We start from the raw sequence: 72,089 nt of genomic DNA, 5'->3' as shown, positions 1-72,089 counted from the left end.
ACTTATTGTCTCAAAGAATCAGCTCTTAGTTTCATTGAACGTTTCTATTCCTTTTCTAGCCTCTCTTTCATCTATTTCTGCTCTGATTTTTATTTCTGTCCTTTTACTGTCTTTAGGCTTTGTTTATTCTTCTTTTTCTAGTTCTTTTAGATACTGTGTTAGATTGTTTATTTGGACTTTTTCTCATTCCTTGAGGTAGGCTTGTATTGCTGTAAATTTCACTCTTAGTACTATGTTTGCTGCATCCCATAAGTTTTCATGTATTGTTTTTCATTTTCATTTGTCTCTAGGTATATTTTGATTTCTCCTTTGACTTATTCATTGATCCAATAGTTGTCCAGTAGCATATTGTTTACTGTCCAAATATTTGTGAATTTTCCAATTTTTTCTTGTAGTTGATTTCTAGTTTGATACATTTGTGGTCAGAAAAATGCGTGATATGATTTCAATCTTCTTAGAATTATTGAGGCTTGCTTTGTTTCCCAACGGATGTCTATCTTTGAGAATGTTCCATGTGAACTTGAGAAGAATGTGTATTCTGCTGTTTTAGGATGAAATGTTCTATATATATCTATTAAGACCATCTGGTCTGATGTTTCATATAAGGCCACTGTTTCCTTGTTGACTTTCTGTGTGGATGATCAATCCATTGATGTGGGTGGGGTGTTGAAGTCCCCTACAATTATTGTGTTGCTGTCAATTTCTCCCTTTAAATCTGATAATAGTTGCTTTATATAGTTTGTTGCTCCTGTGTTAGGTGCATGTATATTAATGTATTATGTCTTCTTGGCAGAATGTCCCTTTTATCCTTATATAATGTCTGTCTTTGTCTCTTGTCAGGCAAGGGAAACAAAAGAAAAAATAAGGAAGTGGGACTACATCAGACTAAAAAGTTTCTGCACAGCAAAGGAAAGTGTCAACTAAATGAAAAGACAACCTACCAACTGGGAGAAAATATTTGCAAATCATATATCTGACAAGCGGTTAATTTCCAAAATATATAAAGAACACATACAACTCCACAACAAAAAAATGAACGACCTGATCAAAACATGAGCAGAGGATATGAAAAGACATTTTTCCAAAGAAGTTATACAGATGGCCAACAGGCACATGAAAGATGTTCAACATCACTAATTATTAGGGCAATGCAAATCAAAACTACAATGAGATATCACCTCACACCCATCAGAATGGCTATTATTAAAAAGGCAAAAAATAATAAGTGTTGAAAAGGATGTGGAGAAAAGGGAACCCTCATACATTGCTGGTGGGAATGCAAACTGCTGCAGCCACAATGGAAAAAAGGATGGAGATTACTCAAAAAATTAAAAATAAAAATACCATAAGATCCAGCTATTATACCTCTGGATATTTATCCGAAGAATATGAAGTCAGTAATTCAAAAAAATGTATGCGCCCCTATGTTCTTCACAGCATTATTCACAATAGCCAACACTGGGAAGCAACTCAAGGACTTATCAATGGATGAATGAATAAAGATGTGATATATATACATATATACCATGAAATACTACTCAGCCATAAAGAAGACAACATCATGCCATTTGTGACAGTATGGATGGACATTGACGGTATTATACTAAGTGAAACAAGTCAGCTAGAGAAAGAAAAATACTGATCGATTTCACTCATATTTGGAAAATAAACAAACACATAGATAAGGAGTACAGGTTGTAGTTACCAGAGGGAAAGAGGGAAAGGTGTAAAGGGGCACATATGTATGGTGACAGATGAAAACAAGACTATTGGCTGTGAACATGATCCAGTCTATACAGAACTGAAATATAGTAATGTACACCTGAAATTTACACATTTATAAGCCACATGACCTCAATAAAATTAAAAAGAAATTTATTTTTAAATGTAGCAAGACCCACTTTACACCTGGGCTGCAGGCAGCCCACGCACTCACTGAATTACACAGAAGGGCAGTTTCCCAGGTGAGTCCTGTCTGTTTTGCCACCGTCGGAACCTCCTGATGAAGAACACAGGCCCTAGGATGCTGAAGCAGGTGGGACCCCTGGGGCAGGGAATGTTCTGAGAGTGTGTGACACAAAGTATCTGTGCAGTGCATACTGGGTAGTGAGTTTGTGCTTCTCTTCAAGGTATGCCTTTGGTCATAATCTGCCAATAACTCAAGGAAAATCACTCTTAGGCTTGTTAAATGGAAAATTCTCGTGTCCCAACTTCAAAGTTGCTGAGTTAGAATTCCGGGGAAGGGGACACTGGACTTGTCCAGTTATTATGGTGTAGACTGAAGTCTGAGAAGCACTGCTGCTGGCGTCCAGCTGTAGCCACTGCCCGAGGTCAAAGCTCCACATCTTGTGAGGCCTGAGACGGCTCCCAGGGGAGATTTCTGTCTGTTGTCTGCAGAGGGGCGGCCACCTCACCTCTTCCCTCTGACTTGCTTCCCCAACTGGCTTCCTTGTGCCTTTCTTAGTCCTTTTCTTTACCTTCAGAGATAACTGGGAGAGGCAAGATAGAGATACAAATTTTACTAAATCTAACATTTAAGTAATATTTTAAAAAACTCTACAGCGTTCAGATGTAATATTTATTTTTCTGTTGGGTTGTTTTTTGTCTTTCTCCCTTTTGTTGTCTTAAAGTATTTTGTGTTATTGGCTGGGAAGATAGCGTGATATTAACATCAGCTTTATATTGAGCCCCAAACCAGGAAAGCACTTTATATTTGTCATATGGAATTAAGAATCACATTTGTGTAATGATGTTTAAAGGAATTTCGTTGTTTTATTCCTTATTTCTTCTTCTTTTTGGCATAATAAAGTCCCAGTTTCTTCTTGTTGGACTGATCAGGAATATTGATGTCTGATCTATAAGTGAAGAGTAAATAGAAGGGCATTGTTACTATTCATGAATCTCTTCCTCACTAACTTTTCCTAAAGGATAGCATGGGTGTTAGAGTTAAGAATTTTGATGTTTCCCCCATTGGATTATAGAGAGAAAGATAGTCGTTAGAGACTTCACTTGGAGTTGTAGTCCAAGAGCATCACAGAAGAGCACTGAGCTTGGTCTCGGCCATGTATCCGCTTTGTAACCTGGCTGAGTTTTCTAGCCGCTGTACCCAGTCTCTTCATCTATGAAATGATGAGAAGCACAACATCTACTACGTCGGGATATTTTGAGGGTTATGGGAGTTAATGTATGTTCAAGCACAGAATTAACATTCAGATTGCAGTGCCTGGTTCAGTAGAAGTGTTTGCTGCTGTTATTATAATTATCATTATTTCATCTCCTTATCTTCCTCATGAGTTCCCTGTAAAACCAACAATGATCCACAGTGTAAACAGTTTTATTCCAGGTCCCTGCTTCAAGGCCTTCAGAGGGAGCCTCGTGCTCATAACCTCCTGTTTTTATCCCAGTCTCTGGAGGGATGCATTTACCTCTTCCTTCTTTGCACTAAGGCACTGAATGGGGGCCCACACCCAACCCTGCATGTCCTCCTTTTAGTATCCGATGCTTTTCAGACACTGCTTAGTGTTCACTTGGTGGACTATACTCCCTGACATGAACAACTCATGGGAGATAAGACGTAGGAAACATTGTTTCATGTAGGTCTCTGAGTTTATCATAACTCTGAGTACAGTTGATCAAGGGCCAAGGTAGAGTTCCATAATGCAAAGATATTCAGAGATGAGGGTGTTCTAATGTGACACCACCTGAAAATAAAGCAAGCACATAAAAGCATATGAATTTTTAAAAGGAAAAGCACACAACTAAAAGAATTGATCCCATTAAATACACTATTCTATTTGTTTATGCATCAAATGACTGATAGGAAATAACCAGGTGTAGAGATAGTAGAATTGATCAATTTCATAGAGAATTCTTTTTAACAGTTGTTCATATCTTGTGTTTTACATCATTGATTGGGGTAATATTTTCATCATTTCCTTTCCTAGTGTCTTTATCTTTCTCAACTTTTGCAAGAGATATATTTATATTATCCTCTAAAATTTTAGGGCAATTTAAAAAAAGTTATCAAACATTTTAAGTTACTGATTTAGTATACTGGAGGAGCTCTAGATTGAAAGTTAATTAGTGATAATTAGAGTTTTAGTTTGGTAAAAGATGGTAGTTGTAATTGATAACAGGATGTTTGTAACCTAGTTTTTTCTTCATTATATGATGTAGTTTTCAAAATGAGAGAGCCAGTAATTTTTATGTAATATATTGTCTCATTTTAAAATATGTGTTCTTGGAGAGGGTGATGGAGGTAAGTAGAAAATAATTTAATGTAGTGACTTGTTTTTCTCAACTTGATCTGTTATAAACCCAACAGCTATATAGAGTCATTTTTTCCAAATGACCTGATGGCACTTTCTTGACTTTTCTTGCTGTGACTCTAGCAATCTGAGGTCACATCATCTTTTCCCTCCTAGTCATGTTTTCATTTGTAAGAGTGACACTATCAATAATATAGTGACAACTTTGCACACAGTCTACTATTTACTAAAATATATATATCAATTGCAAACTTTGATAACATAATTATTAAGTAATGAACTATTTGCAGTGCACTTAACAACTGATTGCTGCACGTTATTGTGTAGTGACATCATGGTTAAAACCAGTATTTGCAACATGTGACCCCTTTCAATTTTATTTTAGAAGAAAGGGTTCAATGACTTTTTTCTTTTTGAAGAAGAAAGACTTGCATTTCCATCTTAGAAAATTGAGAACTTGCTTTTTGCCTTTTTTTTGTCTTCAGCTCTTCTTCCTACTGCTTACTAATTCACATGTCCAGTTTCTTCAGATTCATGGTGCTACCTCTTCTGTCTTTTTCATGGTTCTCACTTTAATTTTTCTATAATCCCGTCTGAGAAAGATGTTTATCTCCACCTTCATATATCGAGGAAGGAACGGACCCTCCTTTATGTGAACTTGGAGACAGAGGCCAAGGTGAAGCCTTGGTGCCCCTTCCCACCAGTGAGCTGTAGAAGGCCTGCAGAGTCCTGTGAATCTTTTGCTCCCCTCCTGACTCCCTACGTAGTTGGCATTGACTCCACGGAGAAGCCCAGTTTGGTACAATCGAATTTTTGAAGTCTATAGAAGCCTGCTGAAGGATAAGATTGGCTAGAAAGGACATCAGCAAGTAGTGTGCTCCAAAAGTTGGTGGCAGAAACATTAATAAGAAGAAAATCTTTCCGTTTATCTTGTTTTCTTTTTATGTTCTCTAACTTCATTTTCCTTTGCTTAGATGGTACAAACCCTGTCCACCCCCCATGGTGGTTCTTTTCCTGGAGTCCCACGGCAGTTTATTCATATCTCTTTCATTCAAATTATTTCTGTAGTGTAATTTATCTGTTCATATATATCTGTTCTCCTTGCAGACTGCCAACATTTCAAGACCTTTGGGCACATAGTGTATACTTAAGTATTTGAGTGAATAAATGAAGCTCTTTTGTGGAATAAGATCTAAATAAATAAAATACCTACTAAGCACATGAATGCAAGCATTTGAGAGAGAGTTTTGTGTCTCCTCAAGTAGTCTGTGGACCAGTTTAGGGGCTCAGTGCCAAGGTTACTTAATAGATATAGACAAAGTGAAAGAGAAAATTAACTTTAGTTTTAAAATTCTTGGAGAACAGGAACAGCATATCTAGGTGTGGATCAGGACTTGATCATTCTTGTTGCATCTTTGGAAAATCCAGTCCTTTATCTTTCTATGGAAATGTGACTGGCCAAGAGAATGAACAGAGGACTGGCTTTTAGAAAGGCAATTTTGTCACAGGAAATTCTGGAGGAAAAAATATAGAAGGAGAGCTGGTAGAAACATGGCAGAAACTTTTTGTGTAGAAACCCTAAAAATTGGGTTTACATGCTGTCTGAAAGAACTGTAACCCAACTTTTCTCCAATATAGATTTGAGCAGCTTTTAAATATCTAGGTATACAAAAGGATTACAAAGGAAAATAGATCAAACTGAAAGGAATTTAGGATGGAACAATGAAATGAAGCTGAAGTAAGCCAGTGCACTGAAATGTGTTTCAGAAGGACCTGCAGTTTTTAAAGGTAGTTGGAAATGTATCCCTCAGGTTTAAAGTAGAAAGGGAAATGGGAACAATTCTCTATCATCTCTTGTCCATGAGATTAAAAGCAACAGTCTCTCAGAGAAGCAAAACTTTTCTGGCCTCTAATGTCCCAAAAAGTGTTTTGAATGGTGCCTAATGAAAGAGATTCTGTGTGATGTAATACAAATACAGTATCATGAACTCATTTCAGAGTTTAGTTCAAACACTTTAGGACACGTTCAATTGAGGTAATGCAGAATTCTATGAAGGGCCAAGGAAGAGGCCGACAGCATTCTCTCTCAGCTTCTCACTTGACCAAGGGAGAAAATGTTCTTGAACAGATTGACCACATCTCCTAAAGACAATGCTCCATTTTCAATTTTTCTTTTTGTAAACTCAGTCTGCATTTCCCATTACATATGCAAGTAAAGCCTGTGTGTAGACATCCTTCGTTGGCAATGAGGAGCAGATCCATACTATTAAGTAATCAAATAAGCAGAACATCCGGTTGGCCCCTTTTAGGAAAATTATAGGTTTAAGCCCACATTCATTGGTGGAAGGACATGGTATACCTGAATTAAAATATCTACCACTTATTATGCAGCTAATCATAAGTCATGCTATTTAAATGAAACTTAATGAATTCTTCTTCTATTAAGTGGACTAGATTTTAGACACACTGATGTATAATTTCGAATAGGTGGATTTTTACTTAAAATGTAAAACTCTTTAGAGACCGTTTCATTCAGTTTTAGAGGCATATTTTGTATATTTTGATGATTTTATTTATTTTCCTTCATAGTAGAAGGGCACATCCTACTCTTTTTCTTGCTGCCTTCTCTCTACAAGATAAAACTCATCCAAGTTTATTTTGTTTTATAAGGCATAGGCTTACGTTGTCATGATAAAGAGATCATTTCTGAAACATGTTTGGAACTGTAGGGAGCCCAGAAATTTAGATTATGCTCAGAATTTTGTGAGGTAACTTCAAAGAGATGGAACATTTAAAATTTTGCCAGAAAAGTTTTCTCCTCCTTTTCTTCACTAATTAAAAAAAAAAAAAAAAGTTTAGTTTCTTAATTCTTCAGATGACTGAGTGAAGGAGTTGGCAGGATTAAATGTACCCTTGAGAGAGCTCTTTCTGGGTTACTCTTTCAAAACAATAGTCGTGGGCCAACCCCGTGGCTTAACAGTTAGGTGCACGCACTCCGCTATTGGTGGCCCTGGTTCGGATCCCAGGCGTGAACCGATGCCCCGCTTCTCCGGCCATGCTGAGGCCGTGTCCCACATACAGCAACTAGAAGTATGTGCAGCTATGACATACAACTATCTACTGGGGCTTTGAGGGAAAAAATAAATAAATAAAATTTTTAAAAAAAGTAATTCAAAAAAAACCCACCCTCCTAGTTGATGAGTATTTAATGGGGACTCTGTCAGTCCCAGAGCTGCTGACAGAGGCAGTTCCCAAAGCTCCAGCAGGTCCCGGGAGAGGAGAGCGCTGGTAATCAGTGTCATCAGAGTTTGCATGAGGCGTGATCATTCTCTGGATGTTAGAACTGAGTGGAGTTCTCAAATGAAGCCCAGTGACTCTAGACCTGAGCCCTGATCAGAAGCCAGTTGACTTGTCATTCTCTCTGAACATGGTGTCTTCCCTCTGCTAGTGCCCCTTTTTGCCATTTCTCATGCTTCTCCTGACTCTTTCTCTTTCCTACACCTTCTTTCTTCTTTTTTCTCTCTTTCTTACTTTTACTCTCTATTATATTCCTTCTCCTTATCAATTTTTTCTTCCTTCTCTTATTGTTCTCATTCATTTTCTTTTTATTTTGTAGTACAGTTACTCTGTACATCACATTCATCTTAAAATCTTGACCCTCTACCACTCTTATACTTCAGCTAGCTATTTTGAAGAAAGTGTTTTGATAAATTTCTCTTAGATGTTATAACATGCTGATTCAAGGAGATAAAAACTATCACAAAAGGGATGGGGATGGAGAATGAATTCAGTTCAGGCAGCCATGGAATTAGACAGAGGGAAACTGAGAGCTTAGGTGTGGGTGTTCAAAATATTTCCTGATACATCTTTGTAGTTCATTGTTGTGGTAAACTGCACATGGTCTTATTTACTGTTGGAGCCCAGAAGTTTTCTCCTCTGGGCAGGTCAGCAGGTCTCAGTCTAGAGAAAAGAAGCTAGGAAACACTGCCTGGGTTTCTAATGTAAAGAACTGTTCGTGTTCCACCAGGAGATCTTTTGGGCTCTTCCCTGCACTATCTGAATAGAAAAAGAGGAAGAGAAGCTTTTCTCCATCTTCACAAAGCCGGGACCTTATCTTGAGTTTGAGAGGATTTGCATGTGACTGAAAACAAAAGTGTTCCCAAGTTTGGATTTGCTTTAACAAGATCTATTGGCTGGCTTTGATGTTAAAGGTCTTTATTCAAAATTGGCTACCTCTAGTATTAAGTTCAGAGTTGAGATTTGTGAGTATAAGAAAGAAGAATCTCTTTTTGATTAACTCAGTGAAATACAATATTTGGGAAAATGGTTATATTTGAAGGCTACTTGTTAATATTCTGTTGCCACAGTGACATCTGTTGGTAAGTGACTACTTCATGCTATTCTCCATGATTTGTTTGAAAGACACGCCCTGAGCTTGATAAATAAGTGGCAAGCAATAAGATATATTGGAGCATATGAGGAAGCCATTTGGGGTAAATCTAATTCGGCCTGAGTTTGTTTTTTCAAAAGGTCTTGTCGCCTGCATTGTGTATCTGCTTTTCCATGTCTCAAAGAGAAGAGTATATGCCCTTAAGATAAGAATGCAGCTTCCCCCTCATTGGCATTGCCTTAAGGATAAGCATTTCTCCCTAGGCTGGGATTTTACTGCTGCAGTCATCCTGTGACCCCCCAGCTCCAGACAACAGACCTGACACCAGCCACACCCATGGAGACAGCAGACCTGCTCCCTGCTGTGTCCATCAATAGCTATCTTGGCATGGCAACCTGGCAGGGTGATCTTGTGGCTATTGTAAAAGGGACATTACAATCCTATGTGATACATGCTCTTTGATGGTATATAACCACTCTGTACATCCCACTTCTTCAGTGCCCTTCCTTCCTTATGGAAGGAAGGCCCAGGGCCATGGTCCTCAAAAGTTGGCTCATAATAAATTCACCCCAAGTTTGATTTATACATTGGTTACGGATTATTTACGTAGACATTTGTTGGTGTAGTCATGGCAGGATTTTAGAGAAACCCACCAGAGACCACCTGGAATCTACACTGAACTGGCATTGGGTACCAAGAGGGGCCCATTGTGCCCCCCAGATCACTGCATTCTTCAGGTGATACCAGTGAGTTCTCCTGAAACCTAGACCTCTTTATTTTAAGAATAATTTATTTGAGCTGTTTTCAAGGCTTAAGGCTAGGTGTCTTAAGGGGGTACTGGTACATTCCCTAGGTCAGAGGAACCTAAAGAGGAATTCCTAGGAAAGAGAAATGTAAAGGGAATTTCATAGGCCTGGGGAGACTAGGGGGCAATTTTGGAGTGAATGGGGCAGGGTGACTTATTAATATGGCTTAAAATTGGGAAGAATTATGTTTATAAAGTATGAACAAAACTGCTTGATAGAGAAATGAGAGACTGAATCTGTTCAGCTCCGTAGAAAAGGGACATTGCTCCTCCCGGCCTTTCGGGCATTCTCAGGCAACTGAGAATCTCATCAGGGGTGTCAGAGGGGAACCCCATGACGTGTAACGGTCCTTCCTATAGGGAGCTCCACTACCATTCATGTTAATTAATCACAGGTTCGTCCGGGGACCCGCACAGGAGGGTTGGTCACCCGAGCTCCAAACCTCCACGGCAGTACCTAGACTGCAGGCGGGAGAAACAGAGGCACGTAAGAGAGTGATTACGACCTTTCTTTAGCGAGTAACACTCACAAGCAGTACACTCCTGACCCGCTACACAGTCCCTAGAAATGGTTCAGACTTTGTAGCAAAATAAAAGAAAAGAGAAGTGGGAAATTGAGTTTGCTGGACCATTCCCGGCTGGGCCGCCTGGCCTCTAAACCCAGGAGACTTTCGCAAGTGCTAAGACAGCAGGGGGCCTAAGACTGAAAGAAAAAAAATGGTTAAGAAGATTTCTGCAGATAGAAACTGCTAAATTTTCTAAAACAGCGGCTATAAAATCTTTTTTGCATCTGTCTGTTCTTTATGTGTGTGTCTTTTCATGTATGTTATATGTGCGTGATATTTTAGCTCCGGAGGGTTTGGTCAAAATCAAGAGGTCTATTCAATTAACTTGAAGTAAGCACTTACAAAAGTTGTTTCTAAATCCAAATGTTTTTCCAGTTAACGTGATATGAAATAATCTTTGGTAAATAAAAGCTTATTTAAGCTTGTTAGTTTTCAGCATTGGATATAATGCAGATATGCAGCCTTTATTCGTCAGATAAACTGATGTTATTTCTATTACAAAACTGGTCTCAAAAATAGTAAATGATGCCTAATATTATCTAATGTCTCATAAAGTCTTGTAGGCAATCTAAATAATTATTGAGGGGCGGGCCGCGTGGCTTGGTGGTTAAGTGCGCATGCTCCGCTGCTGGTGACTCGGGTTCGGATCCTGGGTGCACAGCAATGCACCACTTGTCAGGCCATGCTGTGGCGGTGTCCCATATAAAGTGGAGGAAGATGGGCACAAATGTTAGCCCAGGGCCAATCTTCCTCAGCAAAAAGAGGAGGATTAGCGTGGATGTTAGCTCAGGGCTGATCTTCCTCAGGAAAAAAAAAATATTCATTGAGTATCTAGATCATTTCCAAATAAAATAAAATATTAGACATTGATTGCTAAATATAGGTTTATCTATGTTTGGCTTATTACAGAAAAACTAAAAAGTGTTTTGAGTGTATTGGTAAACATGACTTGTGTTTTATTTAAAAGATTGTACTATAAAGTAACGTTTCCCAAAATTATAAAAAGTGTCCATATAAATTTGTCAAGACATGAAATGTTATGGTAAAAGAAATTTTATAATTGCTTACTTAGTTTTTACTTAAAAATTAAGGTTTCTAAGGGTTAAAAATTTCTAAGATGTGATTAAGCTACTAAAAAATTAAGAAAAATATGTTTGTATTCAAGGAGAGTAAGAAGTGTGTTTTCATTAAGAAGATATGAAAAATGGAAATATTTTTGTTTGGTTACGAAAGATAAATTTGCCCTGAAAAGTACTAGAAGGAAAAAAAGGAGCGCATGGCACAAATTCTGAATGTAAACAAAAAGTTATAGAAGGTTTGTTGAAGAGAAACCCTGAGGAGTTTTATATATGGTCAAGTTGGCTAAGATTAAACTAAATCCAATTAAGTAAATGATTTTTAATATCAAAAGTAAGCTGGTACAAATTCAAATTTGGTCTTCTTCCTTTTAAAAGGATAATTTTATTCTACTCTTTTTTTTCTTCCCCCAAAGCCCCAGTAGATACTTGTACATCATAGTTGCACATCCTTCTAGTTGCTGTATGTGGGACGTGGCCTCAGCATGGCTGGAGAAGTGGTGCGTTGATGCACGCCTGGGATCCGAACCAGGGCCACCAGCAGTGGAGCGTGCTCACTCAACCGGTAAACCACGAGGCTGGCCCTATTCTACTCTTAATCTACTCTTGATAGAAGTTATTACATAAAAAGATTTTTCTTCACCTTTGAGTTAAGTTTATCTAAATAACAGAGATCTCTTTTGTTAAGGTAATTTCCTAAGTTCAAAAGACTGAGGTCTCTCTATTAAGGTCTTTTTGACTGTTTAACTGCTGTTTGTTAACTAAGCATGGTTTCACTGCGAGAAGAGCAGCAACTCCTTGATCTTGTCGGACCAAGTGTTTGAAACCCTTCTATATTTTTGACAATCTCCCCAAAACTCATATCCTAAATAAAGTCTGTCTAATAACCTTTTTCTTTGCGAATTTTCAAAGGGCCCTGGCAATTCTCAAGAAAATTTTATCTCTTCCTATAAAGAGGGAGATACTAAACTAACTAGCCTTGTTAAGTATGCTAAATTGCACGGGCAGCATTGTCAAGTAAATGAGAAAACTTCTTAGGTTATACTGCGTAGGTAAATATTACTCACTATTTTAACCCTGTTATCTTGCTTCCAACATTACAAGAGGAAGGGCCACGACTGCATTCTATTTAATTTGGTTTACAGATGGGTCTTACTTAAGTGATAAACAAGATATTACCAAGCTGGATATGCTGTCCAGCCTCGAGAATGCCTATGTGGGGGAAGAGGGAGAATCACCCTCTGCCCTTTCCCTTAAGGTTCTTATGGCTGGCCAAATAAATAACAAGAGAGGTTAGCAGGAGAAAATAATACCAACTATAATAACATGTATACATGGGAGAAACCAGGGACACTGTGTTTCTCAACACAACAGCAGAAATTCTCATCTTAAATACCGTCTTTATGTAAAGACAGAGGAGGATGTTGGGGGTGGGGGATGTCAGTTACAGGAGATGGCCACTAAAGCTCTGTAAACAAGAGGTTATTATGCAGATTTAAGGCCTCACCTTCCACATTGATAAGTTTCTAGAAATGATGACATCCCCCCCCTTCCCAATACAGAGAGAGAGAGAGCTTTACAAATGGAGATTTCCCTTATAAATGTAAATGTTTGTCTGGCAACTCCTCACAGGGCCATCCAGATAATGTGGCCAGAGAGAGACAGAACTTCTGATAAGATGGGCTTGTTGGTGTCTTTCCTATTGTAACATCTATTTTACATTATATTACAACCATCAGATAGAAGATCTGTTACGGGAAAGAGTTACTATGTCAAATTCTTTAGGCAGTTAGTGGGGGAGGTCAAATGTCCGTCAGAGAAAACAATCGAGGTAAAGAGATACATTTCAGGGTGGCCAAATCTTGACCTCCCACACCTGCTTATTCCTATTAACTCTGCTAACCCAATAAAAGACTTCTTTCCACAGGCTTGAAAGAAATCACCACCGAAGAAGAGAAACACATATAGGAGTCAAAAGGGGGAGTTTTTGACACCCCCTCACAGATGTGGTTTGCATCCAGTAAAAAACCCATAGTACCTATTGGAGCACAATTGCCACTGCTCCAGCATATACACCAATTAACCCATTGGGCACCTGAAAAGATAATTTTGTGGGAAGAGCAATGCTTTTAAAAACCTTCTCCCACAGCGGCTCATAAAGCTATACTGATTGTGTTATATGCCCAAAATATCATCTAGGGAAACTACTACATGAATCACAAGGCCACTTTGCCTTTACTAAGAGACCCTTTGAGGTATAGCAATCGGACTGTGTCCAAATGCCACCATCTCAAGGATAAATATATCTTGTAATGACTGCGTGTTCTCACATTGGGTTGAGGCCTTTCCTTGCAGAAGAGCAATGGCTCTAATAGTAGGTAAATTACTATTAGAATAATTCCTGTTTGGGGAATTCCTGCTGAGTTACATAGTGACCAGGGAACTCATTTCACTGGACAAATAATTAGTCTATTTTAATATTGGGCCAATGATACAGCATTTCCACTGCGCTTAACATTCCCAATCCTCACGATTGGTGGAAAGAACTAACGGCACAATCAAAACTCAATTGGCAAAGTTTTCAGGAACATTTCATCTCATGGCTGAAAGCTCTTCCACTACTGCTCCTCAATCTTACATCTACGCCCTTTACTAAACACTGGCTGTCTCCTTTTGAGATAATAACTGGACAGCCTATGCAATTAGATAAAGAAATGTATGAATCAACTTCACGTAAAGAAAATATCTTAATTACTGCCAAGGTCTCCTTGAGACACTTAAAAAATATATATATATATATATACACATAACATATATATGAGAAGTCGGTAGCCGATTCTTTTTACAGAGCCCTCCCAGACCTTAAGGATGATAACCTAGAAAATTTATTTATCAGAAGAGTCATCAAATAAAAGACTCTACAGCCCCATTGGAAAGGAGCATACCAGGTACTTTTAACCAGTTCGTGAGCTGCAGAATCAAAAGACATAGACTCATGGATTCACATTTCTTGTTTTAAAAAGAGGCTTTTGTATCTGAGTGCGTTATAGTTCCTATTTCTGAAAGCTGACTTCAACTGGCCAATACGAATATCTCCAAACCAGGATGAGAAGAAGACAACATCACTTGTAGACAGCTGTCCCAAGACTCCGGACCAGGCCTGTATTCCCAACCTTAAATCCACTCATTTAAACCTTTGTTATGCTTAAACTGTATACTTATTTTATAATTGTTACAGTTAAGATTTTCAGAATACTATCATACTTAAGGAAGGTGCTTGATTTTCAACAGACTGGTCTTAATGTCCAGGCATTTATCGGGTGGCTCCTAATATAACTTAATGGTTGTATAGAACAAATCTCTGGCCTTGACTACTGGCCTGATGGCTAAAACACTGCACCCGATCTTCCCTTAAATGCAGGGAAGGATTCACAGTGACAACTGCTGCCAACCTTTCTCTGCTTAAGGCCAGACGGGCTCATTCAGTGTTCTCCTGGTATGACCACCGAGCAGCTAGCTATATTTGTTCCTTTTTTAGGACTAAAGGATGTCACATCACATACAGAAGCCCTTAGTGACAGTCAAGCAGGAATTGCCTTATTAAATACTAAAATGTCTTTAATAAAAAGACTGTCTTTCAAAATAGAATGGCCTTAGATATTTTAACTACATCCCAAGGTGGTACATGTACAATCATTCAAACTGAATGCTGTGTTTTCATACCTGACGAGTCTTCCAATGTGTCATCTCTGCTAAAGCACATGAAAAAGCAGGTGAATGCCTTAAGCGATCCTGCGCTCAGTCTTGAGTTGTTTGGTTGTCTCCCTTCTGGTATTGGTTCCCTTTTTTGATCTGGATTGCAATTCCTATTTCTATTACTTCTTGAAATTCTTGTACTAGCCATAACATTTAAACTAATTGCTGTTTTCTTTACTCAGTGCTGTAAGAATGTCATGTAAGCTGGAGTAATGAAAGCTGAGGTGGTCGATTGATCTTATAACCTAGGACAAACTTCCCTTTTTGATAAGGACTATGCCTAAGAACTCATTTTAAAATAATCTTTTCAAAGATGTTAAATTATTATCATTGTTATTGTACTTGTTTTATAATTGTGCGTAGCGTAAATACAAGGAGTGATAAAAAGCACATACACAATGTTTGTGCAACAACCTAAAATAAATCCAAAACCCATGAAATGCTTCCTCTATTAATATATGTATACCTTTTGCTTGTCCACTGTATTCAATTAAATCCCCCCAACGGGGACAAGTGGGCAAATAAATGAGATAAAATCCTGGCACCGAGGGACGTGATGGACCCAGGGCAGGCGGCAACCACCCTGGGGCTGACGGACAATATTTTGATCATCAATGCTTTCTATCAAAATATTATAGATCAAAAAGGGGAAAATGATAAATAAATGGCAAGCAATGGGATATATTGGGGCATATGAGGAAGCCGTTTGGGGTAAAACTAATTCAGCCTGGGTTTGTTTTTCCAGAAGGGCCTGTCGCCTGCATTGTGTATCTGCTTTGCCATGTCCCAAAGAGAAGAGTAAATGGCCTTAAGATAAGGATGCAATTTCCCCCTCCTTGGCATTTCCTTAAGGATAAGCATTTCTCCCTAGGCTGGGATTTGACTGCTGCAGTCATCCTGTGACCGCCCAGCTCTAGACAACAGACCTGACACCAGCCATGCCCATCGAGACAGTGGACCTGCTCCTCACTGTGTCCATCAATAGCTATTCTGGCAGGGCAACCTGGCAGGGCGATCTTGTGGTTATTGTAAAAGGGACATTGCAATCTCAGGTGATACATACTCTTTCACAGTATATAACCACTCTGTACACACCACTTCTTCGGTGCCCCTCCTTCCTTAGGGAAGGAAGGCCCAGGGCCATGGTCCTCAAAAGTTAGTTCATAATAAACTCGCCCCAATTTTGATTTATAGATTGATTATGGATTATTTACATCGACATGTTTTACAAGTAATAAAATATCTTGAAAGGAAACAATAAAGCAGCAGCCCTGCATTACACATGAAAGTTGTGCTCCCCCTGGAGGGAAAATGAGGATACGACATTGGTCGAGTACTTGATTTTATAATCCACTGGTGCCTTTCAAAAATATAGCTATTATTGTAAGAGTAAAGATATCCTTAAGAATATTGCCACAAAACAGGTTTTCCCAGCTTCTTTTGTCAGAGCTGAAACCAACATCAGACTGGGGCACTTGAAGAGGCATGGTGGACTAAGCTGAGGGTTACTTAATTACCTTGAGATGATTAGCCAATAACGAATAGGATGCAGAATGATTAAAAACAAGTAAATGGACATAAAGTTGGAAATAATTAAGAAAAATAATGCCTTCAAAATATTCTCTCATTATTTTTATATTTTTTTTTTTGAGGCATGACTAGGATAGTATGTTAGATTTTTCTAAATCCTTATCTCCAGGGCATATGTTACTGAGATCTTCATTATATATGATAATGCCAAAGAAAACCTGGACAAAAATATTCTGTACTATCAACAAGGACAAAACATGCACAACATTGCTCTATACATTAAGATTCCAGCTGTAATAGTCAAGATATATATTCATGTGTGCAAAATTATAATGATTTTCTATTTTTCTCGGGCTGTGAACCATGGTAAAATATATAATAATAAGCAGAAAACCTGATGAACTAGGTGATTTAAAACACCTGATGTTACAGCTTGGCCATTCAAGGGTGAAATACATCAATTTAAATTTCTCACCTTCTTTCCTTCTAGCCAGTGAAGTGTCTGGAAGACATAAAATTAATTGAGAGTTAACAGTATTTGGAAGCACTTGAGGTTAAGCCCTCAACAATGGTGGCCCTTACTTCTGGAGCCATTGACTCTTTGTCATATATTTATTGTATAGACGAGTTCTCTTCTTAGATGATTTGTGCATGTTTCATAGAAGAGAGACAGAGCAGGAGAATTAACTATCACTCTACACCGGTTCCTTTACTGTATTACCTCATGCAATTCTTACAGTAATCCTTTAAAGTAACTATTATAATTCATATTTAACTGATAAAGAAAACCATGTTTAGGGGCCTGCTCGGTGGCGCAAGCGGTTAAGTGTGCGCGGTCCGCTGCGCCGGCCAGAGGTTCACTGGTTCGGATCCTGGGCGCGTGCCGATGCACTGCTTGGCAAGGCATGCTGTGGTGGCATCCCGTATAAAGTAGAGGAAGATGGGCATGGATGTTACCCCAGGGCCAGTCTTCCTCAGCAAAAAAAGATGAGGATTGGCAGATGTTAGCACCGGGCTGATCTTCCTCACAAACAAAATAAGACCATGTTTACAAAATTGATCAAGGGTAAGAGGGAAGATCTGAACATCAGTCTCTTGGATTTATGCCTCTATTCTCTCCACGGTGATAAAAATGGTGCTTCAACATTGGTATTCACCATCTGGCTATTTAATACCAGTTCCTGCCAGCATCATTGAATGAGATGAGATGAGAAGTTTATTTCCAAAGTTATTCTATTATATTTAAACTATTTATGAGTCAGATGTCAAGACATGTTTTAGAGGCAGAGAGAACAACTGATTACTTCACCTACACATTTTTCAGTTTTACTATAACTTTCATGTGTCACATTGTGTCAACTTTACCAACTTTAGTGCTGCACTGTTCTTTTTTAAAAAACTTACAATTTCATTTTCCATGTAAAGCACCTTGCTGTTTTCTTCTTAGTCACTAGATGGCAGTTCTGTATCTCTGTAAATTACCACTGCAGCAGGAAACGAGAGGTCTTAAGCCAGTTTGCTCTGTACAAATGATGGACAAAGGAGGATTTCTGGTCCATCAAGGCTGCCTGTGTTATTCTGTGGCCGTAACGGCGATGTCCAGGATTACTTAGTCAAAGGCACGAAGCAGAGTCAGAAAGCATCCTCTAAGTTCTTTTTCAGATGTGAGTTCAGGCACCTATCCTCTCACCTGAGCACACTGGAGTTTATTGAATGTGTTCTGACTCTTACTTTCTCCCTGTAGTTAATAAGTCTGGGAGCTCCATACCCCTAGAAAAAAACACACGACTCATAAAGCCTTTTCTCAACTAAACGGAGTTGAGGGCTATGGTGTTGCCTGAGAGTCTGATGCTTAAAGCAAACGCAGCTGGTGCTCATGTGGAGGGAAAGAGCGTCAGCCACCCCTGGAGGGCTTTTATTGATGCTCCTATGGAATGAGCAAGTTTAAAATAAAACCGCATTGCTTAAACATCACTAATTGATTATTTTATTTTCAAGTAATATGCTGTGAAAATCTGCTATGTCTAAAAAACTATTTTACAAAACTGAATCAATTCTGTTTTTTATTCTCTGGTATTTGAAATACTATTAAAACTGTAAATCCTTTAACATTCTACAATATACAAATAGGCAAATTTCAATTATATTCTCTAAAAATGTTTGCTCCCATGTTAAAGGTTAATATATTGTAGCAAAACTGGTTACCACCCAGTTTTTAACTCATTTTTTGCTTTTGAAATTACATACAAAATTTGTGTTTTGAAGTATTTTCCTAAAACTCAGCATCTTTCTGATAAATGGACTAGTTGACAGGTAACTAGAATGAAATTTGATCTTTAAAACTCTAGCTTTGTGTAAGAATTGATAATATCAGGCAGTTGAAAGTTGGGTCTCTCCACATTATGATATTTATTAATTGTGAATAGCCACATCTGTTACAAAGTGCTGAATAATAACAAGAAATTAAACAATATCAGCACTCTCTTACCCCACATGTACAGTTTATATGCAAATAAACTCTCAAAGGTCAGAAAAATGTTTATGATTTCAGATAACTGGTAAAATATTATCTCATTCCAGTTTTAACCTCATTTGAAATTGACTTAAAACTCTTCTCTTAGGATCACTGCTCTTATCAGTGCCCCCTTGTCCCCTCAATGCCTCATTTGGTTGCAAACCTATCTGAGGAATTGAATATTCTTTTCCATTTGTTCTCTTGAAGGTATCTGTGGTAGTGCTTTTTATACAATGACCACTTGGTACAATTTTTTATTAGTTTCAGAAACACCTTGGGCTGGCCTCGTGGCTTAGCGGTTAAGTGCACGCACTCCGCTACTGGTAGCCTAGGTTTGGATCCCGGGTGCGCACTGAGACACCGCTTCTCTGGCCATTCTGAGGCCGTGTCCCACATACAGCACCTAGAAGGATGTGCAACTATGACATACAACTATCTAATGGTGCTTTGGGGGTAAAAAAATGGAGGTGAATTGGCAATAGATGTTAGCTCAGAGCCGGTCTTCCTCAGCAAAAAGAGGAGGATTAGCATAGATGTTAGCTCAGGGCTGATCTTCCTCACAAAACAAAACAAAAAAAGTAACATCTTTATTTAGGAACAAATCAAGGAAACATGTCAGGAATGTGCGGTCGCCTAGCTGATGGTGCTTGAGGGATTCCTCAGGTGAATCTTGGCATAGAAAAGTTTAAAGTGTAAAGCAGCATCGGTCAGATCACAAGTGTGGGGTGAACATAATTCTGAAGGAATAATGATGGAGACGTAAAAGCAAGAAGCCACCTGAATTGCATTGGAAGGTATTAGACACATCAAAGGGCTGGGAAAAAAACCTTGTTTAATGTAAGTTCTTTCTAAACTCTAAGGCAAAAAGTAATATGGATTTACATGGTAATTATAAACCACAAAACAAAAATTCACAAGACAAGTAAACAACTAAAGTAGAAACCAGAGTAAAAAAAATTAGAGGTTAAAGGAGAGATGGAGAGAGATGGTTGGGGTCAGAAACCATGGCTTAGTCATCCTTGAAGTCTCCCTCAGACTCTGCTCATTCTTAGTGCTCAGTAAACACTTTGAGCCCATGAGCCTGGGGAGGGGCAAAGTGAGAGGTGGTTGGGAGGGGAGACAATGCGAAGATACCCTTGTGGAGGCACTGACATTGAAAATCAGTGACATTCTGCCAAGGTGTTTACCATAATATATTAAGGATTATCCTGGAAAGATAAGGATTTTTCTGGAATGTGCGTTTTCATTTTGTGGAAACTCCAACTAGCCCAGAGAACAATTTAAACATTTCAGCTTTAGAAATAAAGAGAGAGGCCAGCCCTGTGGCACAGCAGTTAAATGCACATGCCCCGCTGCAGCGGCCCCGGGTTCACAGGTTCGGATCCTGGCGCGCACCGATGCACCGCTTGTCAAACCATGCTGTGGTAGCATCCCATACAAAGTAGGGGAAGATAGGCGCAGATGTTAATCCAGGGCCAATCTTCCTCAGCAAAAAGAGGAAGATTGACATCGGAAGTTAGCTCAGGGCTGATCTTCCTCACAAAAAAAGAAAGAAAAGGAAATAATGAGAAACTTTTCTGTCAGTGTTAAGAATGAAAACCAGTTAGCATCTGGAAAACAGTTGCAATTTAGGATGAGAATGTGGAGAAAGAATTAGATGTCACACGTTGTTTTTGCTTTTCTGTACGGCAGTAAGGCTTGCAGGGGGAATGAAGTTCCATCTTTGCTCTATTGAGTTTGAGAAGGTGTAAAATTCATTTGTTCTGGGCAACACTGTTGACCTGTGGAGAAACACAAATGGTTCAAGCAGCTGATCTAAAGGAATAACTGAGCTCATAAAAGTTCTTAGCTAATAAAAGGTGCTTCTTCTTTATTGAACTTTACTGGACATCCGTTGACCTATATGTGCAAGGTATTTGTGGTAGTTATTGAAGGAAATACAAAGAATTATAAGGTTCCAAGCTTGTCCACATACATGAAATGGTTTGCAAGATGTATTTAGATTCTGCCAAGGTATTTAGTGTATGTTGTATTATAGAAATTAAAAAAATGATAATGTTATTGAGAAATTGTAATTAAGGACGGCCTCTTAGGAGAGGTGGACTAGATCAAGCCCTCAAAGGGACCACTTTTGGGCAGGTAGAGGGAAGAAAGAGTGAGGATTTCAGATGGGGGAAGAGGGGAAAGGTACAGACGTAGAAAGGAACATGGCATTTGGGCATGGAGGTGGGGAGGCCATGACAGGCACAGTCTTCCCCTGACTGAGAGGCAGCTCAGTTTCCTCCTCCAGGAGCCCAGCACTGCTTCCCACCTCCTGGCCTCCTCCACCTGCAGACCCCCCGCCTGAGCCAAGGCCTATCTTATCTGGATCGCTGCCCAGTCTCCCAACAGGTCCCTTTACTTCCAGTCTTAATTTTTTCTAATCTTTCCTCCACAATGCCTCCAGAGTTACCTTCTAGAATCCAAATTTGCTTAAATCTGACATCTGCTTAGACTCTTTCAATGACTGCTCAGAGCATCCGTGAGATCATTCAGACTCCTGAGCTGGACACGCAGGCTTTGCCTTGCTGTCCTCATCTTTAGCCTCATCACCCACTGTGTCTTACATGTTCGCTTTGTTCCAGCCTTAAAAATACCCCCATTTTCTGAAAGCTTTAGCATCCTTTATATCTGTCTTTTTACATGTGTTTCTTCTGTCCTCCTACTCCCTTTTTTGATCAACTTAATTCCTATTTCTTAATCTAAACTCATGTCAAATGTTCCTTCCTCTTGGACACTTTTCCTGAGAGGTCTCCATCTAGAGACCCCTTTTGATGTACCCACTCTGGGACCCTGTACTTATCTACTTTTCCATAACTGTAGTTTTATTCATGTCTCATAGACAGTGAGCTCCTTAAAGCTGAGACTATCCTTCTTCTTGATGAATAAATGGCAAGCAATAGGATATATTGGGGCACATGAGGAAGCTATTTGGTGTAAAACTAATTGGGCCTGAACCTTTTTTTTTTTTTTCCTAAAAGGGGCCTGTAGCCTCTGTTCATCCTTTGTATATCCGCTTTAAGCAATTAACATGTCCCAAAGACAAAAGCAATGTCCTTAAGTTGTAAATGCAACTTCCCCCACATTGGCATTTCCTTAAGGATAAGCATTTCTCCCTAGGCTAGGATTTGATTGCTGTGCTCATCCTGTGACCACCCAACTCGAGACAACAGCCCCGCCCATGGAGACAGCAGACCTGATGCCCACTGTGTCCATCAATCGACGTGCTGACAGGTCAACATCATGACTACTGTAAAAGGGACATTGCAATCACATGTGATACATGGTCTTTGATGGTATATAACCACTCTGTACACCTCACTTCTTTGGGCCTCCATTTCTTTGTGAAAGGACTCTCCTGGGCTTTATGACCCTCAAAGTTTGGCTCATCATAAACTCAACCCAATTTTGATTTATATATTGGTTGGATTATTTGCGTCGACATTCTATTAGTCCTTCCAGTATCTAAACACAGTACCTGACACTTTTGGGGCACTCAGAAAATGTTTGATGAGTGAATAAGTATGTGGGAGACCACACTGACTGGAGCAGAAGGGGCTTTTCAGGGAGTGGTAGAAAATCCACTCACATTCCTACCATAGTGGTTGAGGCTGTGGGCTTTGGACCAGTTTGTCTGGGCACAAATCCCAGTTATTCCACTTTTAACTGGGGAACAGGTGCAAAGTATTTACTCTCTGAGCCTTAGTTTCCTCATCTATAAAATGCGGCTACTGATAACTCTTGTCTCATAGGGTTTTAGTGAGATTTAAATGCATTAACTTATGTAAAGTACTTAGAAGAGCTCCTGGGACATAGTAGGCACTAAAATGTTAGCTACCTTAAGTTATCATTATTGCTCTTATATCTGACCAATACTCTGGTTTTGAAAAGATGTTTTCATAATATAGGTGATCCTCATTATTTGTGGATTCCGTATTGCACACTTGCCCACTAGCTAAAATGTACTGGCAGCCTCCTAATAAACAAGCACAGGGCTTTCATGTCCATTTGCAGATATGCACAAAGTGGGGAAACATTTGATTCACTGGACGTGCACATTCCCAGCTGAGGGGGAACCAGGTGACGCTCTGCCCTCGTTTCATCCCACACTGTAAACAAGTGTCCCTCTTGCAATCTATTTAGTGCCTCATTTCTTATCTTTTTGTGCCTTGTGTTGATGATTTTGCTGTTTAATATGTCCCCCATGTGTAGTGCTGCAATATTGCCTGGTGTTCCTCAGGGCAGGAGGCTGTGACGTACCTTTACAGAGAAAGTATGTGTGTTGGACAATCTTCTTTCAGACGAGTTACAGTGCTGTTGGTGTGAGTTCAAAGTTAATATATCAACAATATATATTAAATAAGGTGACTTTAAAGAGAAACACACAGAGAACAAGGTTATGTATTGATCAGTTGAATAAATTGTGACTAAGGCTTGCAGCAACCTAACCCTGCATTTCCCATAGGAGCAGTGGGTCATATTCACCGATTCAGTGCTCACAGCGACTTTATAGAATGTCACACTGTGCATAACGAGAACTGACTGTATCTTATGTAATCCTCACGTACTTCTTTATAGTAGGTAGTGTAGGGAACAGGGTGTCCACATTCTACAGGCTATTACAAACCGTATGAGCCAAGTAGAGAATTTAAAATGTCTTGTGCTCAGAATAAGAGCCATGAGATTTTCAGCAAGGAAGATCTATGATGAACTGACGTTTAAGGAACAATTACCTGACAAGAGATTGTAGTATTGAGAGGAAAAAGGAGAACTGAGCTGGAAAGGAGGACCAGCTGTTAAATTCTCCAAGTATTCCCATTGATAGGTGAGGAGATTCGGAGCTAAGGTGCTGATGTGATAAAGGAAAAGTAGCAGCCAAAGGATGAAATAATGGATTTGGTAACCATATATAGGGTGTAAGTTAGGCTGTGGTTCTCAAAGTGGGGTCCCTGGACCTGCAGCATCAGCATCACCTGGGAACTGGGTAGAAATGCAAATTCTCAGGTGCTGGTGCAGACCTGCTGAACTGGAAACTCTGCGGTGGGGCCCGACAATCTGGGTTTCAACACGGCCTCCAGGTGCTTCTAGTGCCCATCAAGTTTAAGAACCAATGAATTAGAAAAATGATTCCAACACGTCACCATGCCCAGGTAAGCTCCCTGGCAGCGTGGTGGTATTTGTTTAGAGGATAAGATGCATTTTAAATTTTAGGAAAAAGTAGTTCAGCGTCTGTTTCATCATAAGGATTCCAGAGATGCCATTTTAGCTCTCTGCGTTTAGGCTCTTTTTTCCACAATATGTTCTCTTTTAGAGACCCTTTGGTAACTTAGTTACCACTTACCACATGTTCTGAGAGTCCCTTCTTTCTTGAAATCCCCTTTCAGACGTGAAAATATACTTTATTTTTTGTTCACAATCTCTTTTATTTAAAATCTGGATTTCTCTTCCTATAGGATCATGTATGGCACATGCAGCCTTACTGTAAATGTGGAATGCCATTGGTTTGTTCCAAAACCTTAGAATGTTTTAGAATTTAGAACATGATGAAGAGAGAATTTATATGCTTCTGTGTAGGACTCATATTTTTCAGATGTCTAGAGGTATCCCAACTTGCCAGTAATGTGGCCTTAGATTTAGCAGAACTTCAAAATCTGAATATAGTAGAAAATGAATATTAACATATTAACATATTAACATTTACAAAATAAATGATCACAATGTTAACTTACCAATAAGCACTTTCTATATTCTCGGCTCTGAAAGTATCTTGCTTACACAATAAACATGACAAAGTTTCAAAGATGAGCCAATTAACTTTTCAGCAAAAGCTTGACTTGAGTGTATCTTGGCTTCCTTTTTGACAGTTTTAGCCTTAATGTTACAGTATTGTTTTCTTTTTCTAGGAATCAGATAATCTTGTATTTGGTGAACATTTTAATTTTTAATGGCCACTTGTATTTTGTGATATGCATGTGTTCAAACAATCTATAAGAACCAACCAATACCACCCACATATATGATTATACAGGAATGGAAGAGTTTTGGCTGACTTATTGTATATAATTGTTCAGCCAAAGCAGATGGCAGACTCTACCACTTACAATGATTTAGAGGTTTGAAACCGTATTTTTAAATACAAATAATCTCAAAATTGGTAATATATAAAATATAATACTTTGTTAACTAACCAAAAGAGTTAAATTTGTTATCTTTCCTCCATTTATAAGGATACACCCATTATATAGATTCTGTACAAAATTGCAGAGATCACTTTTTTCCTTTTCAAAGTTTATTTTAATTTTTAAAGTGAGAACCTTAGTGTTGGGTAAACTGCTGCACAATTACTGGAAATGCTGAAAGTCTTTTTGAAAAGCGTAGAAGTCTAAAGACAATGAAAAGTACATTTCTCCAATGTCAAGTCCTTTGAGCCTCTGTCTAGTTGTACACTGAAGAGATGCAAGATTAAGTACCAGCACAGGACACAAGGGAACAGGCTGCCAACTTGAGGCCTTCCCACTGACCACAGTGTGCCTGGCAGATGCTTGGAGATTAAATCTGGGCTTTGTCCATGGGTGGGCCCTGAGAGGAGGATTTTGCTTAAATGACCAGAGAATAGACAACATTTTTTCTTGATAATAAGTAATACCATATAAATTTCTTTATAAATTTATGAATAAAATTTAAAAAATATAACCCGTACAGATTCAACTCTTACTGACAAGCCCCGCAGCCTTCTCTAGAAAGCTCAACAGAAAATGTCTCAGCTGACTGTGAATTGGTCTTCTCTGAAAGCCAGCCAGCCCTTCACAGATAGCCTTGGATGAGGAAGGCCAGATACAATTCTTTGAAGATGTTTAGCTGAATTCAGAACCAAAAATCCTACCTCCAGTTGGCTCCTCTGTGAGAATGGATGGCCAGCCTTATTTCACAGGCAGGGCAGATGAGGTTTCAGATGAGCGTAAATGCTCTGTTCCCCAGTGATGGAAAAGCTGGATTGTGACTTTGATTCAGAGCTGAGATTTTACAGATAAAGATAGGGTCATAGAGGGAAACAAAGATTTCAGCAAATTGGTTTTTTGTTCTCTACAGTGGGAGTAATTTAACAAGCAGATAGTCTCTCACTCCAACCTCTCTTCCCTGTTCTCTATTTGTAATATCGCTGTAAAAATTCTCTCTATAAAAATTTCGATCTTTTTTCTTTGCAGTCTGTTTATTATCATCTTTACGAATTCTTTGACTTCACCACCTTCTTGGCACCACAACGCTATCCATTGAGATATTATTATAGATTCAGTTTTGCAATTTCATCCTCTTATCTCTATTTCCTCTGCCATTTCTTAGTTTTAGTTCTTATTGTATCTTATGCTTGAAAACATTTGAAGCTTACAAAGTATATCAGTTCCTTATTTTCTCAACTTTTTATTATCTAAGTGCCCTCAACTATCACTTTTTTAAAAAAAGAATTGAAATACATAAGAGAAAAATACACTGTAATAAATTGACCACTTATAAAATTAAGTTCAACCTGAAATCCTTCCCCACTTAACGGAGACGATCTTTTATAATTCACCATGCTTTAGTTTGGGCAGGGTCAGTTTATCAATGATTTTTGGATGTTTTAAAACACATGAGAGAAATACAGTGTAAGGTAAAATTCTTAATCTTGAGAAGTTGTAGAATTTCCTGATAGTTAGGGAAATTAATAGTGGAGAACCTGAATCATATGAAAAGTAGTTGATTAATTAGCACCTGACAGAGTTTGTTAATTTGGTAAGGATGATGATAAGACATATATGTTGAAAAGATAACTTTGCATATCAGAGGCCACTGGGAAAATTCATAATGTTCTCAAATACTACAAAAAATGACCATTTTTTCATAAAAGATGTCATACATGATGGCACCATATACTTCTCTCAGAAAATTTGCAATGAAGAAAATGAACACTTGAGTCATTTTAATTCTAACAATTTGTTCATGCCTATTATTAGGTTAAAAATTTTAAGAAATAAAGTGGTAAGTGATTTACTTGCTTAATTTTTAACTTATTTTAGGAAAACAACTTTTTCACATTTTTAAAAAATATTTATTTGTATTTATTTTATGCTGAATTTATTCCTGGGCACAAAGCATTTTTTTAAATTAAATAACACCAATTCTTTTAAAACTCTTTCAAAAAGTTGAAGAGGAGAGACTACTTCTAAAGTCATCCTGTGGGGTTAGCATTATCCTGATAGCAGAGCCAAAGATGCTAAGAGAAAATAAAATGACAGGTCTTTGAAACTACAGAAATGGAAAACTACAATAGAATACAATAGAAGAGAAAAGTACAATTTCTATTGTAGAAAACTACAATATCTTTGATGAATATTGATACAAAAATCCTCAATAAAATAGTAACAAATCAAATTCAGCAGCATATTAAAAGGATTATACATCATTTTTAGGTGAGATTTATTCGTAGAATGCAAGGATGTTTCAATATATGAAAATGAATCAATGTAGTAAACCACATTAACAAAATGAAGGAAAAAATAAAAAGATCATCTCGATGGGTGCAGAAAAAGCGTTTGACAAAACTAAACATGCTTTCATGTTAAAACACTAAAAATCCTTCAGGGTTAAAGGAAGCTACTTCAACATAATAAAAGCCATATATAGAAATTCACACAGAACATCATATTCAAGGGTGAAAGACTGAAAGCTTTTCCTCTAAGATCAGGAACATGGCAAGAAAGCCCACATTCACCACTTCTATTCAACATGGTATTAGAAGTTCCAGACAAAGCAATTAGGCAAGAAAAAGAAAGAAATAGCATCCAAATTGGAAAGCAAGAATTAATATTATATTTGTTTACAAATATTATCTTATATGTTGAAACCCCTAAAAATTCCACAAAAAAATTGTTAGAACTAATAAATTCTGCAGAGTACTGGGATACAAAATCAACATGCAAAAATTAGTTGTCCGTCTATACATTAATAATAAGCAATCTGAAAAAGAAATCTACAAACTTTACATTTTTATTTACAATATCATCAAAAAGAGTAGAATACTTAAGAATCAACTTATTCAAAAAGATAAAAGTTTCAATGATGATTTTGCAAAAATAGAAAAATCTGTCCTAAGATGTCTATGGACTCTCAAGGCACTCTGAATAGCCAAAACAATCTAGAAAAAGAAGAAGAAAGTTAGAGAACTCATACTTCCTGATTTCAAAACTTACTACAAAGTAATCAAAACAGTGGGGTACTGGCATAAATACACACAATATACTAATGAAATAGTATAGAGAGCCCAGAAATAAACCTTTGCATATACGGTCAAATGATTTTTGAAAAGGATGCAAAGACCATTCATTGGAGAAAGGATAAGTTTTTCAACAAATGGTGCTGGGAAAACTGGATACCCACATGCAAAAGAATGAGGTTGGATGATTACCTTACACCATATACAAAAATTAAGTCAAAATAGATCAAAGATTTGAATGTTAGAGTTGAAGCTATAAAATCCTTAGAAGAAAACACAGGGTAAAATCTTTGTGTCATTGTATCCAAATGCCATTGCCAACAGTGATTTCTCTAATATGACACCAAAGACATAAGCAACAAAAAAAATAACAAATTGGACTTCATCAAAATGCAAAAGTTTTCTGTATCATAAGATACTATCAACAGAGTAAAAGGCCACCCACAGAATGGTTGAGAATATTTGCAAATCACATATCTGATAAGGGATTAATATCTAGAATATATAAAGAACTCCCACAACTCAACAATAAAAAAACAACCCAATTTAAAAATGCACAAAGGACTTGAATAAACATTCCTCCAAAGAAGAAAAAAAAATGGCCAGTACACACATGAAAAGATGCTTAACGTCACCAAGTATCAGGAAAATGCAAAATAAAACCACAATGAGATACATCTTCACACCCATTAGGATAGTTACTATCAGAAAATAACATGTTGGCAAGAATGTTGAGAAATTGGAAGCCTTGTGCTCTGATGGTGAGAATATAAAACTGTGGAAAACAGTATGGTAGTTCCTTCAAAAATTAAAAATAGAATTACCATATGATCTAGCAATTCCACTTATGGGTTCTGAAATAATAGAAAATATATTTATTGGTCTCTTCCTCCAGTTCCTGGCACAGAACTCCTAAAACCCTTGTAATTTCCTATATGAAAAGAACACTAGTAGCATCTCTTGTTCTAATGTTTGTCTTTGACTCCATCCCTGACACAGATCTCCTAAAACCCTTGTAATTTCCTAAGTGATAACAACACTAGGAGAATCTTTTGTTCTATTGAGGCAACTCTGGGTGGGCTCCTGGATGGCTCCTGGATGGGGGCTGGTCACCAGACAGACCAAGCCCTGATTAGAAGCTTGGAATATTTAGCCCTACTCCTTATCCTCCAGAGAGGGGAGAGGGGCTGGACACTGAGTTAATAATTGATCATGCCTACATGTGGGATCCTCCATAAGAATCCCAATAGAAGGAGGTTCACAGAGCTTCCAGGTTGCCAATGACAAGGAGTGCCTGGAGAGTGGTGCACCTGGAGATGGCATAAAAGCTCTGTGCCCTTTCTCACATACCTTTCCCTATGAGCCACTTCCATCAGGCTGTTCTTGAATTATATCCTTTTATAATAAACTAGTGATCTAGTAAATGTTTCTCTGAGTATTGTGAGCCACTCTAGAAAATTAATTAAACCCAAGGAGGAGGTTGTGGGAACCTCTGGTTTATAGCCAGTCAGTCAGAAGTACAGGTAACAGCCTGGGCTTCTAACTGGCATCTGAAGTTGAGGTGAGGTAGGGTGGGTGTGCAGTCCTATAGGATTGAGCCCTCAACCTGTGGAATCTGATGTATCTCTGGGTTGACAGAATCAAATTGAGTTGAATTATCTGACGACCAGCTGACATCCTAAGAATTGCTTGTTGGAGGTCTGGGGAACCCTCCCACATGGGAGGAAATGAATCTCAGAACACTATTTATAGGTATACACTCAAAAGAACTCAATGCAGAGGTATAAACACATATAGGTACACCCGTGTTGTTAACAGTGTTATTCAAAATAGCCAGAAGCTGGAAGCAAGCCAGGTGTCCATCAACGCATGAATTGACAAAAAAAATGTGGTGGATACACACAGTGGAATACCATTCACCCTTAAAAAGGAAGGAATTCTGACACATGCTATGACATGGATGAACCTTAAGGACTTTATGCTAAGTGAAATAAAGCCAGCCACAAAAGGAAAAATACTGTATGATTCCACTCATATAAGGTACTTAAAGTAGTCAAATTCATAGGAATAGAAAGGAGAATGGTGGTTCCCAGGGGCAAGAGGGAGAGACAACAGAGAGTTGTTGCTTAATGGGCACAAAGTTTCAGTGCAAGGTGAAAGTAGGTCTGTGGATGGTTGGAGGTTATAAGTACACAATAATGTGAATGTACTGAGTGTCACTGAGCTGTACACTTAAAAATGGTTAAAATGGTGGATTTTATGTTATGCATATTTTATGACCATTTAAAAAAATTAATTATTTTTAACAAATAAACAAACACTAGCTACATGCAATAGCATGGATAAATATCAAAACCATAATGTGGCATAAAAGAAATTATATTCAAAAGGCTATATATTTCATAATTCCATTTATATAAAATCCAAAAAAGAAACAAAACCGAGGTCTGGCTTCCAGTAATGGTGGAGTAGCATGTTGAACTAACACTCTCACAGATAACAATGATAAAATCTGCATAAATTATTATATATATTTATAGAGAATCATGTATCTATATGTAATACACATATAATAAATGTGTATATGTGTGTATGTATAAATCTCTTCCAAAAGCAAGCAGAACTGAGAGGGAGTCTTCCCTTAAATGATGGGAATTGCACCAGGAGATATTTGCAAGCTTGAGTCTTTTGCCTCAAAGCATTCCAAAATCTGTACATGGTCCAGACAGGGGAAAAACTACAGTTTTACTTGTAATGTTACAGGATGTATTTTGTGGCTGTCAGAGTAGCTGGAAAGTTAGGGGAGAAATTCTGGAAGAGAGGGACCCACAAAGAGGAAAATCTCAAAATATATATGAATGTCTCACCCCCACACACACCAAATTGGCAGATCTTTGAACAACACACATGCAGGGTAGGCTCCAGAGGGCCTAGAGTAAAAACAACAGTTGGAAGATGAAAGAACTGAACGAGGATTTCAGCTATGCTCACTGTAAAGGAGATAGGATTGGAGTTTCAGTCCAGCCAAGTTAACTCTCTGCTAGAAAAACAACAACACTCTTCAAAGGAATACAATAGAATCCAGAGGCTCTTTAACTATCATTCATGGTTTCCAGTACACAATTTTGAAAAATCATGAGACTTGAAGAAATAGGAAAATGTAATCCATATATGAGCAAAAACAGGCAGTAGAAGCTATCCCCCAGTTGTTGCAATTAGCAAACAAGGATAAGAAAATAGCTATTATAAAGATGATCAAGGTGGTAAAGGAAAATATTCTCATAATGAATGAACAGATGTTGAAACTCAGCAGAGAAATGGAAATTACAAAAAAGAACCAAATCAGAAGATGAAATAAAAAAATACTTTCGAGTTTACCGGTAGATGAGAAACAGTAGAAGAAACATGAAGATAGAGCAATAGAAATTATCTAGCCTGAAGAAAAGAATGTAAAAATTTTGAAGAAAAATGAAGAGAGCCTTACAACTTGTGAGATGATTGAGTCCCCAGCAGAGAGGGGAAGGACAGAAAAATTAAATGAGGCAGAAAGGCAAATCAACCAGTAACAACATAACTTTCAAAATTTGGTGGAAAATCTAAAATTTTAGATCCAAGAGGGTCAGGAAACCTAAAAAATAAAATACAAATTACAAACATACCTAGGCATGTGATAGTCAAGCTGCTAAAATCCAAAGATAAAAGGAAAATCTTGAAAGCAGTCAAGGAAATACATATATACATGGGAAGACGTTACATACAGGGAGAAATAATGTGAATGATGGATGATACATTATCAAAAACAAAAGAGACAAATCAATAACAAAATGACATCTTTCAAGTGCAGAATGAAAACCCAAAAGTCAACACAGGATTCTATATTTAGCAGAGCTCACTTTCATAAAGGAAGCAGAAGTCACAATAAGAGACCGCACACCTATTAGATGGCCAAAATAAAAAATAAAATTGCAAATACCAAGTGCTGGTGAGGACTAGGAGCAACTAGAACTGGGAATGCAACATGATAGTTGCATTCGGAAAACAGTTTAGCAGGTTCTTATAAAGTTAAACATACATTTATTACATGACTCAGATATCCCCCTCCTAGAGATTTACTGAAGCAAATTGAAAACTAATATGTAAACAAAAACCTTTGTGTGAATCTTTATAGCCATTTTATTCATAATTGCCAAAAGTTGGAAATAAACTAAATGTCTTTCATCAGGTGAGTGGAGAAAGAAGCTGTGGTGCATCGGGACATTAGAATAGTACTTGGCAATAAAAAGGATAAACTCTTGATTCGCACAACAACATGGATGAATCTTGGAGGCATTTCTCTAAGTGAAGGAAGCCAGATTCAAAAGGCTATCTGGTATATGATTTCATTTATATGACTCTCTAGAAAAGGCAGAATTACAAGGATGGAAAGTGATCAGTGGTTGCCAAGGGATGGAGTGAGGGAAGCAGTTGACTACAAAGAGACAGTATGAGAGAATTTTGGGAGTGAATAAAACAGCTCTGTATGGTACTGTGGAGATGGATACACGACCATAAAGTTGTCAAAACCCATAGAACTGTACACCGCAAAGAGTGAATTTTACTCTGCAAATTTTAAAAATCAATCAGGATGCTGGGGAACTCAGATGGAATGCAGTGACAAATGAATCTCACTGTATTACAAGCACGTGACATAATCACACAGAAGGGGTGGAGATGAAAGGTCCTGACCTAAGTAACTTTGGAAGACAGTGTTTTGATGGGATACTGTAAAACTAAAGTACTGGACACAAACACTGTACACTAGATGATAAATGTGTTTTTCATAAGGGTATGGATTAACAATTCTGAAAGTAGTTGACACATTTGTAAATATATTGTAGATAACTGGAGTTAAGTTTCTCACTGTTGGTAAAAGAAGTTACATATAAACAAAAGGAGAATGCTAGAATAAAATCTGTGGTGCTGGATTGGAGTCGGAAGTATCAGTATGAATCCATGTCTCTTTTAATATATCTATCCAGATAGATAGTTAGATTGATAGATAGATTGATAGATCAATAGATAGATGTGTATACCTGAGTTTATATTCATATATGCATTTCCAAGCTCTGCTGAGTGGGTCTAGAAGCAGTTACACTCTAGTATCAATGAGCACACCTAGCTCCCAGATCTGCGTTTATATCATTCTCCAATAAAAATAACCAGGTTTTCTTGGAGAAGTGGCTAATTCTAGGGCTGGAGATGGAAAATACAAGATGAACCTGGAACATCTTGTAGTGCCAGAATGTAGGAAAGTGCTTTAAAAAAAACACAGAAAATGATGAGATGTGTCAAAAGGAATCAATCTGAAAGACTTCCCAATGGCTCAAGCTGGAAAATTGTGAGCAACAAAATAAATAATGGTAGCATTGGATTACTACCCAGAGAACAAAATAAATATGCATGAGTCTATACTGATATAAAATAGATTAAATAAGAAAGGAAGAAAGAAAGAGAAAAAAAAAAAAGAATGAGAGAAGGAGAGAAAGAAGGAAGGGAGAGGGAGGGGGGGAAATCTTCCTCACAGAATTCCAAATAATAAACGTGGCTGGATAGCATGAAATAGAAAATTGCCACTAGAACACCACAGTAATAATTACTGTGGGCAAGACTGACTGATGAATGCAAAAACTGTGGGTGAACCTTAAAGAAGAGACAGTACATTTGCAGAGCCTCAAAGGATCTCCCTCCAAATACTTAACTTTTTTCTCTTAATTTCTTTAAAAGACCTATGACTATTTAAAGCAAAAATCATAACACTGTATTGTGGGATTTATAACATGGGTAGATGTAAAATTTATGACAACAATAACATAATGGACAGACATAGGTAAATGGAACTGTTCTGTAGCAAGGCTTCTATATTTTACATTGATTAAACTGGTGCACTATTAAGTCTAGGTAGGCTGTGATATGTTAAAGATGCATATTGTAATCTGGACCAACCACTAAAAAGGCAAAGGTGTGTCACTTAAATGCTAATAAAGGAATTAAGCAGCAAAAAAAAAGGGTTTGTACAAGAATGTTCACAGGAGATGACCTGCAAGACGAGCGCACTGCGGGGCAACAACAGAGCGGAATGCCCTCAGCCATGCCAAGGAGCAAATGCTGACACACACATGCTGGGTGAGTCTCATCAACCTCGTGCTGAGGGAGGCAAGTTGGACAGAAAACAAAACACTTGGGATGATTTCAGCCAAGATGAACCTATGATGAAAAAACCAGAACATTGGTTGCCTCGGGGGAAAGATAAAATTGCCTGGGAAGGAACAGGAAGGCGTTTTCTGGGGGTGATGGAACTATTTTATTCTTAAAGGGGTGAAGGTTATATGGACATGTTTATTTGCCAAAACTGTACAGTTGAGAGTTGTGCCTTTCAGTGTGCGTACATCTTACCCCCCACACACACACACAAAGGACTAAAAGAATAATAAAGTGAGGTGGGACTGGGATGGAATGTGGATGAAACAAAATTGGCAGACAATTAGTAGTTGTTGAAGCTGGGTGAGGGGCCTACTATGCTATTTTGTTTATTTTGTATATTGTTTAAATTGTTCTGTAATAAAACACTTATATAAGAAGACAAACTCGATATACAGTGTTTGCTGGTAAGATATCAGTTACCTTTTGGGAGGAAGGAGGGAGAAACGGATTGTTGGCGCCTGAGTGAAGCTGGTGCTAGTTCTTGGTCACACAAGTGTGTTCACTTTGTAATAATTCTTTGAGGTTTACATGGATGACTTCTGCATATATTTCTGTACTCATGTTATACATCAATAAACATTTTAAATCCTGCATATTTGCGCAAAGATCCTAACTCAATATCTCAGAACAACAGCAGTGTTTTGTTTTAAAGTGGAACACGTTCACTCATGACATCATCAGATGGATTTTAATACTTTCAAGTATCTATTAATGCCCTCATCCTTGCGTGTCCCCCTGGGTCTTTCCATTTTTGCCTCAATTTGGCAAGTGTCATGGCTTTGAGTTTTTATGATGGGTATGGGCCCTTAGGGTGTGCGAGGTCAAAGGGAAGGATCTCTGCAGCGACCTTGACCACGGGAACCAGAGGGAGGACCATGGCAACCTGGAGGGATGGAGGGGATGGTAGGACAGGTGGCCTTAAAAAGGCAAATTCCAGAATCCCAGGCACTCAGTATTTCCATTTTAGATATAGAATTTACGCTTCAAATACTGGCCAGGAAATTTCCACGAGGGCTGCAAGCATCTTCAGCAATAGCCAGGCTGGTGAGCCCCACCCCTACCTGAGTGCCGGCCTCAAGGGATGCAGCCCAACCACACTGCGCATACTCTGGGGGGTGGGCAGGGCATGGAGAGTGGTCATGGTATAGAGAAGAGGAGGGGTAGAGAGTGGGGTGGAGAAGCAGAGGGATGGAGACCAGGGGCGAGGGGACAAGGTGGGAGTTGGGGCCCCTAGCTGTGTATGCTGGGAGCTTTTGTCTCTTAACCGCTACCGGCTGGGAGCTTGCAGGACGGCCAGACTACAAATCCCAGAAGGCTGTGGGCATGGGGCGGTGCCTAACCCTGGGGGGAGGAGCAGGGTGGTGTGCGCTTGGCCGAGGGCCAAACTGCCCTTGACTCAGGACTCTGGTCCTGCACCCGCTGCATGTGGACTGAATCCCGGAGGGATGCCACGGGATGAGCGGGACCAGGGAGTTAGGAGGATGTGGCGGCTGCATGGGCAGCCGAGGTTCTGCAGCGTGCAACTGGTTTTGTCCAAAATAGAAGTTGGACTCGTGCCTCTTCCACACCGCCTCCCTCCGTTGCTTGATTCCTCCTCCCACCTGCATGTCTGTGGGTCTTTCCACAGCCTCCTACCAAGTCCAGGGCCAGGTGCTTCTCTAAAATGCTTATGGGAACTGGTTTGACATCCCAGAAACTTTCCACTTTGCCTGCTGCCCTCTGCCTTCTCTAGCCAAAGTGCCATCCTTTCATCAGCTTTTGAGAGAGATTCCCCCTTGTGGCCCCTCTTGCAAGTACAACTTAAGAGCTTGGCTGGGTGGTAACATTGGCTGTTGCTTGTCTTTTTCGCAGGTGTGGAAGTTAAGGTATCTGTGAGGTTAATCACTGGTTTCCCCAGGATCCGCTAAGAGCAGAGGAGAACAACCCAATTCCCAGGTAAGTATCTATTAGGCTATTTTCACCAACACATTCCAGTGCAGTGGCCTCCAAAACAGCAACCTTAAGATGAGAAAAGCTTAAGCATTTTGCCCTTTAGATTGATCACCTAATCTCAGCTCAGGCCTGAGTGGCCAGTCTCTCAGGGACAGGGGTGGTGACTCTGATCCCTCAGGAAGAGACCGGTGGTCCAGCTTTGGGAGAGGGATGTTCATGGTAGACAGCACCTGGGCAGCATTTGAAACCCGTCAGCTTTAACATCTCTGCTTTGGATTCAGGCAAGGTTCCCAGATAAACACGCCTAGGGATAGTCAGATGTACCGTATTCTTTAAAAATTGATTACAGCAGTGAAAGGAACAGAGCATAAAATATCCTGCTTATTTGCAAAAGATAAAATGCAAGCAAGACCTGCCTGTTAATTTTTTTCTGCTCATTCTCTTGCCTGTACTGTACGTTTGAATGCAGAAAAATAACCTTGAATTGCCAAATTCTCTTTTCCTGAGATTGGTAAATTAACTTAAAAGTCTTATTGAAACCTGTGGAGGAATGGTTAGCAGCTTTCATGATTTATGTCGTCCCTAAAAATCTGGGCGTTGATCTACACGAAAAAAAGTCCCAGTTATATTACACATCCCAATAGGTTACATTTCCGATGCCTGAATGTGGGATATTATCAAAACAACTGAAAAACCTGGTCATGGAAACTGGACCCTGTCACTTTGTCAAGAATTTGCCTCTGTATGAATTAATGACACATGAATTCTTTAACATTTTTGTAAAGAAAGAATGAGAAAGTGTGTAGTGTCTCTGAATGTGGCAAGATAGAGAAGTCTCGTTAGACCACATCCTCGGGTGCTTCTCTCGTGTTCAATAGGCCCAGGTGATAGTCCGTGTAGTCAGGTGCAGTGCCGCTCCCCCAGGCCCCAGTGTTCCATCCTACTCTGGCCTGTGCCCTCTTCAGGGGGTTCTGATGACACTGGTCCACAAGTGTTGGAAGGAGACATTGTAACATGAGGATATTCATCATCTTAAAACAAAGATTAATGGAGAGGAAAGTCTCAGGGTGTGTGTGCTCTGATGCACTGCTGTTGGGGTGTGGCCGCAGTGACAACTGTGCTCCCAGCAGTCCCCACAATGGCTGTCTCAGACGTTTGATCTCCTGGCACAACCACAGCAGCTGTTGACAGAGCTGGGCTTTCGTCGTGGTTCAATGTCTTCCATCAGATTTTGTCACTCTGACCCTCCTCTGCTTGCCCCATTCCCACTCTTATCTGCTGCATTGATTGCTTTGTAGTTGTTCCCTAGGAGCCACTGTGTGTAACTCTGTTTCACAGTGTCTTTAGGGATCCACCCTCACTACACGAGTCACTGTACAACAGCCCCTTATCCTGGTGTAGCCCGTGTTCATCGTCTCCAGTGGAGCTGTGAAGAGCCCTGCTTAGTCGGAGCTCCTCTCATTCTCATGCTGCTGGGGCTGCTTACGAAGCTGGGCATCTCGTCTTTGGTCATTAACATTATTCTTTTCATCGATTTTCTGAAGTCGGAGATGACTTTGTTAATAATGTGACACTGACTGTCACAGACACTTTTATGTATCTTCCCCAACAGCTCTGTGAAGTAGGCTTGTGATCCCCATTTTACAGGGGGGGACACTGAGGCTCAGAGAGGTTGAGTAGCTTCCTTCACTTCACACAATTTCTTGGTACATTTTGAGTCTCCACCTGGAACTCGGCCTCTCAGGTGTGTGCACTTAGCTGGTGTTCCACTTTGCGCCTCTCTGCCAGCCTCTCCAAAGGCACACGCCCCATCCTGAGTCCATTGTCTGCTTGATGGCAGTCACCCTGCACAAATCGGCCCCATGCGGGGAGTGGACTAGTCGGGCATGGTCCTCCAGCTTACCCTGGGCAGGTTCTAGGTTTATTGCGAGAGCTGGAGCAGTGGAAGATACTGACCATCACTCACCTGAAAGGTTTGTTATGGAGAAATACTCCACTGACTTTTTGCAGGTGTCATGTCTTCTTTGTCTTCATTGCTCCTCTGGGCTTTCTCCTACAGTCCGTGCTGTGCAGTAACATACAGTACAGAGACTGGTGAACATAATAGTATTGCCCTGCACCAAACGGTCACATTACTCATTTTTCTAATTATGAAAGAAATACATACTGTAAAAAAAAGTCAAATTACCCAGATGTATGTAGAGTAAAGTGAAACCTACCCCATCCATCCCTTTCCCTGCTAACTCACTCCCCTACTCAGAAGGAACTATTGTTAAGAGGTTGCAGCTTATTCTTCTGGACATTTCCTATGAATTTATAAATACACATAAAGTTTTTTTTTAACATAAATGACATAACTACATCATTTTGCAATTTGCTGTTTCCCAAATCGTATATCATAGACGTCTCTCCTTATCAGTGCTTGCCACTCTAACTTAGCGTTTTAGAAGTTTTAGAGGTACTCCAAAGAACAGGAATACCATGATCTGTTTATTTCTTCTTTGATAGAGATGGGATTTACGTCCAGTTTCACTAATGAAATGATGCAGTAAGATCCTTGTATGGAGTTTATTACACTGCTATTCAACTTCTCAATTTGCCTTGTTTCCACTTGGTCAGAGACTATGATATATTTTTAACAATTTTATGGGAATTATTATTGTTATTATTATTATTTTTGTGTGTGTGTGAGGAAGATCAGCCCTGAGGTAACATCCATGCCAATCCTCCTCTTTTTGCCTAGGCAGACAGGCTCTGAGTTAACATCTGTTGCCAATCCTGCTCCTTTTTTTCCCCCAAGCCCCAGTAAATAGTTGTACGTCATAATTGCACATCCTTCTAGTTGCTGTATGTGGGATGTGGCCTCACCATGGCCGGAGAAGCGGGGTGTTAGTGCCAGATATGAACCCGGGCCACCAGTAGTGGAGCACTTAACCACTAAGCCACGGAGAATTATTTTATAGGGAATTTAATTTTATCACTGAATATAGACATTTATGGGGAAACTGGACTTTAAGGACATCCATCTCAGTATTCTGGAGAAAAATCATGAAACTTCGAAGGTATGAGGCTTGCTCCATCACAATCTAACAAGTCATGTTAACAATTTAAAGTTGAATGTTTGAATAGCCTCTACTCTCTTTGTTCAGAAGAAGAATGACTTTTGCTTGTCTAGAAAACTTCTTACTCCAGGGGCTCTCAGTTGTGCTTCAGAGAGGGTAAGATTTTGGTGTTGTATCTGTTTCTCTTCAGCTGTAGGCTGCATCTTCTAAAGATCATAGACTTGAACATGGTCCAATAAATGTATATGATTTGGGTCAAAAATTCAAAGTAATGAACCCAAGATAGGAATCCATAACTTTGGTTCTTAATAAAGAATTTCCTTTGATATTCTCAAGTCTCTGTGATTACTAGTAAAAACTCACCTATGGGTGAAGAGATGTGGTTCTCCTGGCAATGTCTGGCTTGAACATCCATAGTTAAGGCTGCCACATCCGTAGATAGATTAGTCTTGACCTCTTGACGACCTCTTCCCTTGGTCTTTGACCTTGGAAAAATAAGAATTTAAAAAAGCTGCTGTGGGCCGGCCCTGTGGCCTAGCGATTAAGTGCGCGCGCTCCGCTGCTGGCGGCCCGGGTTCGCATCCCGGGCGCGCACCGACGCACCGCTTCTCCGGCCATGCTGAGGCTGCGTGCCACATACAGCAACTGGAAGGATGTGCAGCTATGACATACAACTACCTACTGGGGCTTTAAGGAGAAAAAAATAAATAAATAAAATCTAAAAAAAAAATAAAATAAAATAAAAAAGCTGCTGTTATTAACACTCAATGCTAGAAATGCCCATTAAAGAGTGAGTTTGATTTGGTAAACCAAAGGGAGTATAAGCAGAACAAAGTCTGTAATATCTGTAAAATTTCAAAAGATTCTAATTTTTTTAAATATAACTCTATTTTTGCCACAGTGCAAACTGTGTATATATGAATGAAATATCCCTCTGTCCATTTCTTAAGTTGTTCCATTGACTTGATGGATTTATCCTCTAATCCGGATTCTAAGTGTGAAAGAACATCTTGGTCCTTCAAAGAAAAGAAGCCATTGAAATTTCATTTTCTTTTAGCTCGCCATCCTACAGGTTTGAGGAATAAATTATCATTTAATGGTACAATGATTCCGAAATCTAATTGTTAATTAGAGGGGTGTAAGGGATGATTGAATGGTGGTTCATCCCCATGGTCAAGGGTATTGTACACGTGGACGTGTAAACACGATTCAGGAAGCTGCTTCAGCCCTGTGACATCCCTGAGAACCACAGTGCTGGAGGATCTAGGCACACAGCCATCTGCCTCGATCTCCTGGGTTACATGTAGATCCAGGGGTCTTGAGAGTGGTGTCAGAGCAGCTAGCTTTTATCTATTTCTCCCTTTCCTTCTCTCCAGCTTATCTCAAACAGTCCTATCATATTTTAAAGGCCAATTGTAGTTATTTACATGAGCTGCTTGTTCATTATTGCAGAGTAATAATCAGGCATACCATTAAATATCATTTAATCTACCTAATTAAATTTGTTGTACCTTTTGATTGATTAGAACACTAAAGTTAGTTCAGAGTTTGATATTCACCAAATGTGTTAATCTTCTTACAACTTCCATGTGCCCCAGTCCTCTGAGAAGTGTATCTTTGGCCCATCACAAGATTTTAATGATTCAAATCATCATAAATTAAGATAATGTATTGTCTTTTGGATGATCGGGAGGCATATGGGTCCATTTTGGAAATATGCCCATCTGTCTTTGCTCCCCATGGGAAGTTTCTGGTCACTAGGTCTCCAGGTGGCTTGCACAAGCCCTAGGTCTATAAAGCTTGGTGCCTCTCCTTCTAATTGAGGTAGAAATAAAAGAGGTCAGAGACACTTATTAAAGTTTTGGTTGCATGAAGTCTTCTATGAGGACCATCCATGCATATTGTTCTGGATAGCTCTCTGTTCCTAAGACTACTAGTTACTTTAAGGGCTTGTCAGGAACTGTGAATGGTCTGATATTTTACCTTACCTGCAAACGAATAAGTTAGCTACCATGGTCTTACAGATGCTGGCAAAAGACACGAGACCCATGGGTCAGAGACACAAGACTTAATGACACAGCAATGGCAGTGGCCAGAGTATCAACATTTGCACTGGTTCACTAAATCCCACTTCCTACAGGATGATACACAGTGGGCCAGGAAACATGCAGAGGGTTGCAAGAACTCAGAGCTTAAGGAACTCAAATCTTCAATAACAGGCAGGAAGTCTGCTGACCTTTGGCCTGGGGAGGGGTGTTATTTTTATTATACTGGGGAGTAAGCAAGCCTGCCCTTTGCTCCAGAGGAGGCCACTATTTCTATCTTCCAAGGTTGTCAGCTCTACACACATTCTTGAAAAGATAACCTGGTTTTACTGGCTTTCAAAGATAAGCTTGAATGAGACTTCATCATCATTCTGTTCTTCTGTTACCTTTATTGAGATTGTGCAAATATGCTCTTTTCTCTGTAAAGTTCACTAACTTTATTCATACATAAGGGATGCTTTTGGTTTTATTTATTAAGTTAAAATTTTCTTATTAGAGCAAATGAGGAAACTATTATGGGTTGGATCTGAAGGTATGCTTTTCCAGGAAAAATGTGAAAGATCGGTTCTCACAGAACTTTGCCACAAGGAGTTGATATCAACTTAAATGATTTTAATTTGAATACTGTTTTGTACAACTTTCTTCCATCTTACTTCATCCTCTCTGCTTCCTGTAACTCCCCTATGGGAATGGGGCAGTTTCAGGGATTCACTGAACTCATTTACAATATTAAAATGGTTTTTTCTGTTGTGTGTGTGTGTTTTTTTTTTTATTGAGGTAAAGTTAACATACAACATTAAATTAGTTTCAGCGGTATAACATAATGATTCAATGTTTGTATAAATGTTGAAATGATCACCACAATAAGTCCAGTTAACATCTATCCCCATACATAGTTACAAATTTTTTTCTCTTGTGATGAGGACACGGCCTATTTCAAGGTGCAGAAGAATCAACGATGGTGTCATACTTTTCCATATACAGCTTGATGAATTTGGACATAAGTATACACCCTTGAGACTGTCACCATCATCAAGGTCACAAACATATCCATCACCTCCCAAAGTTTTCTCTCACCTCCTTTATTACTATTATTGTGTGGTAAGAACTCTTAATATCTACACTATTAGCAAATGTGATGTATGCAACACAGTCTTGTTAGCTGTAAGCACTATGCCATATCCTAGATCTCCAGAACTTATTTATCTTGATTACTGAAACTCTGTATCCTTTGACCATCAGCTCCCCATTTCTCCATCCCCTCAACCCCTGGCAACCACCATTCTAACCTCTGCTTGTATGAGTGTGACTATTTAAGATTCCACATATAAGTGAGTATTTGCCTTTCTCTGTCTGCCTTATTTCGCTTAGCATAATGTCTTCTAGGTCCATCAATGTTGTCAAAAGTGGTAGGATCTCCTTCTTTTTTCAAGGTTGACTAATATTCCATTTCTTTATCCATTCATCCATCAGTGACACTTAGATTACTTCCATATCTTAGCTATTGTGAATTAGCTACAATGAACATTAGAGTGCAGGTATTTCTTTGAGACCTTGAGTTCAATCCTGTGGGCATATACCAGAAGTGGGATTGCTGGATCATATGTTAGTTTTCATTTTTGGAGGAACCTCCATACTGTTTTCCATAATGGCTGTACTGGTTTACATTCCCACAAGGGTTCCTTTTCTCCACATCCTCACCAACATTTGCCATCTTTAGTTTTTTTGATAGTGGCCATCTTAACAGGTGTGAAGTGATAGCTCATTGTGGTTTTGATTTGCATTCCCTGATAATTAGTGATGCTGAACACCTTTTCATACACCTGTTGGCCACTTGTATGTCTTCATTAGAAAAAGTCTACTCGGGTCCCTTGCCCGTTTTTTAAATTGATTTGTCTTCTTGTTATTGAGCCAACACAAAAAAAGAGAACAAAATTTCCAGGCATTATGGATGTTTCCCAGTTGATGCAGATGGTTTTATATTTACAGTGGTACCAAAAGATCATGTTTCATGCTTTTTATTCAGCTTGTTATAACACCAGCAGTAGCTGCGGCATGGCAGATAATTGGGATCTTCTGGGTTTGGAGGTTTACAACATAAATGAGTGGTAATGAATTTTTTATTATTCCAAGGAAATTATTGAGATCATAGTCCATGGAATCCAAGATTGATAGGTGTAGGAGGAAATTAAGGTGAGGATCGGTGATCTAGCATTACTTCTGATCATGAGGCACAGGTATCTACTGTATGAGTGTTTGAATAAAAATATTAGAGATCAGGAATTTGTGGTGGGTGAATATGTTTTCTGAATTATTTACTTTTGAACGTAACCATTTGGATTATGTGAACATCTGGGATATGGGAGTAAGTCGCTAACAGGGGGTGGTTGATAATGTCACTATTGATTTAACTTCTATGAACACCAAGTGGTCAATGGATTAAGCAAATGAGTAGTCAGAAAACACAGAAATGGTAGGATTTGGGAACTAGTAAAGGACTGGGGACCGATTGTCCTGAGAGGGAGTGCCAGGACTTATGAGGTTGAGAGTGACAAGGACAAGAAGAGAATAGAAACACACTCAAACAAGGAGGGGGTTTTAACAGGATGGAGGGGGAGAAATGATCTGGAGTAGCCTTGAGTTTTGACCTTGAGCTTTCTGTTCTTGATGCAAATCTGCCTGATGACATCCCAGGACACAGGTCAGATCTATCCCCAGGGGATCGAGGGAGGGTGGAAGTACAAAACAGCCAGGATAATTGTCCTAAAAAGGCAGGCTTCCTTTATCATTTGACCCAATTTCATGATTTATTTTTGTAGGGTAAGAGGAAAAGAAAGATGATAGCCAAGTCTTCACAGAGGAAGCAGCATAACTGTGGGAACCAGTCCAAACCAAAGCCTGGTTTAAACATCTCCATCCCTTTGAGGATGTCTAGTGACATATTCAAGAGGCCAGTTACTAGAATTCCATCCCATCCTGGCAATGAAGGGTCTCTGGGAGGACACCTTGGATGAGCCCCACCAGGTCTGCTGGCCCAAGAGACCACAAGGACTCAAGGCCTGCAGAAGTGCAGGACAACTAGTAAATCCTTTCAATCTTGCCAAAGCGTTGGAAACACTTGCACCTAGTCATACAGGTGAATCCCTGCCAGGTGTGCTCGCAGGTGGTCTACACTCTAGGTCCCATGCCCACTCCTGCCGGTCTTCAGATTTGGCAGAGATGATTCCAGGAGCTGATCTGGGCATTCCACAGTTCCACTGCCAACAATTTCTGGCGACTGAGGAAGGTATCAGGAAGGAGGAAAGGGCAGTGAAGAGAACAGGAGAGAGACTGGTGATAGCACTGATGGCGGACAGACTTGCTAGCGAGGGAGAGAAAGTGAGGGGCCAAGAAGGCCGTCTTGACAGCAGACAAAATGGAGCAGGCACCTCAGTGAGGTCTCTTGGCAGCGTCCCTAATGTTTCCTTGCTTTGAGCTCCTGAAACTTTGAAATATACCAATATGTTTCTTTTATTAAACTCTGCTGCGTGACAGAAAATATACACAGTGATTTCTTTCTGAGGTGAGAGGTTGAGTTTCAAGTGAGGAGAGAAAGATCTTCCTTTTTCATGCTGTTCTCTCATTTTCCTTTACTATGTATGTTATTTATTTGTACTTTCAAGTCAGCAGCGAGTTATCAACGTCATGGGATGATTCAGTTTTGCCCCATACAGTCACAGTAAAACCTACTTAAAGTGGATTATTCTTTTTGTGTAATATTCCAATAGATTCCAAAATATTATTTCAAAAGCACTTCGATGTCTATGTTCTCAAATTAGATATTTACTTTTGGTCTCCATTTTTGTGTTCCTTCTTGCATGCTACTTCAGAGTTGCATCTAAGGAAATACCAGATGTCCCTCAGTTTTTTAGATCGATATGTGTTGGAAATTTGATTCATGAAGATGGACATGGCAGCTGGGGGATCATGCTATTATCAAAAGAGACCATTTCGACATCAGTAATCTGACAAGAACTCACTGCTTGTTGAGATTTAATTGACTAGTTGAGGGATCAAGCTTTCGCTATTGGCACTTCTCTTTCTCTTTGGAGGCGAAGTATTGCCTTCCCAGTCTTTCCATTACCAAACCACTTTCCTGGGTGGCTGTGCCATGTCAGGAAGGGCCTGGGATGCCGGGAACCAGGAGTCATCCTCAGTTTCTAGCTGTCCTAAGAAGGCTTCCCTGGCAGAGTCCAGCCTGTGTGTCTGGGTGACACTTGCAGCCATCAGACAGGAGGCGATAACTCACAAGTGCCAAGTGATTCATCTGGCCCTTGTCTTACATGGTGTTTCCAAGGGATGAGGTTCAAAATGCCACTTGGTAACCCTTTGAAAGCCCTTGTCGTGGGGTGGGTTCTCAGTGTGAGCTCAGAGCAGTATCTATTCACCACCAGATGGGAAGCATTTCAGTATTTTAATTGGTAAGGCTGTGTTCATACATGACCATGGATCATCAGTTCTGTGGCATTTCCTGCTGGACCACCCCACACCCTTGTCATGCCTCATTTTTCAAAGCTCCAAACAGGTTCACATCCCATCGGGTGGTTGTAATGTAACCACAGCACAAGACTGGGGAAAAAAACACAACCACCCAGGAGTGACACACTTTAATGGCTCGGGCCCAATTGCCCCATTTGGACAAGTTGGCAACATCAACACTGAGTGTGTAAACTGGAGGACTGTCCAAGACCGTGGACCTCAGAATGACACGGCCTCAAATCTCACCTTGGACAGCAAGGGACAGTGTGGGGTCACTCACTGGTCAGGATTATGGTCCCTTATCCTGGCATAGTAGAGCTCACCCGGGATCCATCAGGCCAAGCCAGGGAGGAGCCTTCTAGGGAATTTCTGCCCTAAAGTGAATGGCATACGGAAGGCAGGTGTGCTGGAAATCCTGGTTCACAGAGAGCGGTCGTGTTTATGGAATGAGGCCCAGTGGTAGCCTTAAAGCTGCATCACAAATCTTTCCCATTGGATACAAAACAAGCAGGAAACAGAATTCAGAGTCCTGGACAAGGATCCCAGCAGGATTCAATTCTAGGTCAGTAGTGAACACGGAGGCACTAGAGGGGTCTCAGGAGGGAAAGTCCTGTCTGCCTTTAGTCCATTTGCAAATCACCTTTTCGGGCCTTGTCCTCTCCAAGTGCATGTTTTGATCTTTTTACATTGTTTTCCCAGCTTAGAGCTGATGCAATTCCAGAGATTGAACTAGAAAACTACAAGTTCCTAAAATTTGGTCAAAAGAAACCTCAACAAGAGAAGCAGAAAACATTCCCTCTTCCTCCAGAATGTAGAAAGGCACCCCCTGCCTATGGCACGACCTGGTCCTGGGTAGTGCTGTTTTCAAGACACCCACATTTCAGTGGTTGTTGCTTTGCCTTTGAAAGTACCATCAACCTTTAAATCCCAAGAGAACGGGCGGGGGGCCGTGTCTGCCCCTGGAGCAGCTGAATGATACTGAAATGAACTTGTCCTGGGAGTTAGGGGGAATTGGGAGTGATGTCACTAGCCAAAAAAGGGGCTGGCCCTTCTCCCTTCTCCCACATAAAATAAGCTGATGACCCAGAAGAGTTCTTGATTCAAGGAGAAATGTGAGATTCTGTGTCTCACTCACATGCCTACAGAAAGCGACAGAACCACACCACAACTCCCAAGCTATAAAGGGAACAGGACTTTAATATAATATTCAAATATGTCATTTATTATTTACAACAAATAACCACTGGCCCTCCCCAATGGGTGAGTAGGTGCTGAGGTAGAGATGTCAGGGAGCTGGGATGGGGTCGTCCCTTCTCTCTTGGGCTTCAGGGGACCCCAGGAATCAGCTTACAATGCTCCCCTTCCCATCAAGTGGGAGGAGCTGGCCTGGTGCATCGCAAGCATCCCAACTGTGTCCCTGCTGCTGAGGATGGGGCTGTGATCAGCCACTGGTACGGGGTTCGGCGTTGGGGCCTGGGGGCTGAGTAGAAGAGTCGGGTTATCTTCTGCGGCCTCCCTCTGAATCATGGCCCCCCACCCTGTCCCCACTGCACTGGGTGCTTCAGACCCTGTGCTCAGTGCTGTCAGCCACCAGTACCCCATTCGTCCCTGCCACGTGAGCGATCATTTAGTATCACCTATTTCACAGAGGGGGAAACGGAGTCTCAGGAAGCTGAAGAGAGTCACCCCAGTCGCAGGACTGGTCAATAGTGGAGCTGGGATCCCAGTGCCAGCTATCCAACTCCCCAAGGCCACGCTTAGCCCGAAGCCTTACTGAACCCCCAGGAGTCAGTCACCCCGGCCCAGACACTCACTCACCCCAGACCTTGATGATGGCCGGTTCTTCTTGGCCTTGCGTATTTTGCAGGCCAACTAGGTCTAGGGTTCTGGCTGGCAGGACAGGTTGTAGCTACAGGACAGAGAGGCATCTGTGAGCCTACCAGGAACCACACCTCAGGTGTCGCCCCACTGCCTGCCCAGCAGCTGGAGTCTGGGTGTCCCAGATGTCGCCATGTAATAAGGCCGGGGGATGAGTGGGGAACCATGGAGACAGGCTCTCTGGACTGGCCAACAGGGAGAGTCCACCCCTGCCCTCACCCAACTCCTGCCCAGCCTCACCTCTCATTCTCGTTGAGCAACTCCATGTCTTGGAACCAGGCCGCAAATCGCTCCCTCGGGTTCTAGGTTGTAATTCTTGGCAGCCTCCTGGAGCAGCAGGATCTTCCTCATGACTCGGTATTCCTGGGACCAGAGGGAAGGAGAGGATGCACACAGGGCCTGGGTGGGGGATGCTGCAGGGGCCTTGTTGGAGGTGAGAAGTGGGGCAGGGGACCAGTCCTGGAAACCATCCTTCCCTCCAGTTCCATCCAGGATCTACCAGTTCTCAGAATGGGAATAATCAGCCCCTCCTCCAGGAAGATATCCTTGATGCCATCCTCCCCTCAACCCACCCGCCAATTGGATGGGTCTCCCACTGCTCTGTTATCAAACTCTTCCACACAATGTAAGATACAGGAGGTGAAGCCAGGCACTGTTCTGCCCAGAAGGTCTCTGATTTCCACCTCCTTCTCCTCCCCTGCAGGGAGTGCCACAGCTGCTCCTCAGTCCTCTTCTCATTCCCCTGGAAGGTAGACAGCCAGAGTCCATCAGACAAAGCCCCCTAGTCTGACTACCCCCTATGCCCACCCCTTCTCGTGTTGCACTATTGCCAGGTCCCCAGAGGGGGCCAGGCATGCAGAGAAAACAGGACTTGTACCTAGGCCGGGCTCTGGGCTCCAGATTAGGAGGACATGGGAGTGAGACTGAGGTACCTGGCAGCACAACTCTCTCTGATGACAGACTTGGAGGCTGAGGCCTCAGGCAGAGGGGACTGCTCAGCAACTTATGTGCTGCCTGAGTTGGGGGCGCCCGACTTCTCTGTCCCTCCATGGGCAGCATAGGAGTTAGAGGCTGAGTCCAGCTCAGATAAAACCTCACGCAGCTGTGCCATCAGGCAGCTCTGAGCTTCCCCAGCCTGGGGAACTGGAACGGGTGTCTCTGGCAGAGCCTCTTTACACTCATCCCTAAGATGGGACTGATGCCCCAGCTCCCAGGAGCAGCTGCGAGGCTCTCATGAGAGTAGATGTGCCAAGTGCTGAGAACTCAGAGCTCAGTTTGGGGGCTCCCACATCCCAAGGCTCAGAATCCTGGTCCTTCCTGCCTAGTCCTCAGGTTCACCCACCTCGAGATAGTCACCCATCGCCAGGTGCAGCATCAGCAGGTCACTGAGCAGATTGCCAAGATAGGGGAAGACACCCTGTGACATCGGGGTGCAGGTGGGATGAGCCCTTGCTCTCAAGTAGACCCCATGTAGACCCTCTCCTGAAAAGTCCCCACCCTCAGCCTCCTGGCCCACCACAGGGTTCCCATGAGGAGCAGCCTAGGACCCTCAGCAGCCTCCCGTCAATTCCTACTCCCTTCACACCCCAAGAACACCACAGTCCTCCTCCTCACCTCCCAGGGCCGGCTTCTGGCAAATCACAGGGTGTGCCTTCCCTGGCCCTCCCCAAAACAACCCATCCTGCACCAGCTCTTCCAGGCCCTCCTCTTGGTCACTTCTACTAGGGGATTTGGGCACTGTGGCACCAAGAGAAAGGACCCTCCTCTCTTGATTTGAGGCCTCCAGCTGGGAGCGCAGAGCCCCTCCCCCACAGGCACACTCACCTGCTGCTGCTGCTGCTTCTCCTGCACTCTCTGGGGGTTGCTCTCTGGGGGGGCAAACGTGAAGGGCCCCTCCTGTCAGGGTCGAGGACAGTGTCAGCGAGGCGATACTCCCCTCACCCCATTTCTCTCCAGCACCACTGGCCTCCGACACTAGACATCTGACTTGAGTCAACTGGTACCAATGTCATTCCATCCTCCAAGGTCTTGTGATTCCAGAACAAGCCCAGCTCCAACTTTCATTCTGGGTGTGAGCTTGGGCTCGTGGCCTGGCCTCCTTGAGCCTGTTTCCTCATCTGGAAAGTGTGAGAACTCCAGCTACCACACAGGTTCTCATGAGGACTCAGTGTCACAAGACTGTCATCCTTGTTCTGGCCCTCACCCCTCCAGGTGGAGCAGGCAGAAAGCTCCCACATTTCTTTCCTCCCTCTTATCTCAACACCACCCTGTGAGGCCTGCACCACACAATCACCATCCCTCCATTTCCCTCAATAGGAGACAAAGGCCCAAACATGGGCAGAGAGTTGCTCAGGGGCCCACAGAGGAGAGGCCGCTTGCCCCTCTCAGCCAGAGGCCCTGTTCCAACATCCTCGCCTAACCCCCAGCCCCACCACTGAAAACAGTCCTGTCCCGTGACCTCTCAAAGCTTGGTCCTGGGCCGAGTCATGGATGGAGAGGATGTGGTGTCTTGGGAGTCTGGTAGAGTGGCTCCTGCCTGCCCCAGTCCCGTGGAGTGTCTGGCACCCAGGCTGGGCCAGAGGCCAAGCCAAAGCCTTCTCCTCCCCAAGGAACGCCTCAGGACATTCCCCTGCACTGAATCCTTTTTTTTTTTTTTTGTGAGGAGATCAGCCTTGTGCTAACATCTGCCAATCCTCCTCTTTTTTTGCTGAGGAAGACTGGCCCTGGGCTAACATCCATGCCCATCTTCCTCCACTTTATATGGGACGCTGCCACATCATAGGTCGACAAACGGTGCGTCGGTGCGCGCATGGGACCCGAACCGGTGAACCCTCAGCCGCTGCAGCGGAGTGCGCGCAATTAACCACTTGCGCCACTGGGCAGGCCCCTGAACTCTTTCTTTATCCACTCAGGAACTGGACCCCCAAGGTGCCACCTCTGATCAACAGGGAAGGGGATGACAGGACATTTTGATTCCCTGTTTACATGAGACTCCTAACTTCCTTTCAGCAGGATCCACTAAGAATCCATCAGTTGCCTAGACGCTTCTCATAAGCCACCGGGGGCATATGTCATTGCCAACCAGGCACTCAGGTTAGACTCCTGTGGTTCACTCAAGTGACTGCTCTAGGGGTCCAGGGGGGAGTCCCAGAATGCACACACATCTCTCACCTAAGGATGAGCAGCCTGTTTGTCCACCTGGGCCATGGGAATCCTCTGCCATGCGCATCCCTGGGGCAGGCAGGCTGCAGCCCCTTGGAGATGTGGTGAAGATAGAAGGAGCAGCGGGGTCCTGGCTTCCTGAGGATAGTTTTAGGCTGAGGGCTAAACCCACACCAATCACCCAACAGCATGGAAGAAGCTACATCCTGCAGGATGGACATACATGGAAGCCAGAGACCTGTTGATGGCGCCAGCTCGGCAACTCCTCCTGGAACAGCCCAGCCAACACCATTGTGTCTCATGACCAGGGCCTCCTGCCCACAAACGGCACCCCACCTGCCCATGGGCAGAACAGATCCCTCTGCTTGTTAACCTGGATGAAATAAACGGGAATGTTTCAGAGAAAGTTCAAGTGAGAAACTATCAAAACCACAGCCTGCCCAGTGCCCCTCCTCCACACCCCTCCTCTCTTTCCAGACCCCCAGCCTCCACTCTACCTTGATCATCAGTTCTCTGCTCAAGGACTTGTCTTGACTATTGAGTTCCTGAAGATTTTCAGGGCTCTCTCTCAGGGGAGGGGAAAGAACGAGGGATAAATTTAGGAATAATGTGAGGGGTCTAAATGCAAATCCCTTTTCTTTGCAAACCCGAGATTCAAATGGCCTGGAGAAGTGTTCTCACTGGGCTCCTCTGAGCGCTAAGGTCTCATGGTACTGGGAGGGGGCTCTCCTGTTGGTCACTGGGGTCTCCACTCCCCAGATCTACTGAGCAGCTCTGTTTTGACTGCTTTGAGTTTCAAATGGGCATAGAGTTTTGTTGCTATAAACACCTGAAAATCCCCAATTTGGCTCAACTTAGTACCTGACACTTAGGGAAACCGAGTCCTGAAGCAGAACTGGTGCACTAAGGACCCCGGGAGGTTTAGAGACCCCCTGCCGAGGCCCAGGCCCTGTCCCCAGCATTTGCTGCCTCCCAGGAGTTCCCAGCTGACTGAGGGGCCAATGGCAGACATACAGGAGATCCCCCATCCACCCTGGTCCTCCTATGGAGAGAGGCCTACCCACCGGGAAACTTCCCCCGTGTGTTCTTCAGGTGGCTTGTGGAGGTTTTCTGCAGAGCAGAGATGACAGTGCAGGGCGAGGAGAAGTTCTTCAGGTTCTCGCACTCCTGGGGAAGGGAAGAGAATGAGCTGTGAGGTGGGGCACTGTAGCCCCACTTGCTCTAGCTTCAGTCCCCTTCTATTTAAATCTCCCCTCCTGGATGAGACAGATGCTCAGGGAGTCCCAGAAGGGCACATTTAGGACCCAAAGAGTAACACTCACAGGGAACAGGATTTTAGCTCAACCCAGGGAAGGAGCCAGGTAGGAAGTGAGCATCCTCTCACTGGGACCTGGAGTCAAAGTCAGCGGGCCCCTAGCAGGAAGGGCCTAGGGACTGTGCAAGGGCTTAGACCACACACTGCAATCCTGGGAGCTGATAAAGGTGGAGAGGCAGTTCCCAAGGCTTCAGAGAGGGACTCCACTGGGCCTCCCACAGCACACCTGGGCCACCTGGATCCAGCGCTCCACCACCCTCGCCCTGTCCTGGGCTGTCATGCTCGGGTCCCTGAGGCAGGGGGTGATGACGAAGCTGGCCACCCTTCTGACGTGGTCGATGGTGGCCTGGACGGTAGGTGTCTGGTGTTCATTTCGGGCTTGCTCCTCTTGCCCCAGGTGGAGCCCAGGCACGGAGAGGGCACCACCTTCCGGAAGAGGTCCTGGAGAACAGGGGGAGTGTCACCCAGCCCTGCCACACCCCAGGTCTGTGTCCACAGCCCCCAAAGTCCCACACAGGAGTCACAGTTTAGAGCTGGAGCTCAGAAAGCTCAGGATGTGGCCTGAGCCTTGTGACAGTCCCTGGCTTTTCTTCTCTGTCCCCCGAGGACACCCAGCACAGGATGACCCAGGACCCAATACTGGCAGGGAAGGGAGAGGGGCTTTTGACCCAGCCCATCCTGGCTAACTCCAAGCTCCAGACGGTGGCTCAACTCGGCTCATCCCAAGGGGGCATCTTCCAATACCCTGATCCCCTCTCTGGTCCCACTCCACATTCTGATGCACATCCCCCTGTGGCAGCTACAACCACAGGCCTTGTCTGTCTCCCTTGTAGTGAAATACACATCAGATGTCTAATAAGTCCTGAGGCTGTTGAGCCTCCTGAGCAGCCGGTTGGGCCACCAGGGACCGGGCTGTACACAGTGAGCCTCTCCCTGCACAGATGAGCCAGGGCCCACCCAGCTTTCCATCTCTTCTACCTCATGGAGTTGGCACAGTCACTCTGTGCAGCAGGTCCTCTTAATGTCCACCTCCACGGTCTGCAGGTGGACAGCAAAGGCTTGGGTGTTCAGAAAGTTGCCCAGGTCTTATGGTTGGTAAAGTGTGGAGCCTGGATTTGGGCCCAGATCATAGCAGTCTGGATCAGGTCTGGGGCAACGATGGCAGAGGGAAGGCCTGCCCCATCCCGCCCTGAAAGCCCAGCTGCTCACCGGATCCATCACGGTCAACAGCTCCATCACCAGCTTAAGAGCGAAGGCCGTGAGATTAAGCTTCTCACCCTCCTTAAGAGCCACAGGTGGAGATGGACTTCTCACTAGAAATGATGGTCCAGGTGACTCCAGCTCAGCAGCTCCCACTCCTGCTGGAGCCCATGTTGGCCCTTGCTCCAGCTCCAACACTGCTGATGGAGGGGACGCTGACTCCAGCGCTAGAGGAGGAGGTGTCAACGGAGCTGGAGCCAGCTCTACCTCCACCACTGCCCACTGCTCTGCTTCTGCCGCTGGCTGGAGCTCTGCAGCTGACGCTGGAGCGGGATAAAGAGAAAGGTTCACCCACATAGCTGACTTTCCATGTGTCCTTCTAAACACAGGAAAGATCCCCCTCCCTTCCAGGAATACCCAGCCTGCAGTCCCCCTTACCCTCTGGCTCTGCCTCAGTGGCCTCCAGAAGCTCACACTGGACAAGGGTAAGAGGGTCACGGCAGCTCCTCTCCTAACCAGGCAAGGTGACATTCATGTACATCCGCTTTAGCTTGAAAAAGGGACAGCCCCAGTCTGGTTCCGCCCTAGTTCTAGTCCAACCCCGTCATCTCAAGCTTCTGAGTGTGGAGACCCTCTGCTCCTGCTCTCATCTCAGAGCAACACTGGAAAGTGTGGGTGGCCTCATGTACCTGCCCCTTGTCTAGTGAGTAGGTGGAGTTGAAACCACTGGGCAACTACTCGACAACCTCTTGAGTGGAGTTCTGCAAAGACTGCCTGGGAGCTGGGCCAGAAGGAATCAGGGGCTGCATGCACACTGCCACTGGGGCCGACCCCCAAGAGAAAGTCTGCTGCTCAGTTCACGCACAGAGGGGCATCCCTGCAAAGAACTGTGGTCAGGGAGGGAAGGAGATGAATCCTCTAATGCTCGGTATCATGATTAGAGGAGCTCACCTTCTCATGCTGCCAGGCATGGCCTGGGGTATGAACATGACAGACTCACCAGGTTTCCGACACCTAACAACCAGCTCCTGCTCAGGAATGACCCGACCCTTATGTCCTGACTTCTCCCCTCCTCACAGACACATGCAGACACACACACACACACAAAGAGGGGCAAGGGGTGTGGGGCTGATCAGGTGGGATCACAGCTGTGTCCTGGCCTGCACTAGCCTTTCCTGGGCTGTCGCGTGTTACCTTTCACTGCCTCCTGCCAGACACCCAGAGGCGTCAAGAATGAGGGCTGAGCCAACATTGCCAACTACCAAAAAGATTCTCTTTCTGGGATTTTTTGAGCCCAGATCCTCCAAAAGTTGGGAAACAACAACAAAACATCTTTGCCTGCTGACTGTCTCCAATCAAGTGAGCTGGATGGGGGGCTGTGGGTGCGTGGTTACCTGAGTTCTAAGATCTGTTGAGGTCTATGACCCCACGTCATCTCCTGAACTGTACACAATGAGCCTACACAGCCCTACCCACAGCTCCCTGGAAACCTAACTAGGGACCTAGCTTTAAGGAGACAGAGATGAATGCAGACCTCCTTTTCCTTACTAGTTCTTCATCCTGGGATAGTCCCTGTGCCTCTCAGGTCCTCCCCAGTCTCTAAACCTGCACCATGGGGATCAGCCTAGAATCTACTTCCTAGGGACATCACCCGGTGTATATGAGATAATATCTATTACCCCTGTGGGCTGGTGTCACATGTACCTAAGGCACAAACTTAGAGATGGAAGAATAACAAGGAGGGGTGGGATGTAGTACAGAACACCACTCAAAACAGGCCTGGGCTCCAAGAATGTGATATTGGGACAGTCATTTCCAACTTGGCCTCATTTTCAGGTCAGCACCATGAGGGGGTTGCAACTAATGGAAATTCAGATATTGCCGTCGTGTGACATAAAACCATTCGATTGTTTCCTGTTTTATGGAGAATGAGACCCAAGTGTCTCATCTTGGTCTATGAGGTGGGCAGCCTCCACAGTGGTACTCAGTAAGCCCCACCCATATTATACACATCCCCGTGGAACCACAAAGTGGTTAGTAACTGGCTTCTGAACATAATAAGAGCCAAAGTGATGGGATGTCTTGTCTAAATTTTAACTAAAAATGTCTCTCACTTCCTCTTGCTACCTCTCTCATGTGCCATCTCTCTCTCTCTCATTCTGTCAAATCCCTGGAAGTGAGGAATCAAATACCGGTGTATTGGGGCTGCCCAATGTGTGAGGCACATTGAGGAGAGAAGCAAGGGAGTGCCTGGGCCAACAGACAGAAAGGAACTCAGGCTCTCAATCCAAAATGAATCCTGAAGGCTGAGAGTGACCTTGTGGGCCAGTCCTCCCCCAGTCGAGCCTCAGTTGAGGCCACAGCCCCAATCTGTTCAACTCACTGAGACAGAGGCACCCAGCTAAAACATGCCTGATTGCTGATCCACAAAAATTGTGAGATTGTCAACATTTGATGTTTTGAAATGCAAGGTTAGGGGCAATGAAGTCAGAGAGGGAAAAGTAACGAACACAGCCTACCAGGCCCTGGCCCTACCTTCCACCCCAGCTCCTGTTCTCTCCTCCCAGCCTCCCTCCAGCTGCACTGGCCACCTTTCTAACCTCCTCTGGCCAAACTCACTTCTGCCTGTGAGCTCAGGTGCCATTTCCCTGACACACTGCTCCCAGACTTGTGCAGGGCAGGCTCCTTCTTTTCATTCTGGTACCAGAAATAGTCACCCTAGTGAGGTCTTTCAGACCCTCCTACCCAGTGATGCCCAGCCCTCCCTCACAGCCCCCTGATGTGTTTCTCTACAGCATTTGCTCTTTTCTTTCTCATGTCTTTGCTTTTGTCCATTTCCCATCTAGACTGTGAGCTCCCAGCAGGCAGGGACCACTTGGTCATTTTCATCCTTCACTTCAGCCCACCAGGGCACCTGGCACAGGATGAGCGCTCAGGGCACAGCTGCTGAATGACTACATGGGTAGATCTTGCACCTCGCCCCCTGCTTTTTACCAACTTTCATTTTGGAGATGAACACTATTAATAGGAGGTACAAGTTGTTTCTGAGGCAGGGGGACAGCCAGAAAGACCTCTGGTTGACTCTTCGCTGCTCCAGGAGCTCAAGAAAAGTTCAGTGGACACCGAGTAAATTCCAGGTTTACAGCAGAATGACTTGATATATATATATTATGTAATGGTTACCAAAATAAGTTTAGTTAACATCAATCACCAAACAGAAATAAAAGATTGTTTCCTGATGATGAGAAGTTTTAGGATCTATCTCTTAGCAAGTTTCAAATATACCACACAGCAATGTTAACTTAGTGTTGTATATCAAGTATATCTCAATACAACTGAAAAAAAATAAAAACAAAAACTCACTGGCCACCACTGACACAAGAGGCTGCCCGCCCCCTCGTGGCCAGCACTAGCACTGTTGCCCAGGCAGGAACTCCAAACAGAAAGCAACCTTTCTTCAGGTGTCCTCAAGGCAGAGGCTCTCCAAGATCCCAGGGGTAAAGCAGCAGGACCTGTCAGCTTCGAGGGAGTGGGAGGAGTCTTGGGAGCCTACCGTGCCCCCCTCTTGCTGTTCCCCACCAGGTGTCCTCTTCACTCCTAACGCATCCTAACTGCTGCCATGACAATGGTTCCCCTTACCTCCAGAGGAGGACCGCAAGGGTCCAACAAGGATTAGTCTTCTCCCTGGACTCTAGACTTGGTGTCCAGTGCTCTGGCATCTTCTTCCTTATCCTCAGTTCTCATCCACCCAAGCCCCCTAGCCTCCTCAGTTCTAAAGGATCTCCAGGGGCTGGAAATCATTTTCTCAGGGTTTCAGAGCACAGTAGGTCATCAACAGAGAACCTAGTCCAACAGACATGTTGTGAGTGCATGGAACACTTGGAGTCACTCGCTGGATGCACTCCACTTTATACAGGAGGACTCTCACTGAAGTATTCTCTCCTGTTCCCAATGCCTACACAAGGGGAGGATGGGCTCATGACAGTTCTGAGTGCCCACAGAGGTGGACTGCAGGACCCCAGTCCTGTGATCCCCAGGCTGGGCCAGGGATGGATCTGGAATAGGTAGACACCTAGGAACCTTAGGGATTCCTCTTCCCATCTCTGGGCCCCTGCGCACGAATCGAGGAGAATGGATGCTACTGCCCCGTGGGAGAGCTGCCTCCAACCTCTCTCCCTCATGCCTCTTGTCACTTGCCCAGTGTTGGCTCTTTTTTGACTGCACCTCCGAGTTCTCCATATGAGAATTCAAGTGTGAGTGAGTGTGCCTGTGCACATGTGATGATGAGGAGAGGAAAATGACCCCATATGGAAAGGGGTGGGCAGCAATCCTCTAGGATCTTAACGCCTCTCATTACCAAAGGAAACCTGAGGGAAGGGGTGGAGCCTCGGCCAAGTAAGCTGGAGCTCTCTCTAGTCTTCAGGACTCTGACGACCTCCTGTGGTCTGGGACGGTATCTGCTTCTTTCTAGGCCAGTTTCCCAAATGTACAGTGAGGGGTAAGATGTGCAACAGCACAAGCATGTGCTCAGCCAGGACAAGTCATCAGGCCCCATAGATACATTAAGTATGTTTTAAGTGTATTGAAGACATTAATATTGCTGTGCAATCATCACCACGATCCATCTTCACAACACTTCTCATCTTGCAAAACTGAAACTCTATACCCATTCATGAATTACTCCCCATTCCCCCTCCTCCCAGCCACTGGCAAACACCATTCTACTTTCTGTCTCTCTGAATCTGGTGATTTCAGGAACCTCATAGAAGGGAAATCACACAGGGTTGTATTTTTGTGACTAGCTTATTTCATTTAGAGTAATATCTTGAAGGTTCATCCATGGTGTGCCGTATCTTAGACTTTCCTTCATTTTTCAAGGATGAATAATATGCCATTGTATGTATATAGCACATTTTGCTCATCCATACATCCCTGGACAGATACCATAGCAAGGCCCACAACCAAGCCCAAAATAAAATGGGGCTCTAGCCAGATTTTTCTCAACAGTACCTTGCAGACTACTTTCTTAAGCCATATCCCATATGATATTTACTAAGGATCTAATCTTGGGCCGTGAGTTGCTTTTCAGAAACTCCATTTCTCTTCCTTAAGCAAGTTTCAACTACTTTGAGCCAATGAGACAACAAGATGGCTTGCAAGACTCAAACTGCAACTGCATAAGTGACTGGAGGATGAACTGGGGGACCAAGAACTCCCCAGCCAATCATGTTAAGGACACTGCCTTTTGAACGTGGGATGTGTGACAGAACATGAAAATCTGTGCTTGCACAAAATACCTAGGACTGCTCCCAAACTTACTGCACCCACTCCTTTGCCCTTGAAAAGCCCTTTTCAACAGCCCATTGGGGAGAAAGATTTAACCTTTGTCTCCTTGCTGGCCAACCTCATAATAAAGCTTTTTTCCCTTCTACAAGAGTGGGTATCCCGTTTGGCTAAGGGGTGCATTGGGCTGTGAGCCCTTCCTCGATTACAATACTTGGGTGGCTTCCATGTTTTAGCTATTATGAATAATGATGCCATGAACATGGGTGTTGCAATGTGTCTTTGAGAACATGCTTTCAACTCCTTGGTGGGGTATACACCCAGAAGAGGAATTGCTGGGTCCTATATAATTATATTTTTATTTTTTTTTAGGAATTGTTATACTGGTTTCTACAGCAACTATATATTCCCACCACAGTACACAAGGGTTCCAACTTCTCCACATCTTGGCCAACAGTGATTCTATTCTTTTTCTTCTTCTTTTTTTTTTTTTTTTTTTGATAGATGCCATCCTAATGAATGTGAGGTGGTCTCTCACTGTGTTTCTGATTTGCATTTCCCTAATGATTACTGATGATGAGCATCTTTTCATATGCTTATTGGTTATTTGCAGATCTTCTTTGAGCAAATGTCTACTCATATACTTTGTTCAATTTTGATTTGAGTTGTTTGTTTTTTGTTGTCGAATTTAGGAGTTCTCTATCTATTCTGGATATTAAGCCTTTGTCAGATACATGGTTTGCAAATATGGTCGCCCATCCTGTGGGCTGTGCTTTTACTCTGTTGATAATGACTTTTGAGGCACAAAACTTTTTAATATCCATGAAGTCCAGCATATGTATTTTCCTATTTTATTGGCTGCTCTTGGGTGTCAGAACCATGAAATCATTACCAAATCCTATCTTGTCAAGTTTTGCCTTATGTTTTCTTCTAAGGGTATTATAGCATTAGCTCTTACACTTAGGTATTTGATTCACTGGGAATCAAGTTTTGCGTACAGTGTTAGGTAAATGTCCAAGTTGATTCTTTTGCATGTAGATATCCACTTTTTCCAGCACAACTTGTTGAAAAGACTTTTCCCCATTGAATAATCTTGGCACCCTTGTCAAACATCATTTGATCACATGGGTGAGGGTTAATTTCTGGGCTCTCAATTCTGTTTCCATTGGTCAATATGTCTGTCTTTATGCCATGACAATGCTGTTTTGATACTGTAGATTTATAGTAAGTTTTCAATCAGGAAGAATCAGTCCTCCAACTTAGTATCTCCTTTCAAGATTATTTTTGGTATCTGGGCTTATTTGAGACTCCATAAGAATCTTAGGTTAGGTTTTTTTCTATTTCAGCACAAAACGCCCTTGGAATTTTGATAAGGACTACACTGCATTTGTTGATCTCTTTGGATAATGTTGACACCGGCACAATAAGGAGTCTTCCTATCCACGGTGATGGGCTGTCTTTCATTTCTACTAGTGCCAGGTGGCTGTTCAGGTTGAGGGGGCGGCACTCCTCGAGGTAGTCTTGCAGAAACCCACAGTTCCTCCTCACTGTGCCTTCACCATTTCCTTAGAACGCATCTACAGTCAACAGAGGGCAAAATGCATGTAAAATGCACGTGGGAAGTTTTCAAAGACTGGGTGTGCATGGAGCACACATTTCTTCCACTCCTCTCCATTAGCAAGAACCACAGACTGAAGCAGCAGACCCTAACACATGGAGACTGCAGACTCAACCAGCAGACCCCAACAAATGGGGACTGTGGACTAATTAAGGGCCAGGGACTCGGGTTCCTGGCAGAACCATCTGGCAGCTCAAGCTGAACCGCTAAGCCTTTGCCTGGCACTGCTGACTAACCAAATGCTAAGACTGATGCTCTCTTAGAGCATCCTGTCAGTCTAGACTGACCCACTCACCCTGGACTGGAAAGCCAGTTAGATCAGGAGCTCACGGCAAACAGAGTGGATCTCATATCCAAGAGGAACTTACCCACAGCCCTCAGAAACAGTGAAAAAGATGGAGAACTCAAAGGTTTTGAGGGTACCAATGACTGTGTTTCTCATCCTCGAAGCCATCAGGTGTCTCCTTTGGATCCCACTGCTGCCACCAAACTGGTACAAAACAAAATAAAATTGAGCAAATTTTAAACATCTTATTGGCTTTATTCAACAGTTCATGAATCAGGCAGCATCCAGTCTAGCAGAGAGAAAGGCACTCCAAGGAGTTCTACAAAATGAAGGATTTTATAGGCAGAAGGGAGCAAGAACAAGGAAGTTACACTAGATAAAAAAGCGGGTTGGTTACTGCAAGGTTACCTTCCTTAGAGGATGGCAGGGCTCTATCAGGAAGATGAGCTACCTGCTGCGCATCAGGTGATTCCTGATTGACTGCTTTAAGATTCTATTCCTGGGAGGGCCAAAAGTCTAATTAAGTCTCGACTTGTTTATGTGAGGCATAGCCTAAGCGGCTCCATTTGGGCCTGGTGTCTTGTTTTAAACACATGACTTCTGCTGGTCCCTGCTTTCCCCAGTTACACCCCGGCTGTCCCTTCACTGACCATTGTTGGTCACACACCCACTGCACCTGCTTCCAGTCCTTTCCCTTCAACACCGTAATCTCACATACAGCTCCTCCCGACACTATCATGACGTCTCCCACCACATGTCCCCTATACTTTCCACACTGCCATCAAGATGCTTCACAACACCACCACCATTTATGTCCAATGGGCTGAGAGGCCTGCCCGTGCACTGGGAATCAGGAGTCACAGGGTCTGTCATTTGGCCTCCAATCATCTATTGTACCCCAGCTGAAGGGCTTACCCTGCGGAGACACTCAGTTGTACCCAACTCAATCGCACAACATCTTTGCCCCAGGCTTCCTTCAAAATGCTCCCCCCACTTTCTGCCCCAACTGCTCCTGGAGGGGTCATTTTGGGGTAGCCTTCGAGGCCACCTTGGTGATTTTGTGCCCAGGCCCAAACAGCTCTTGGCCAACAAACACTTTAACCATACCCCCTGAAATCATATAGCATAGGTAACTAGTGAATGGGTGCAAATTACTGGTTTTACTTCCAAGGGCCCTAATGAATATTTCACACCAGGAGCATCCACTTTTGGGTTTTACTGTAGGCTGATATCACAAGGCTCTCACCCAGTGAGGCTCTCTCTTCCCCAGCCCTCTGAGCAGATTTCTCCAGGCTATATTCTGCAATGCATCATTGTGTCTATCTCAGCCTGCTTCCCTCAGGTTGCGGGTCCCCCGAGGTTCCTGCCCTGACTGGCTACCACCAACCCATAGAGACACTGTCAGTCCTATAGGACTGGGTGTTGATTTCTACTAGGACTGACTGACTGGACTGGGCACAGGTGCGGTGGCCCTACCCACACAAAATCAGGTAACTGAGGCAACCAAGAAGTATCGAAAACCTTAACCCAACATCGACAACAACTCCATAAGACCCTATCCTAGCCCTTGTGGAACAGTCTCATGAGTCTCTTGCCTAAATGGTTTTAGAGAATGGCCTGTCCCTAGACTGTCTATACCAACCAACGAAGGAGGGGTTTTTGCCTTTCTTAGAACCACTTGCTGAATGTACATCAACTCACAAGTTCAAACCTACCTCCACCAGATGGCCCAAGAGGTTAAAATATTGCGTAATGTTACCTAAATCTTTTAAAAGATACCCAAGGCCCACGAGATCACTGACATATTTTCATGGCTGGTCTCTCCAAGTTGGGGACAATGGAAACAGACTGGATTTTAGACTGTTGCTTGTACAATTATAGGATCTGTTACTATAGCCATCATCGGATATTTACTCTCTTGGCTACAATGTGCCCTACCCCTAATAACTCTATTAATTACCCTTATTAACTATCCCAACCAACTTTAAATTAACTAAATTAAAATTAATCATTACCCTGATTAATTTAAAAAATTCAAAAATTTTATGGAGAATCTGCTTAACACAGAATACACTGTTGTAAGCATTTAAAGTATACAGTTCAGTGCCATTTAGTACAATGATTATGTCGTGTGGTTATCACCACTATCTAATTCCAGAACATTTTCAACACCCCCAAACAAACCCATACTCATTCACACTATTTTCTCCTAACCCAAGCCCATGAAAACAACTCATCTCTTTTCTCTCCCTATTGGTTTGCCTATTCTGGACAGTTCATTCAAATGGCATCATGCTATCTGTGGCCTTTGTGGGCGACTTCAGTGAGCACACATGTTTCAAGGTTCATCCATGGCCGAGCATGTAGCAGTAGCTTATTCCTTTTTATGGCTCTATAATGTCCTATATTATGAATAGAGCACATTTGGTTTATGCAGTCATAACTGGATAGAAATTTGGGTTTGTTCCACTTTTGGACCATTGTGAATAATGTTGCTTTGAATATCCATGGAAAAGTTTTTCTTTGAACATATGTTTCCAATGGTCTTTTGGACATACCTACCTTGTGACTCTCCTGGTCCATGGGAATTCTAGGTTTAAGATTTTTAAAAATGGCAAACTGTTTTCTGCAGTGGCTGCATCATTTTACTTTCCCACCAGTAATGTATGTGGGTTTCCCATTCTCCATATCTTTACTAACACTTGTTACTTTCCATTATGTTGAGTATAGCCTTCATTTTGAGTGTGAAATAGTATTACACTATGCTTTGAATTTACATTTTCCTAATAATTTATGATACTGAACATCTATCTAGTGCTTATTGGCCATCTATGTTTCTCCTGGAGACATGTCCATTGCAGCTAGTTACCCATTTTCATTGGGTAACCAGTGAAAATGGTTTCATTTCAAACTTCTTTGAATGAAGTTTCATTTCAAACTTCTTTGTTTTTTATAATTGAGTTCTAAGAGATCTTTATATAGTCTCAATATTAGAGCATTCTCAGTTATATAACTTGCAAATAGTAGGGGACTTCTGTACCCCACTTTTAACAATGGATAGAATATCCAGATAGAAAATTAGGAAACAGCAGACATGAAAACATTAATGGACTTATCAGATATACACAGAACATTTTACTGAACAGCAACAAAATGCAGTCTTTTCTCAAGGGCACACATTATTTTCCAGAACAGATCACGTGTTAGGTCACAAAACAAGTCTTAAGTAAATTAAGAAGACTGAAATCATACCAAGTATCTTTTCCAAAGACAATGGCATGAAACCAAAAGTCAATAACAGATGGAAAACTGGGATATTCATAATACATGGAAGTTCAACAACAAACTCTTAAACAGCCACTAGATCAAAGAAGAAATCAAAAGGGAAATTAGAAAATAGCTCAAGACATACAAAAAGAAAAAATAAAAACACCAAATCTTATAGGATGCAGCAAAAGTAGTACTAAGAGGAAACTTTGTAGTGATAAACTTGTACATTATAAGAGAAGAAGGATGTCAAAGAAACAACCTGATTTACAACACACAGCATTAGAAAAAGAAAAAATGAAACCCAAAGTTAGCAGAAGGATGGAAGTCACCAAGAGGAGAGTGGGAAAAAATGAAAGACAGTATGAAATATCAATAAAAGTAAGAGTTGATTTTTTGAAAAAATAAAATTGACAAACCCTTAGATACAATATCTAGGGGAAAAAAGAGAGATGACTCAAATAAAGTAAATCAGAAATGAAAGAGGAGGCATTACAACTGATGCTTCAGAAAGAAAAAGACCAGAAGAGACTATTCTGAACTACTGTACATTCACAAATTGGGTAACCTAGACAAAATAGATAAATTCCTGGAAACAACCTATGAAGGCTGAATCATGAAGAAACAGAAATCTTGAACAGACCAGTAACAAACAAGCAGACTGAATCAGTAATCAAAAACCTCCCAACGAAAGGAGAGTAAAGTGAATGCTCGACTTCACCACAGATCCCTGAGCCAGCCTGCCCCAGCCCCAGGCTGACTCCTGTGGACCTAGCTGGCTCCCTGCAGGCTTCTGCAAATCCGGGCCCCTGGCTCACCCTGGAGCATGCCAGCTCTGGCGGCCCCAAGCAGCATCCTTGACACCAGGTTCCCATCAGGCTCCTGGAAACCCAGGCCCCCATATCAGCCTAGGGGCTGCGATCTTCAGCAGCCCAAGGTGGCTCCTGTGACCACAAGTGGTGTCATTGGCACCAGGCTCCTGGTGGACTCTGATGAATTCAGACCCTGGCTTCCCCAAGTTTCTGCCTACTCCAGGCAGCCACAGGCAGCACCCACAGCCACAGGCTGCTTCCATAACAGGGCACCCATTGGGCTCTCACAAACCCAGGACCCCAGGTCACTCTAGCATTTACTGGCTCCAACAACCCCAGGTAGATTCCATGGCTCCATGCTCCCCGGGGGCTACTAGGAACACAGGCCCATGGCTCACCACACCACCTGCCAGTTCCAGCAGCCGTAGACAGCTCTCATGGAACCAGGCTTCCGACAGGCTTCTACAGAACCAAACCCCCAGCCCACCCAGGTGCTTGCTGACTCAGGCGGCCCCAGGCAGCTCCCATGGCACCAGGCACCGGCAGGTTCCCATGAACCCAGGCTTCCATCTTGACCCAGCGCCTGCTGGCTCCTGCAATCTCAGGTAGCTCCTGTGGCCCCAGGTTCCCAGGAATCTAGACTTCTGGCCTACACCAGCACAAACTGTCTTTCATGGCACAGGCTCCTGGCAGGCTCCCGTGAGCCAAGACTCTCAGATCATCCCAGCACTGGCCAACTCTCATGGCCCTGGATGACTACTGTGGTCACAGGATCTCAATGAGGACCTGCCAAAACAGGCTCCAGTGGGGCTACTCATGATCTCAGGGTCCCAGTTTTGCCCAGGGCCAGACACAATACTGTGGACGCAAGCTTTCCACTCACCCCAGTACCAGGTTGCTCAAGGGCTCCAGCAGCAAGCCTGCCCCTGGACACCACCAGATGGCCCACCCAGGACCCCTAGATGGGCTGAATGTGAAGGCTTTGGTTTACTAAAGCCAGTCTGTAATGAGTGGAAGAGGTGTCTACTTCCTCAAATTTGCAGACACCAACGGAAGGCCACAAGGATCATGAATAATCAAAGATCCATGACACCACCAAAGAAAAAGAATAAAACTCCAATGACCGACCAAGAAATGGAGATATAGGAACTATGTGACAAAGACTTCAGAACAATGCTCTTTGAGAAATTCATAAAACTCTAAGGAAACACAGACAGACTACTAAATGAAATAAGGAAATAGTGCATGAACAAGTGAGAAGTTCAACATAGAAACAGAAAGCATTAAGGAAAAACAAACAGAAATCCTAGAGTTGAAGAACACAATGACTGAACTGAAGAATTCAATAGAGACCTTCTAAATCAGATTCAACCATGTACAAGAAATAATTAGTGCACTAGAAGATGTGTCATTTGAAATCATCCAGTCAAAGGAGCAAAAAGAAAAAAAGGAACGGATAGGATTGGGGAAAGGTAGTGTGAATTATGGGATACCTTGAAAAGAAATAGATAAGCATTATTAAAGTACCAGAGGAGAAGACAGGGAGAAAGGAAAAGAAAGTTGACTTAAAAAAGTAGCAGCTGACACCTTCCCAAATCTGGGGAGAGATGTAGACATCCAAGGTCCTGATGCCGATTGGTCACCCTAAAATTTCAAACTAAAACTTTCTTCTCCAAGACACATTAGAACAAAACTATCTAAACTCAAAAAAAAGGATCAAACAACATGATCAAGTTCAACATGATGCAAATCAATGAATGTGATACACCGCATTGATAGAATGAAAGATAAAAATCCTAAAATAATCTTTCAATGCAGAAAAAGCAGTTTGACAAAATTCAATGCCACCTCATGATAAAAACTCTCAAGAAAGGGTTACAGAAGGAACATACCTGAACATAATAAAAGGTTTACATAACAAACCCACAGCTAACATCATATTGAACAGTGAAAGGTTGAAAGCTTTCTTGCTAAGACAAAGAACAAGACAAGGGTGCCCAGTCTCAACACCACTCTTCAACACACTGCTGTAAGTCTCACCCAGAGACATTTGGCCAGAGAAAGAAATATAAAGCATCTAAATTGGAAATGAAGGAACAAAGTGGTCTCTGTTTGCAGATATGATTTTATGTAGAGAAATACCTAAAGACTCCTCCCCAAACTGTTAGGACTAATAAACAAATTCACTCAAGCTGCAGGAGACAAAATCAACATATAGACATCGGTTGCCTTTCTCTACACTAACAGTGAACTATCTAAAAATGATATAAAGAAAAAAATCCTAGTTACAATACCATCAAAAACAGTAAAATACTCATGAATAAATTTAACCAAGAAGGTGAAAGATCTAGAAACTGACAACTATAAGACACAGATGAAAGAACTTAAAGACACAAAGAAATGAAAAGATATCTTATGATCATGGATCAGAAGAATTAATATTTTGAAAATGTTCATGCTACTCAATGCCATCTCAAGATTCAATGCAATTCCTATTAAAATTCCCATGGCATTTTTCAGAGAAATAGGACAAATAATCCTAATATTCATGTGGATCCACAAAAGACCTCCAATAACCAAAGGAACCCCGAGAAAGAAAAAGCTGAAGGCATCACAATTTCTGATTTCAAACTTTATTACAAATCTATAGTAATAAAAACAGTATGATACAGGTATAAAATGAGACACCTATACCAATGGAACAGAATCAAGGATCCAGAAATAAAACCACACACATACAGTTTGCTAACAGTTGACAAGTCAGCTAAGAAGACTCCATGGGGAATGGATAGTTTCTACAATAAATGGTGCTGGGAAAACTGGATAACCACATGCAGAAAACTGAAATTGGACTCCTATTTTACACCACTCTATAAATGATCCCAAATTGAATTAAAGACTTAAATGTAAGACACCAAATATAAAACAACTAGAAGAAAATATAGAGAAAAAAGCCCCATGAAACTGGTCTTGACAAAGATTTTTTTGGATATAATATCAAAAGTGCAAGCAACAAATGCAAAACTTAACAAGTGTGATGACTTCAATCTAAAAAGCTTCTGCATAGCAAATGAAACAATTGGCAAACTAAAGGGGCTAATATCCACAGTATATAAGAAACTGTTACAACTCAACAGCAAAGAAACCAACAAAACAATATGAAAATGGTCAAAGGACCTGAATAGATACTTTTTCAAAGAAGACATAAAAATGGTCAACAGGTACCTGAGAAGATGCTCGTAATCACTCACCATCAGGGAAATGAAATCAAAACTACAATGAGATATCACCTCACACCTGCTAGAATGGTTATTCTCAAAGAGACAACAGACAACAAGTGTTGGCGAGGCTGTGTAGAAAAGAGAACCCTGTGCACCGATGGTATGAATGTAAATTGCTACAGTCACTATGGAAAAAATATGGAATTTTCTCAAAAAAATAAAAATAGAAATATATATAAATGAGCAATTCCACTTCTGGCTGTATACCCAAAGGAATTGAAGTCATTATTCTGAAGAGATATCTGCACCCCCATGTTCATTTCAACATTATTCACAGAGAACATGGACACAATCCAGGTGTCCATCAATGGATAAATAGATAAAGAAAATGTGAGATATATGTATACATGTAATATATAATGGAATATTATTCAGCCATGCAGGAGAATGAAATCCTGCATTTTGCGACAACATGGATGGACCTTGAGGCATTGCGCTAAATGATATAAGTCAGACGGAGAAAGACAAATACTATATATTCTCACTCATATGTGAAATCTAAAAAAGCCCAACTCAAAGGAATAGAGACAAAAATGGGTTTCCCAGGGTCGCGGGGTTGGGGGAAATGGGGAGATGTGAGTCAAATTGCACAAATTTCTAGCTGTAAAATGAACAAGTTTTGGGGATCTAATGTACAGCATGGTGACCATAATTAACAATACTATATTCTTACAGACTTGAAAGTTGTTAAGAGAGTAGATCTTGAAAGTGATCACTAGAAAAACCAAGTTAATTATGTGAGGGAATGGAGGTGTTAACTCACCGTATTGTGGTAATCCTTTCACAAATCATCATCTTGAACACCTAAAACTTACCTATGTTATATGTCACCAATATTTAAAGAAATCTAAAAAAAAAAATCTCTCAACAAAGTAAAACCCAGGACCAGATGACTGCACTGGTGAATTCTACCAAACATATAAATAAGTATTAAAAACAAGACTTCTTACACTCTGTCAAATATTGAAAAAGAGGGAACACTTCCAAGCTCACTTTACGAGGCCAGCATTACCCTGATACCAACACTAGACAAGGACACTAAAAGAAAATAAAATTACAGACCATTATCCCTGATGAACATGGATGCAAAAATCCTCAACAAAATACTAGCAAACTGAATTCAACAGCATGTTAAAAGAATTATACTCTACCACCAAGTGAAATTTATTCCTGGTATACAAGGGGAGTTCGATATACAAAAATTGATCAATGTAATAAGCCACATCAAGAAAATGAAGGGGAAAAAATGACCAACTCAATTGATGCAGAAAACCATTTGACAAAATTCAATGCCCTTTCATGATAAAAAACTCAACAAACTAGGAATAGAAGGAGAGTGCCTCAACATAACAAAATCCATATATGAAAAACACACAGCAAACATAATACTCAATGATGGAAGACTGAAAGCTTTTCCTCTAAGACCAGGAACAAGGCAAGGATGCCCACTTTCACCACTTCTATTCAACACAGTATTGAAAGTTCAAGCCAGACCCATGAGGCAATAAAAATAAATAAATAAAAGGCATCTAAATTGGAAAGAAATAAGTAAAATGGTCTCTGTTTGAAGATGATATCATGTCGTATGTAGAAAATCCAAAAGACTCCACAAAAAAGCCGTTTGATCTAACAAATGAATTCAGAAAAGTAGCAGGATACAAAATCAACACACAAAAATCAGCAGCATTTCTAGACACGAACCATGAGTTCTCTGGAAAGGAAATTACAAAAACAATTCATTTATAATAGTATCAGAAAGAATAACAGGCTTAGGAATTAACTTAACCAAGGAGATGAAAGGCTTACACCATAAAAACTACAAAACATTTCAGAAAGAAATTAAAGAAGACATTCATAAATGGACACACATCCCATGTTCATGGATTGGAAGGCTTACTATTGTTAAAGAGTCAGTATTACCCAAAACAATCTATAGATTCAATGTATTCCCTAGTCAAATCCTAAGGATGTTTTTTGCAGAAATAGAAAAACCCGTCCTAAAATTCACATGGAATCTCAAGGGACTCAGAATAGCCAAAAGAATCTTGCAAAAGAAGAACAAAACTGGAGGACTCACACTTTCTGATTTCAAAACTTACTACAAAGCCACAGTAATCAATAGTATGGTATTGTCATAAAGACAGACATAGAGACCAATGGCATAGAATAGCGAGCCCAGAAACAAACCCTCACATATATGGTCAAGTAATTTTTGACAAGGGTGCCAAGACCATGGAATGGAGAAAGGTTTCTTTTCAACAAATGGTGCTGGGAAAACTGGATATCCCCATGCAAAAGCTTGAAGCTGGACCCCATCCAACGCTATATACAAAAATTAACTCAAAATGGATCAAGGACATAAATGTAAGACCTCAAACAAGAAAACTCTTAGAAGAAAACATAAGATCAAATATTCATGACACCAGACTTGGCAATGATTTCTTGGATATGACACCAAAGGCGCAGGTAACAAAAGAAAAACAATGGAAAAATTGGACTCCACGAAAATTTTATAAGTTGATACATCAAGAGGCACCCACAGAATGGGACAAAATATTCGCAAATCGTATTTCTGACAAGAGACTGGTATCCAGAATATACAGAGAAGTCCTAAATTAAGCAACTAAAAACAAGCCAATTCAAAAATGGGCAGGGACTTGAAGACTCCTTTGCGAAAGAGGACTTAGAAATGGCACATAAGCACATGAAAAGATGCTCAACACCACTAATCATTAGGGAAATGCACATCAAAACCACAATGAGACACCACCTCACACCCAGTAAGATGAGTGTTATTGAAAAGACAGAAAACAGCAAGTGTTGGCCAAGATGCAGCGAAATGGGAACCCTTGTACACTGTTGATAGGAATGTAAAATGATGCAGCTGCTATGGAAAACAGTATTGATGTTCCTCCAAAAAATTGAACATAGAATTATCATGTGATCCAGCAATTCCTCTTCTGCATATACACCCAAAAGATCTGAAAACAGAGCCTTGAAGAGATATTTGTACATCCATGTTCATAGCGGTATTATTTACAACAGCTAAAACGTGGAAGCAACCCAAGTGTCCATTGACACATGAGTGGATACACAAAATGTAGTATATCCATACAATGGAATATTATTCAGCCTTAAAAATTAAGCATATTCTCCAATACGCTATACATGGATTAACCTTGGAGACATTATGCTAACTGAAATAAGCCAGTCACAAATAGACGAATACTGTATGAACTGAGAGTAGTCAAATCATAGAGACAGTAAGTAGAATGGTGGCTGCCAAGGGCTGGGGGGAGGGGAGAAGGGAGGGTTATTGTTTGATAGGTATAGAGTTTCAGATTTATAAGAGTTATGGGGATGAATGGTGGTGATGACTGTACAACTGTGGAAATGTATTGAACGCCATTGAAGTGTACACTTAAAAATGGTTAAGATGAAACATTTTTTGCTATGTATATTATGACTCAATATACAAAAAGAAAAAAAAAAGAAATGAGCTATCAAGTCACAAAAAGACATAGTGGACACTTAAACACATATTGCTAAGTGAAGGAAGCCAACTGGAAAAGGCTATATACACTGTTCCATAGTTTTCATATATTCCAATTACACGACATTCCAGAAAAGGCAAAACTATAGAAACAGTATAAAAATCAGTGTTGCCAGGAGTTGGGGGGCAAGGGACGAAGAGGTAAAGCACAGGGATTTTAGGGCAATCCAACTCTTCCGTAGGATACTGTCGTGGTGGATACATGAGATTATGCATTTGTCAAAATCCAAGTACATGACAGCAAGACAATGAACCTTAATGTAAACTACGGACTTGCTTACGAACACTATAGCAGCATCAGCTCCTCACTTGTAAGGAATGAAGCGCACTAACACGGGTGGTCACGCAAGATGTTAACCATAGGGGAAACTGTGGGGGAAGAGGGAGAAATGCTCTGCTCTCTCTGCTGAATTTCTCTGTTCATCTAAAACTTTCCTAAAAA

The 72,089-nt window shown here is 41.9% G+C and overlaps 1 protein-coding gene and 1 long non-coding RNA gene across 8 annotated transcripts; both read right to left on the bottom strand.

Annotated features, from left to right (window-relative positions):
* Positions 1-49,082: 49,082 nt before the first annotated feature.
* Positions 49,083-52,332, bottom strand: LOC131398567 (ral guanine nucleotide dissociation stimulator-like). 7 transcript variants are annotated; one of them, XM_058532235.1, is made up of 4 exons: positions 52,097-52,332; positions 51,256-51,368; positions 49,695-49,766; positions 49,083-49,287 (listed from the first exon to the last, which is right to left on the bottom strand). In XM_058532235.1, exons 2-4 carry the CDS (start codon positions 51,322-51,324, stop codon positions 49,192-49,194), a joined length of 237 nt encoding a protein of 78 aa, XP_058388218.1. In that variant the 5' UTR covers positions 51,325-51,368; positions 52,097-52,332; the 3' UTR covers positions 49,083-49,191. The 7 variants fall into 7 exon arrangements, 1 of the variants encoding a protein (XP_058388218.1); XR_009216940.1 differs by lacking the exons at positions 49,083-49,287; positions 51,256-51,368; positions 52,097-52,332 and adding exons at positions 49,464-49,588; positions 51,530-52,090; XR_009216938.1 differs by lacking the exons at positions 49,083-49,287; positions 49,695-49,766 and adding an exon at positions 49,949-49,987 and having other exon boundaries at positions 51,042-51,368.
* Positions 52,333-53,609: 1,277 nt separating this feature from the next.
* LOC131398569 (uncharacterized) lies at positions 53,610-61,216 on the bottom strand. The gene is made up of 3 exons (XR_009216946.1): positions 61,186-61,216; positions 60,817-60,938; positions 53,610-53,870 (listed from the first exon to the last, which is right to left on the bottom strand). It is a non-coding gene; the product is annotated as an uncharacterized LOC131398569 (long non-coding RNA).
* Between the last annotated feature and the right edge of the window lie 10,873 nt (positions 61,217-72,089).

Source organism: Diceros bicornis, chromosome 35, assembly GCF_020826845.1.
Source record: "Diceros bicornis minor isolate mBicDic1 chromosome 35, mDicBic1.mat.cur, whole genome shotgun sequence".
Lineage (NCBI taxonomy): Eukaryota > Metazoa > Chordata > Mammalia > Perissodactyla > Rhinocerotidae > Diceros > Diceros bicornis.
Note: the sequence above shows the minus strand (reverse complement) of the source record. Positions and strands in the feature narration are given on the sequence as shown.

Excerpts from the sequence above, each read along its gene's own strand:
- LOC131398567 (XM_058532235.1), bottom strand. The coding sequence starts at position 51,324 with ATGGTGTTGGCTGGGCTGTTCCAGGAGGAGTTGCCGAGCTGGCGCCAT. Across the intron at positions 49,767-51,255 it reads AACAGGTCTCTGGCTTCCAT|GAGGGGCCCTTCACGTTTGC; the intron begins GTATGTCCATCC and ends CGACCCTGACAG. Across the intron at positions 49,288-49,694 it reads AGAAGCAGCAGCAGCAGCAG|GGTGTCTTCCCCTATCTTGG; the intron begins GTGAGTGTGCCT and ends CCGATGTCACAG.